Source organism: Hakea prostrata, chromosome 7, assembly GCF_041222555.1.
Source record: "Hakea prostrata isolate BN-2017 chromosome 7, UWA_Hpros_2, whole genome shotgun sequence".
NCBI classification, from domain to species: domain Eukaryota; kingdom Viridiplantae; phylum Streptophyta; class Magnoliopsida; order Proteales; family Proteaceae; genus Hakea; species Hakea prostrata.
Genome location: NC_142606.1, coordinates 42,882,767 through 42,952,534, shown reverse-complemented (window position 1 = coordinate 42,952,534; position 69,768 = coordinate 42,882,767). Strand labels below are relative to the sequence as shown.

Sequence of the window (69,768 nt, the reverse complement as noted above, 5' to 3'; positions counted from 1 at the left end):
AAGGATCCTCATTTTGATACGACTCCCTACAAAGGTCGTTTGCCATCCCGAAGTATTTACCGACCCGGGTATTCCTCCTCCCGACCGGACCAAGGATAAGATTGATCCTCCACCTTCCGATCCAGATATTATGCATTATCCGGAAGATTCTCCCGTTTATTCTCCCCCGGAAGAAGTCAATTATGACGAGCTTGTCCCGAATGCGAGTTTGGTCGAGGACCATGCTTCTCCCGGGCAAGCCGGACAAAGAGTATGAAATTGCGGAGGATTTTATGCATACCGAAATATTTTTGTAATCCTCATTTCTTCTCTTCTTTTCCTTGAATCCCCACCAATGGTTGACTCATATGTTTGTTCTAGCAAAGTCGCGTTGATCTTGTATAACTTCTCAACAAATACCTATGATGACTTTCTTTTTTGACCGAAGATTGTATCCAGCTCTTGTAATTGTTTTGATACTGGCCTCTTTGGATCTTTTAAAGAAATAAGAAATTAACTTTATCTTGAACTTTGCTAGCCACTTGAATCGCTGTTATATTAGGTCTTAGTTGTTTGAAACAATGCCTTTACTTAAGGATTTCCGGAGAAATACAATAAGTCTGAGAAGGAACTCACTTGGGTTTTAAACCGATGCCTTTACTAAGGCCGGAGCCGGGGACCGGGTTTCGATGCCTTTACTTAAGGATTTCCGGAGAAATACAATAAGTCTGAGAAGGAACTCACTCGGGTTTTAAACCGATGCCTTTACTTAAGGATTTCCGGAGAAATACAATAAGTCTGAGAAGGAACTCACTCGGGTTTTAAATCGATGCCTTTACTTAAGGATAATTCAAAAATTCAATAAGTCTCGAAGGAACTCACTCGGGTTTCAAACCGACGCCTTGCAAAAGGAACTCACTCGGATTTTCATCCGATGCCTCGACTTAAGAAAGTTCAAAAATTTCCATAAGTGTTGAAGGACCCACACGAATTTTCATCCGATGCCTTATAGTTGGATCTTGTTCTTGAATGTGGTGTATGATGCCCCCCAATCAAAAGATAGTTTGTTGAAAGCCAAAAATTGCATTGATTGAGTTGAAAATGATTACATCGCGAACAAAATTGAAATCATCCTCAAGGATAAAACTTTTTGAGATGCCTAGCATTCCACGAACGATCCAACTCTTTCTGGGTATTGATGTTCTTCAGCCTGTAAGCTCCTGAACCGACCGGTTTCACAACCATATAAGGTCCTTCCCAGGAAGGGTCTAATTTTCTTTGGTGACGCGGGTCGGAAGCTAGGGTGTTTCTCAACACCAAATCTCCGGCTAAGTACCGACGATTCTTCACTCGAGTATTATAATGAGACGCTATCCTTCTTTGATAATGTTGAGTTCGTGCTATTGCCTTTGCCCGAACTTCGTCCAACAAATCAAGACTATCAAGCAGCCCTTGTTCATTTGCTTTTTCCTCGAACTCACGATCCCGTAATGTCCCCGCCATTATCTCCACTGGTGCCAATGCTTCGGATCCATATGCCAACCTGAATGGAGTTTCTCCCCGTGGGTGTTCGAACCGTAGTTCTATAAGCCCACAATACATTATGAAGTTCTTCGACCCAGGAAGCTTTGTCAGCTTCGAGTCTTCTCTTTATTCCTTCAAGTAGCGTTCAGTTAGTAACCTCTACCTGTCCATTGCTTTGGGGGTATGCCACTGAGGACATATGATGCTCGATCATATATGTTCCACAGAATTGCTCAAATTGTGGACAGTCGAACTGAGTACCATGGTCAGTGACAATAATCTTTGGAATCCCAAAGCGATATATGATTGATTCAAGCACAAATTTCTCCACTTTTTCTCAAGAATTGCCGCCAAAGCACCGGCTTCTACCCATTTTGTGAAGTAATCAATTGCTACTATCGGATATTCCCGTCCGCCCGATGCCTTGGTGAATTTGCCCATGATATCAATTCCCCACATTGCAAAGGGAGTGGGATTTAGAATTGAAGTCATAGTTTCCGTTGGGCGCTTCGATACTGTAGCATGAATTTGACAGTTACCACATCGACGAACGTACTCCATAGCAGCCTCTTGGACCTTAGGCCAATATAACCCAAGTCTCAGAATTTTGTGAGCCAGGGCTCGTCCACCCATGTGAGCTCCACAAATTCCTTCATGAACCTCAGCCAAAGCTGATTTTGCTCCTTCGGGGCCTATACATCTCATAAGGGGTCCAGCATAAGATCTTTTGTATAGTCTCCCATTCTGAATGACAAATCTAGCTGATTGAATCTTGATCAACCTTGCCTCTCTTGGATTCTCGGGTAATTTGTCATCCCTTAGATACTCGATTATTGGATCCATCCCAAGACGTTCGCTTCAATATAAGAAATTTCTTTCTCATGATAACTTGGAAAAGTTATCTCTTCAATGTAGACCGAAGGGTCTAGATTCTTTTCCTTGGCATTGGCTAGTCGGGATAGCTCATCCGCCACTGAATTTTCATTCCTCGAAATCTGAGATATCTTCAAATTCCGAAATTGGTTTTGAAATGCCTGCACTATCTCTTGATATTTCTGCAAGCGTGGTTCTTTAATACCATACTCCCCCTGGACTTGGTTGACTATAAGTTGAGAGTCACTATAAATAGTAACATCTGCAATAGATAATGCTTTTGACAACCGAAGTCCTCGCTATCGAGCCTCATATTCTCGCTTCGTTATTACTTGCGTCAAATGCGAATCTCAAAGCATATCGAATAATAAATCTGCTGGACTTTTTAATAGAATTCCAGCTCCTGCTCCATCTTTATTACTCGAACCATCCACATATACCTCCCAAGTGGTTGGTATAATGGGATCCTCAATGGTGGGTTCCACTGGTGCAGTAGTTTCTACTACAAAGTCGGCTAATGCCTGAGCCTTGATTGCAGTTCTGGGCTTAAAGCTCACTTGGAACTCGCTGAGTTCAACCGACCAAGACACCATCCTTCCAGACAAATCAGGTTTGTTAAGAACTTTACTAAGAGGAAAAGTTGTAAATACCTCAATTGGATGAGCCTCGAAAATATGGCCTTAGCTTCTCGGCGGCCATCATGAGAGCCAGGAGCCTGCTTCTCAATCTGTGGAATATCTTGTCTCCGCATCTAGCAACACGTGGCTTACATAGTAAATCGGCCACTGTTTTTTTATCTTTTCCCGAACAAGTACTGCACCGACACTGCCGAAAGGGACGTCGCTAGATATAGCTGTAATATTTCCCCCTTCTCTGGTCCGGACAGGATCGGTGGTTGTCCAAGTGCTTCTTTTAATTCCTCGAAAGCTTTCTGGCACTCTTCAGTCCACTTTGCTTCTTTACTGCCCTTCAGGTCTTTAAGTGCCTTGAAGAAAGGCAAACATTTTTCTCCAAACTTGGAGATGAATTGATTTAAAGCAGCAACTCTCCCTGTTAAACATTGTACATCACGAACAGTTTTGGGAGCCTCCATATCAATCAGAGCTTGTATTTTTGCAGGATTAGCCTCAATTCCCCTCTGTGATACCATGAAGCCCAAAAATTTGCCCGAGAAAACTCCAAAGGCACATTTTTCCGGGTTTAGCTTCATTTGATGTTTCCGCAGTACTGAGAATATCTCAGTCAAATCTGCAATATGATTTTCTTTTGTAAAGCTTTTCACTAGCATGTCGTCAACATAAGCTTCAACATTATTTCCTATCAACTCTTTGAAAATCTTGTTGACGGCCCTCTGATATGTTGCTCCTGCATTCTTCAGGCCAAAAGGCATGACCTTGTAATAATAGCTCTCACGATCAGTGATGAAAGCCGTATACTTCTCATCCTCCTTATTCATAAGAATCTGATTATACCCCGAGTAGGCATCCATGAAACTTAAAGTTTCATATCCCGCAGTCGCATCTATCAAGAGGTCAATCCGAGGCAACGAGTAGCAATATTTTGGGCAAGCTTTGTTAAGATCTGTGTAGTCTGTACACATCCTCCACTTCCCATTCGCCTTTTTTACCATTACCACGTTGGCCAACCAAGTTGGGCACTCAATTGATTCTATGAAACCAGGATTCTTAAGTTTTTCAACTTCGCTTCGAATGGCTTCATACTTTTCAATGGAGAAATTTCTTCTTTTACTCGTATCACTTGGTTTCGCCTTAGGGTCTATCCGAGTTTGTGCTCTGTAATGGCCCGATCGATTCCGGGCATGTCCTCAAGCAAACCATGCAAATACATCTTTATTCCGTTGAAGAAAAAACTTCAACTCATCTTTAAATTCTTCCAAATTGTTCGGACCCGATATAAGTAATCTTTTTCTCATCCTCGGTACACAGCTGGATTTGTTCTAGCTTCTCCACTGGTTCGGGTCTTTGCATCTCTGTCTCTTCCCGATCATCTCAAACTTCTATGGGGAGGGCAGTTACCTTCCTCGGGCCCTCCTTGTCTTTTAAATAGGCAACATAACAACTGCCGAGAGATCTTCCGGTCGAGAGGAGACTTGACCAATTCCCATATCAGTCGGGAATTTTATCTTCAGGTGCTTTGTCGAAACAATAGCACCTATCTTGGATAAAAATGGTCGCCCGAGGATCATATTATAAGTGGCAGTTCCCGAACCACCAAAAAATTGATTCGGACAGTGGGTTTCCTTAGGAAAACTTCCAATGGATAAATCCAACTGGACCGATCCTTCCGCCACCGCAGATGACCCCCGCAAAACCATATAGATGTGTGGATGAAGGTTTCATCAAGTCCCGATCCACCTTCAATTTTTGATACACTTCATAGGAAATTAGGTCAGCTGCAAACCCTGTATCAATCAAAACTCTATGCACTTCCCGTCGTGCAATCTCTACCTTGATGACTATAGCATCATCATGAGGTAAACAAACATCTCTTTCGTCTTCCTCGCTAAAGGTGATAGAATCTTCACCATTCAGCTTCTTCCGCTTCTGCGTCTCTCCTGTTCCAACAAATTTGGATTTTGTTTTCAGACTCCGGAGTGATTCGGGCTCTGGTCCCCCGAAGATGGTAAGGATCGGTGACTGAGTAGCTTCAATCACCTCCTTGCCTTTCTTAGACTTCGGGGCCTCCCTTGATCGTTCCGAACTAACCGAACAATCCCTTTTAGGAGCAGCCGCATGTGGCTCCTCCCTTCTTCTGCTAACGAAACTGGACAGATGTCCCTGAGATATCAATCTCTCAATATCTGCCTTCGGATGACGACAGTCATTAGTATAATGACCATAGTCCTTGTGGAATCGGCAATACTTTTCTCGATCCTACTGCTCTCTGGGTTTCAAAAGAATTTTAGGCGGCCACTTTAAAATATTTTTTCTTTTGAGGATATTCAAAATATCAGCCCGAGGAGCATTCAATGGAGTGTACTCACTTTTACCGGGGGACCTTTGGCGCCAAGGCTGAGATTTTCCAACCCGATCACGAACATTTTTCTTTGGCTTCGCTTCGCTCAGGAGCCTTCGTTCCTTTATTGGAGACTTTATTATCTCCTTGGCGCGCATCTAGAATCTCCATGACTTCAGCCTGCTTCTGGCATCTCTGTACCAACTCAGCATAAGTCGCAGGCATATCCTATAGTAATAACTCTAGGAGTTTTCGATTAGTGAGTCCCGTGAATAGAGCAGTTTTGGCTACTTGTTCATCCAAATTTTCTATCTCCATCGTCACTTTGTTGAATCTTTTCAGAAACTCTCTGATTGATTCGCTCTTTCCTTGTTTGACAGTAAACAAGGTTTCTTCCATTTTCTTAACCTGTATTTCACTCTGGAATCGCCTTATGAATTGGCGCCCCAATTCGTCAAAGTTTACGATTCTCCCAGAGGGGAGGTTTGAAAACCACTTTTGTGCTGCTCCAGTAAGTGATGAACCAAAAACCCTGCATAAAATTTCATCATAATTACCTGAAACTGCCATGGTCTGTTGGTAATAGCCGATGTGAGCTGTTGGATCTCCGGAGCCATCGAATGTTGAAAAGGTAGGCAAACGGAAGTTACGGGGAAACTAATATCCCGCAATTGGCTCGGCAAAGGGAGTCTTCCGAATGACTGAGTAAATATCCTCAGTTATTCTTCCCTTAGCCAACAGCCCTAATTTCTCATTGATGTTGGCCAATTCCTGACCAATCTGGGTCGGGTGATCTTCAGCAATATGATCACGACCTCGATTAACACGATCATCCCGTGCTACTCGATCATCACGAACAACCCGTCCTTCCCGAGCATTCCTCTCGTCGCGAACTGCTCGATCATCACGAACGGTTCTTCTGACAGTGGGTGAGTGAGTTTTTACCCCTGTATCCAACCTTGTGTTTGAATCAATTGTACTCTCTTGCGGTCTGTCAAACCGATCGTCTCGCCTCGGTTGATCATCGATCCTCCTAGGTCCTCGGTCTCCTTCACGGAAATTCTGATCGATATTCCGGTCTTCAGCCAATCTCTGGTCAAGTGGCAATGCACGTCTCCCTGAATCGCGCTGATCAGGCTCTTGTGGTAAAACCACTCGTCTGGTGAGCATGCGGAGTGCTTGGCTCACCTCCAAGAGTTGAATCTTTACCTGATCCAATTGATCTTGGATTGTATCAGGAGGAGGATTACGTCCTCCCTGGCCACCATCTACCTCAATAGGATTTTGGCTTTCCTGGGGAATATCTGGATTATTCACTCCAGGGATCTGAACACCGGAATTGCGTTGTGCAGCGGCTGCTGATCTAGTCACCATGGCTTTTCAAGTTGCTTCCCACAGACGGCACCAATTGATGCGTCCAAAATCTGCTCAGCCCTTAGATCTCCTCGTGATGTCCTGCAAAACGAAAGCGTCAGATGTGGCCCGACCGCTGGGGTGGGGAGTCCACCTCCGAAGGCTAAGTCAGTTGATGAACTTTATCACAAACGGCTCTGCTAGAAGCGCAGAGCTAAGGAATGAAGAACTGGGAAAGGTGATCTAGATAGCAGATCGCTGATAGTTTAGGTCTATCAGTATGTATCTGAACCTGAGTCTCAGATAGTATTCTTTTTTATCTCTCCCCTACCTTGTATGGTAGTGAGGTTTATATAGAGTGTACCTTCGAATCTCCTTCGTTGGATGCACTTGAGCCTTCTTCGGATAGTCGTTGGATTTTATCAATTAGATCCGTTGAGCAATAGACTTCTACTAGTTTAGGCTAGTAGAGGACTCCTGAGATAACCTTTAGGTTATGCAATGATTATCCCTTCGATAATGATTATCCGCAACCGTCAATTCGAGTCTGCCATCATTAGGGTGATTACCCTAATCCATAAGTAGGATTAGGGCACGCTTGTAGCCGAATAAGCTTTCTTCTCCAACAAGCCATCTTCCGGATCCGGTTCGCTCGGGAACGAGTCGGATCTCTCCGTCTCGACCGGGGTCGAGGGTCGGACCAGGTATGAACCCGGTCTGATCATAATCTCTCCATATCAATTTTTTTTCCAAAAAACCCTCAAATTTGGAGCATTGTTAATTTTATTATGTACAAAAATACTAAGGACAATTACTATTACCCCTCATACTATAGCTCAATTACTAATCAAACCCTTCTTTATAAAATTACTATTGTCCCCTCACTTTTAACGGTGTTAAGCTGTCAAGATTGGATATGTAATGTAGGTTTTGTCAATCATTAGAATTAAGAAACCAAAAGGAAATATTGCCCTCATTTATAACTTAATGAATGCCAGTTTTACCCTAATATTCTTGTCATTTTGAATTTTCTTTTTGAGCAAATTGCTCCAACACCCTGAAATAGAGGCCTTTATACAAATTATGTATAATGGTTAAAGGACCGTCATACCCTTATGTATAATTGTTGGAAGACCTTCTTGACCCTTGAAACCACAAATTTATATAATGTTGTAATTATGTTTAATTACTTTTAAGTGTATAATTTAATGTAATTTACAATTAAAAGTCCCTAATTGATTTTCTACCGCGATAAGATCAACAATTCCATGAGATTGGGCTTTTGTAGTTGACATAAAAATATCGCTTTCCATGTCTTCGAATACAATCCCAAGGGCTTTAACCCGTCCTTTGTACATAAGCCCTTGTGAGGGTTTCACAAAGTTTATGTAGCTCTTCCGCTTTCGAAACAAATTCTTCTGACCAAATTCACAAAAGAAGGATAAATTTTGGCAAAAAAAGGGGGGAAATTTGAAAGACACCCCAAAATATATAGCAAAAATCACAAACATCCCAAAAATATTTCACGTTGGCTGAGATACCCCAAAATGTCTCATGAAATGGCAGCTGCCCCCTAAAATGGTAAATTCAATTAAAGGAAAAGACAAATATATCCTTAAAAGTATTTTTGTATTAAAAATTAAAATTTTCATTTTATCGTATTCCAGTAATTGTAACTTAGAAAGATCAATATAGCTTTTATCCTTTTTTTCTTCTTTCTTTTTTTTTTTTCTATCAAAATCTGCAATTTCTTTATTACCCCCAAAAAAAAAATTTGTTTATCTGTTAAATATTTCAAGATTTCCTGCCAAGAAAAAGTATATATAATCATGATTGATGTTCCATTTCGGACTTTTATCATGTCCATTTCTAACATTGTCTATTTCCATTTATTCAATTTATTTCTCTAACCGTATGAACAAAATAAAATCTAATGGATATAATTATTTCAAATTAAAATAAATATTTTACCCTTGTCCATTCTCTCTCTCTCCTCTTCCCGTCTTTAGCGTTCCCGTTTTCTCTCTCTCTCATCTCATCTCATCTCTTCACTCCTATTTCTTTGCAAACAGAGGAGTTCCTAAGCGAAGCTTTAACAAGATGTTGAGATGCATTCAAGTATCTTCAATCAGATTCTACTGTATCGGTTCTGATTTGGTCTAACATGGTTGATTTGATTTGCATGCTTAAATATCGAATTTAATAGGAATATGCTCCAATAGAATCTGAGTTGAGTTGGTTGAATCAGCTAATTCCAATTTGAATCAGTGATTCCTTTGTTTGTAGAGAAAGAGAAGTGAAGAAGGTGAAGAGATGAGAGAGAAGAGAGACAGTAAGATAAGAGGAATGCTAAAGACAGAAACAGGAGAGAGAATCGATTAGGGCAAAATATATATATTTTTAATTTGAAATAATTATAGCCATTAGAATTTTATTAATGGACATGTGTCTCAAATCTTGAGAGAAAAAAAATGGAAATAGACCACATAAAAAATGGACATGATAAAAATCTGAAATTTTCCAATGTATTTAACTCAAAAAGAAAATTTTCCGACAAAAAGGGTTAAGGGCAATATTGTAAAGTCACAAGACATTAAGGATAATGTAGAAACTATGAGATTATCTAAACATTACTTAACGAAATTTGTAACATTATGCAAAATTTAAGAGACATTTGGGGGTGTCTTTAGCAATTTAATATATCCTTGGGGTGTCTGCTTTTTCACTATTCATTTTCTGGTCTCTGAAATTTTTCCTAGAAAAAAAAATAATAATCTGGCTTTCCTTTTTTTCTTCTTTCCTTATTTAAGTTGTAATAATGTAGAACAATATCCATATCAGGCTTTCCTTTTTTTCTTCTTGAGAATAATCCGGGTATGCTATTTGCTAGAAAGTTATCCGATGGATAGGGAAAAAAATATTAGCTGGAGGAAATCTGGTTCGGTTGGGGAAACAGATGCTTTGAAAAAAAAAAAAGAAAGGAGAAAGATTAGTGTTGTATAGGGGCACCGACATATGTATAGGCTTTAAAGAATCCAATAGCCGCTTCTAGGTCAGCATATTTTACCCCAAGCTCTCCCAATTTTTCTCAGAAAGAAGTGACTAGACATTTTGTCTGAGAGAACTCAAAATCCTCGTACTCTGGTTCGTAAATTGAAGAATAAAATTGTTAGCGATACCAGTTCATGCAACATTTGGGGAGAAAAACCGACATCATTGATTAATTGGACGAATGTAGAGCACATCATGGGAACAAATACCTATCCCAGTCAATCACTAGCAAGCATTTAGAATAGACAAACTAAATCAAACCTAATCTCCCTAGGTGTCTATATCTCTCAATAAATGTTGCTGCGTAACAAATATTAACTATACACCGACAAGTTCTAAGTTATTAGGAAAATACTCAAAACCATTACTACCACAATGATCATGGAAGCCAAAAGCAAAAGATTGGTGAACATGTAAAATAGATAGTGTTGCGTCAAGACCTTCTTGGTGCTACCCCAGTAGTTGGATGACCTCTTAAGAGCTTCTTCTATGTTACCCGAGTAAGAGTATGACTTGCGCTCACAACGAAAGTTAGAGCATCCCAACCAACTGTAAGTTGGGAACCACCTCCAGCACTCAAGATAGTCTAGGCACAACAGTTAAAGGCTTGAGAGGGTTCTTAGAGCATGAGCAATAGGAGTAGATAGTTCTTCATACGTTGCGAGTTTCTTGAGTTGAGTTTGTGTAGAGGTTACTCTAGACGGTTACTCCTTGGATTTCGTCCACTTAGTGAGAAGTGCAGTGACTTTCCTTAGAAAGCACATTCCCATTCTTTTGTGTTCCCTTAATGGACTCTAATGTACTTGTTACTCCAAGAGTCACTGCCCCATACTTCGTTATGGGAATACGAAGCGATTACTTCCCCAATTGACCCCTTTGACTTAGTATTTCTTCGAAGACTAATCTAAACATGGTTCTCTAGATTTGGAGTACTTGCTTCCTAACCCAGGTCCTTCCCGACTGGGGGTCTTCACATTTATCTGGATAGGATCCTTCATGCTTACCCCAATAGGAGTTCTCCATACCTTACCTGATACGGGTTCTTCGTGCTTTTCCCATTCTATCCCAATAGGAGTTGTTCATGTCTACCTTGACAAAGGTTCTTCATATCTACCTCAATAAGGTTTATTCATATCTACCTCGACAGAGGTTCTTCACATCTCCAAATACTTGTGCTTACCTACGTTAAAGTGTGCAAGGGTACTAATCAATTTTTAAATTGCATCAACTAAAGGATGGGACTTTTTTGGGATGACAAAATCCAAACTCTTACCACAGGGCATCTAAATAATGCAACTCTACTGGAAGTACAAGAGGAATCAAGACAGCTAAACCAACAAAAGTATAATGATCATCAGGTATTATGAATTTCGAATGAATTGTTCTATTGAAAACATGGACAAAAGTATAATGATCAGACAATTAGAGCTTCCACACAAAACAGCTAAACCGACAAATCCATCTCCAAGCATAGATCAATTATTACTTACCTAGGTCAGTAATAGATAGTGAACCTGGTATGGGAAGACATGGCATTAAAAGCATTGCCAAGTACACCAGCTGCATGCTGTGTCTAGACATGAGGGTGTAGGCACAACACGCTAGTAACATGAATCTAACCAAGGAGCCTTTGTTCCTAAGCGGCAAATCACTGAGAATATTTTCCTGGCACATGAAATCTTCCACTTCTTGAACAAAACAAAAAGCAAAGGAGGATATGTAGCTCTAAAACTCGATATGTCCAAAGCTTATGATCGAGTCGAGTGGAAGGCAATCACTGATTTGCTCTCGTTCCTGGGTTTTAGTCAAACTTGGTGCAACCTGGTCTCTCAGCTAATCAGTTCGGCCACTTACTCAGTCAAATTAAATGGCAGCCCCTTTCAGTGGTTTACAGGATCTAGGGGAATCCGTCAAGGGTGCCCTCTAAGCCCGTACCTTTTTTTACTCATCATGGAAGTCTTGTCCAGGATCCTCAATGAGTATAGGAGGCTCAACATGTTCAAAGGAATCAAAATTGCAAAAGACGCTCCGGAAGTATCTCACCTCTTCTTTGCGGATGATACGTTCCTCTTTTGTAGAGCGGAAAAGGAGGACATCCTCACAATCAAGGCAGCCTTGGAGCTCTTCACGGACATCACTGGTCAACAGATTAGCTTCGAAAAAAGCGGGGCGTTTTTCAGCAGAAATGTTAATCACAACCACAAAACCCAAATCCTGTCGATTCTGGGAATCTCGGAGATGAAAAAAGATGCCCTCTATCTTGGAACCAACCTTCTCCCAGGAAAATCCAAAACAAGAAATCTCAATTTTATCCTGGACAAGATTAGAAATCGGTTTGCATCATGGAAAGCCTCCACCCTCTCCTTTGCAGGAAGAGAGGTACTCATAAAATCTGTACTCCAACCATTATCCCTCTATCATATGCAATGCTTCCGATTCCCAAAAACTATCTGCAAACAGATTGACTCCCTCTGCCAAAGATTCTGGCTAGGCAACCCAACAAAAACAAAAAACTTAACTCTAATCTCTTGGGACAAATGTTGCAAACCAAAACCTTTGGGAGGCCTAGGTTTCAAAAAAATGGAGGACATCAACAAAGCTTTACTTCTCAAGCAAGGATGGAAGCTGCTGACTGAACCCACATCCATGTGGGCCAACATCTTGAAAGCCAAATATTTCCCTAATTCCACCCTGTTCAATCCCAAGGTAAGATTTAAAAGCGGTTCTTGGCCGTGGCAGAGCCTGCACAGTATCACAACCGACCTCCAAAAAATGTTGAGCAGAAATGTAGGGGACGGGTCTAATACTTCATTCTGGTACGACCCTTGGCTACCAGGAGCAAAAAGTGTCAAAGAACTGTTTCCAACACACAATATCTGGATGCATGATACAACAGTTGCTCAAATGTCACAATACATAGCCGCCAACAGGGAGTATCTCTTAAACTTCAATCTCCCATCTTTCCCACTCTCACTATTCAATCTTAATCTATCACAGGACTCATGGCAATCCCGTATCTCAACAAATGGAGACTTCTCTGCCAAATTGGCAGGCAGGGCGCTGACGAAACAAAGATATGAAACAATGACAAACGAGTTTGCAACATGGTGGAGAACCTTCTGGAAGATGCGCATACACCCCAAACTCAAATCCTTCTTTTGGCGCTTACTGAATGAAGGGCTTCCAACAAAAACAGTGGTTTCCCAATGGAAGATGATAAATGAAAGATGCGATCTATGCAATAACAAGACAGAAACAACCTGGCACATCTTCATCTCATGCGAATGGACGAAGAGAATCTGGGCAGCAGGACCCCTAGGCTTGCGAACCGTAACAACTTGCACAACAATCAATACTACACTTGTGCAATCATCTGCTAATTGGTCTCCAACCAGACATGCAAAAAATAGAGTGGTTCTTTTCAGTTTTTGTGACCACGTGTTACTTCATCTGGAAAGAAAGAAATAATGCAATCTTTGGAAAAACCAAACCCAACCCCTACAAAATTTTGCAGAACATAACAAAATGGCTTCTAGACATGAAGTGCTCACCATGCCTAAATGATGATACAAATAACAATATCCAGGAAGAAACAACAGATTGTAGTAGTATTACTAATGAAACCATTTTGCTTTGTGCAGGGGTTTATAACAAATCACTAGACATCAGCGGCTGGAGTGCGGGGATTATGGAACGAGGAAAAATCATATGGACAAATGCAGGAAGCATGGCAAAAAGCAATTCAATGGAGGCAATAGTAAAGGCGATGAAGGAAGGGCTGAAATACTCCAATCAAATTCAAGAAGTCTGGATCAATGACGGAGCAATCACCCCTAGCTTCTTTAGCCCTCCCAAAAACAACTGGCCTATCCATCAAATAACTGACTTGGTAGATATTAAATCCAAATTAACCCATGCGATTTTTTGTAATTATAAATCCCCGACACTACTCAACTTCTTTGATACACTGGCTACAAGGAATATTGGTAGCAACAGCTGGAACCTAACCCTCAAACATAATGAGGCACATGCATCTTGTTTTTAATCAGTAATGATAGATTGGTTTTTCTTTGATCAAAAAAAAAAAAAAAAAAAAATATTTTTTTTTTAATATTAATTTTATTTATGTTTTTTTTTTTTTAAAAAAAAAAAATGTGTTGTGTGGTTTATTTTTTTTTTTTTTTTTTTTTTTTGTCCCCCCTCTTTTCTTTTTTTTGGCGGCCACAAATGTACCCCAACCGCGGGGGGGGGGCATACCCCCCCGCCCCCCGGCCCCCGTGGGGCCGGGGGGGTGGGGCCCCCCCCCCCCCCGCCCCCTGGGGCCCCCAAAAGCCCCCACCGTGGTAAACATGTGGCACCTTGATTGTCCTACAACAAACAAAAAGCATGCATTTTAGAATCTTTGGATGGAAGAGAGAAAAGTTAAAAATAGGGTTTTAAGGAAGAAGCATTGGTACAATCTATGTATATAGACTAGTAAACCATTTGCCAAATGAACCATAAATTATAAATAAGAACCCAAACAAATTGAGTTTGCACGTAAGCCACAACATTGTACCCAATATCAATGCTTGAATATTTCAAAAGACCTAATTAACAAATAACAAAGATAATGCAATACATCCACAAAAAACATGGGTGAAGTGCAAAACTACCCCATGTAAATCTGGCATCACAAGACCCTGTGACGGGGTTTTGAGGGACATATCCTATGACAAGAAATGAGATCAGATATTACTTGATCATCATTATCAAAAATCATCGAAAGAAAACACTCAAGAACATAAGACTCCAGAAAGAATGAATATTGTTCTTAATGAAACTATAGAGATATGGAAGTACTAACCAGAGGTGGTAGACATTCCTCAGCATATTTCTTTGGAATGGTTAATCCACCATGTATGCTTATATCTGATGTAGTCAGTCTTTCGTAGGAGTATGCTCTAGTTCTTTGAGGTTGAGGACCACCCACAACTTCCAATTTAAGTGCCTTTTTGCTGAAGGACACACAATATAAACAATAAGACAATATCATAACAAATCTAGATAAACTAACACTAAAACCAAATTCAGCAAAGCCGAAGGCAATACCTCCATTCCGGATATTAGTGTGATATCTGCAAATAGATCATCATGCTTGCTTTGACCTACAAAATCATATAAATTTGGATTAAGGTTGGATTTGGATTTAATAGACCAGCTACATGTGCACAAAAACTTGATTCTATTTAACCATAAAAAGAAAAAAATTTGACCCTATACATTAGCAAAAACTAATTCAATTTTAAAAAACACATGCAGGAGCATGCACATGCAAGGTTGAAGCCCAATGTTGAAAACCCAGAACACATTCTGGCAAGTCTCACTTTCAATCCGACTAAACAAGATTTGGAGCCTTGGTGAAACCATGATAAGGATACCTTTCACTGGATGTTAACAATTGTGCATAGCATCATCGATGGTACGTTAAAGGCATGACTTCCATCAGCAAGGTCAAAGACAGGTTCATCAATTGTGAATGTAGTAACCTAAATGAAATCCCATTTTAGTACTTAGAAACAAATTACATAAGAAGTAAATTAATCAAAAACCTACTATTTGGAACACAATCAAATTAGCTATTGAAGATTTAGGTAGGAAAAACAGAACCTGTTCGATATGTCCTTGGGGAAAGTAAAAGATCTTCTCCCCAATGCAAGGAATAGACATGCTGATGCCAGCACATTTGTCCCACAATGCAACATGGGAAGTTTCTTGCTTCAGCTGAGGTGAAAATAAAAAAATAAATGAAACAGAAAAAGAGAAAGCTGTTTCCTCAAAGTTCAAAAATAACAAAGAAGTTCTTTGTCCGTGAACCCAAAAATAGAACATGATGAACCAGAGAAAATGAGTATTATAGAAGATCCTACTGAACAATCAAAGAGACAAAACTCAGTGAGACTACAACATCAAATGACATCATATTGAAAAAAAGAAAAAAGGGAAGATTCCAATTAATAATAATAATAAAAAATTGAAGTCACCTTGGTTAGTATCAGTGATTCTGGGGTTGACCTCCTGCCTGCTTTCTGTTGCCATTGCACCTAAGAGATAAAATAAATACAAAATGGTATAAGAAAACAAAGACTACTATAGGAGATGCAAGTAGGGCCCTCCAAGCTTCTCAACTTACTTGGACCAACATAGAGAGAGGTTTTCACTCATAATAATTAGGTATCTTATGTAACACTCAATATGGGACTTCCACCATCGTCTATACCTCCACCCTCACACACAGGTCCCTCGTTTATACCAGAAAACTGTTACATCTCTTTCTCTCTCACCTCATTTTTACCTCTTTTCTTCACTTTTATTTGACATTTATTGATGGTAGTCCATACTCCATTAGTTCCACTATTTATCGATGGCAATCCATACTCTATCGTCTATACCTCCACCCTCACACACAGGTCCCTCGTTTATACCAGAAAACTGTTACATCTCTTTCTCTCTCACCTCATTTTTACCTCTTTTCTTCACTTTTATTTGACATTTATTGATGGTAGTCCATACTCCATTAGTTCCACTATTTATCGATGGCAATCCATACTCTATTGGATGCACCATTTATTGCCGGCAATCAATACCCCGTTAGTTAAATCCAATTAAATCATCGATTTTTTATTTTGTTTCATTTTTTCTCAAAAAGTTACTTAAAAGTGTTCTTTATGGTAAAATGGTAAATGATAAATTTCGTTAGACTTTTTTGGTAAAGTCAAATTTCTTGAAACTGGACACGTAATTATGGGAGAATTGATAACCCATATGGTGCTAACTCCCAGTATGTTAGTAGCTCATGTTTTGCTATGTTGATCAAGTGTTCATATATTTAATGTTTAAATCATAATTTCAAATCTTAGAAATAACCTTTCCCGAAATAGATGTATATGGCATATATTTAACCCCCTCAATGGGTCTAGAGGATCCTACTAATTATTGCAAGTCTTGTCAACTAATTAAATATGATTAATTAAAGAGAAGTTTTCTTAAGTTAGAATAAGTAGTCAAGAGTATCTCTTTCTTCACAAAGAAAATGGTTATATTGCCTTTCTATGTATGGTCTTTTGCTGCCCACCCCTCAAGAAGTGTTACCCAAAATTCATGCCACCTTTTGAGTTATCCTATATATCAATTAGATAGATCCCCTTTAGATTGAAAAGACATCCCTTGCCATTAAAAAATTATAGTTAACTGTTAATGAAATCAAGTTAAATTGTTTAAGAATTTTTTTTCTTTCTTTCTTCATGAATGACTAAGTTGGTTGCACAAAACATCTCTATATACCCAAACTGGTGTGCTAGCATAGAAACATTACCAATCATATACTTAGAATCATATATCATCAACTGATCCACTTACACAAAAGTTAATAAAGGTTGAATATTCTTCAAATGTATACGGATGCTTAGGATGAAACAACCTTAATAAAGGTTAACCCAAAACCTTACCTAACCAAACCAAGACCAGTTAGAACTAGGATAGGGTTAGAATACCCTTGAAATGACCAAGCATAGGTTGAGAGTATATTAGGTCTGGATTGAGTTGAGCATGGATTCAGTTGACGTTTCAATGATTCGGCTAGGGTATCATAGCCCAACCCAACCCTATCTCGAATGTCTAGGATTTCAGAAAATAATTTTAAATAAAGGAGTGGCGATCGGAAACTTAATATTTTGGAATTTTTAAAGTTCAAACTCATTGGAGGAAATGACCCAATTAATGCGGGGAAGGTGGATAATGTATTCGATTAAAGGGACACGTCATCACTCTAATTGTCACCAACATATTTTACTATACTAGCTGTCACCAACAAAATCAGATTCACATTCACTCTTGTTGGTGACAAAATAATAACACTTTTAGTTAGAAAAAATCAGATTTGTTTATGATAACACTACAAAACAAAGGCAACTTCTCCAAACTAATATAAGAAGTGGCTAGAACATAGTACAATATTAAGTCTAAAACATACTCACTCTAAATTCAAACAAAACACTACCATTTTTAATCAGAGGTGGCAGTTAAATGCTGTTTCATACTCCTTAGAGAGGGAAAAAAAACATCAAATATTACTGCCATTTATATTTAATAATATATATTCTCTTTTAAGCTATTGAACATTATCTCACACATAAAAAATATGTTCTAGATTTTGAAACATCAATTACGTGAATAGGAAACAAACAAACCTTATAATCATCTGGTAAAACGTTGATCCGATGTCCATATCCATCTTTCGTATCATTGTTTTGCTGAGATAGAAATATCATAATTACTTACTTTGTATGATCTAATATGGCGAATAAAATCAGATAGGAACTTATGAAGTAATTAGATGAAAATAACTAATACTACCTTGTTATAACAAGGAATGGGATGGAATTCCTCGTCAATGATTTTTATGATGTGCCAAGTGATAGAGTGCTTTGGCCCCATATCAATCATCTGCAAAACAACTATAAAGTTAACTCAATCTATATATTGAACAAAATCTAATCATCCACCAAATAGATCTTTAGTCCCACACCTCCATGGAGGAAATTAACTCAGAGTTCTAGTTTTCAATTCATCAGGCTCTCTAATTTGCCTTCGATGAAAAGGAACACATTGATTTTATCAGTATGATTAAAGTCCTTGATCATGAATCATGAAAGAATGGAAGCGAGTGAGTCTCAGAGGAAGGAAATGGGGATTTCAGAGGCAAAACAAAATCAGAATTCATACCTTGGTGAGTATTAAGGAGCCAAAGGGATGAAGGGAGCTACCATAGAAGATGCAGATGATCAGATTCCTTCCTCAAGAGCGGCTGGGGTTATACTGTTGAATGAGACACTAATTCCTTGTTCCAAAACATAACGTTTTATAGTCTAAACCTCTAGGGTTGGCAGGATGCAAATCTGTTGGGTTTTTATTAATCGGCTCAACTTTGGTTCGGGTCAAGAGGATGTTGTAGTGAACCGAAACTGAACCCTAAAATCATCTTGGTTCTGACGTTTGGCAATTTATTTAACAGAACTGATATTTTGTTAAGATTCCTATTCGAATACTCCTGATTCCAAAATTGAAACTCAAATCTAAGAATTTTAAGAGACGGAATTTAATCGAGGGAAAGTTGTACAGAAAATCAATTCTGGCATACGAATACCTCAAAACTTCAAACATAGCATTCCATGTGGTATCTTTGCTATGAGGCAGCCCCTTCGATTCTGTTGAATCCCATTTACCAAAAAAGGATTTGGTGTGGTGGGAGAAGGATTTGGCTTGTACAGGTTCCAAATATGATTTGGCTTTCAATGGAACATAATCTCAAAAATTTGAACCCCTAGTGAAAACATCGTCTTCTGTTGATACTCCTAAGAATACTCTTTATTGTCTTTTCGGGCCTTTTTTGCTCATTGTAGTACTAGTGGTGCCTTGTGAAATTTCCAATTTATTCCACCTTTTGTTTTGAGAGCTTATCATATTTCTTTCTTAGGTAGCTTGTGTAATTTTTATTTTCCTAGAAAAAATTATTCACCCAAAAAAAAATTTTACTATTTTTTTGTTGAAGGAAAAAAAATTATTCTCCCCAAGAAAGAAAATTTTGTTATGTTTTGTTAAGAATCAACTTATAAACTCAATGATATTCCACTTACAATTTTTCTGATTTTTTTTTTTGGCAATATTTTCCTAAAAAGCTAGCATGACAAAGAAGAGGAGCAAGGAGCCTTTTAGAAAGGTAAGTTAATCTCTGAAAATATTTTAGTTGCATTGGAATTAACAAATACGTTGCACATTTTGGTTAGGGGGTGGGATGGGTTTGAAACTTGACATTAAAAACACCTATCATACCTTGTATTCGGAATTTTTTTATTAGATATTTTGATGAGTTTGGGGTCTTAGGGTGCGGTGGCTTCATGAGTTACTGGCAACCTCTAAAATTTCTATTTTACTAAGTGGGGGCGAGATGGTTTCTTTGGAGTGGAGAGCAGTTTGCGTCAAGGGGACCCTATTTTGCCCTTGCTATTTTTATTTGCTGAAGAACTCCTACGTAGGGGCATACGTGCAATGATAATTAAGGGGAATCTAAAATTTTTGTTTTGTCCAATGGGTATGGAGGCTCCCTCTTTTCTAATGTATGTTGATGATGTCTTCATTCTTGCTAATTCATCTCCGATATATGTCAAGGCCTTAGTAGAATTTTTGAGTAAATATGAAGAATGCTCCGGGCAGCAAATAATTTGGAGAAAAGTAAGCTTGTTCATCGTAGGAAACTCCTCATAGAAAACACATGATTGTAGAGCTTTTCCATGTTTTGGTTACTCACTTTTCCACAAGATATCTTGTGGTGGATATTTTTAGAGGAAGAGTTGAACAAGGCTGCTGCTAGTGTCTGTTAGAAACGTGGGTGTGTGTGTGAGAGTGAGAGTGGAGACAGGGATTACATGGTTTGGTTGTTTTGTACAACCGACGTCCATGGGAATAATTAATTTTACTTCCTTAATTTAGTGATTCTATTACATATATACACTAGAGCCCTTGTTCATCACAAGTGTAGCACACTTAGACTTTAGAGTTCTGTTTACACAAGTATAGCTAGGTACTAGGGTTTGAGTCGAGTCCATACCATTAACCTATTAAGCCCAATTGGAATACATGTATCCATAAATAGAATAATAGAATCTAGGGTAGAGTGAAATTAGGGTTTAGAAAAAAAGATGATAAGAGGAAGTAAAAGAGAGACACAAGACTTTTACGTGCTTTAGTTGGATAGTGCAACCTGCCCATGGGAGAGGATGAGTTATTTTCTCATTCAATGATGCTTGTAATACATCACCTATAGAAAGACTCTCTCAAATATGAGTCCTTGTTTCCTATTCTTCAAGGACTCTTGTCATCACACACTTGTAAAGTTCTAGTTACATCAGGCTTTTGTGTAATACAACTCTTGTAGAGTTTTAGAGTACATGAAATACTAGATAAGAGATGGTGGCTATGGCTTTACAAGAGTCATAGTGTGATGCGGTAAAAAAATGCTTTACATGGATAAGGTTGAGATGGAGTGACGGCTAGGGTTGGTTTCTCCTTAACAATGTATTATCTAATACCTTTATGTAGAATAACACTTAAAGCTTTTGCTAATTTAACTCATCTAGTTAAAATCATTTTTTCTTAGGAAGAACTCTATGGTTAAATTTTTGAGGTAAGGAAAAACCTCAACTACGATCTATTACATATGAATATATTCAATGCTTAGTTGGCAAAAGTCCAATGCTTCCTCATAGGAGGTTAGAGTTTGAATCCCCTCAGGGCCAGGAGCGAAATACCGCCTATATTAATTATATAAAAATAACTAAAAAAAATAAAAAAAAAACCACCCACCCCCAAAGCCCACCCACCCACCCCAAACAAAAAAAAAAAAAAAAAAATAAAAAAAAAAAAAAAAAAACAAAAAAAAAAAAAAAAAACAAACGCACAAAGGCAAAGAAGGAAAAAAGAAAAAAAAAAATTAAATATATTTTTAAAAAAAAAAAAAAAAAAAAAAAAAAAAAAAAAAAAAAAAAAAAAAAAAAAAAAAAAAAAAAAAAAAAAACATCATTTTTTTTATTTTTTAATTTATTAATTTTTTTCTCTCCCACCTTTTTTTTTTCTCTCTTACGCTTAGTGTTGCATTTAGAACCTCTCGAGAGCCGGATATTGAGATGACCACCTTAAGAGCTCTCCACCCAAGTTGGAATAACTGAGATGCCTGCACACACAAAGAAAGCAAGAACGGTCCGGCCTAGTTTTGGCCGGGGAACCGCCTCCGACGCTCAAATCAGCCTAGGTAACAATAATGGTTCTTGAGAGAGTTCTCAAGAACGTAATGAGTAAGTACTCAGATGAAAGTTCTCGTTACCTTTCTCCATGTTGGAGGTAGGTTTATATAGAAGTTACCTGGAGGCGGCGATTCCTTAGATTCCGGATTGATAGTTGAGGAGTGAGTGGAGTAGTGGAATAACGGCTCCTTCTTTGTCGCACCTGATAACGCCGTTATGCTGACTCACCTCCCCAATTCTCGGAATAGAGATGCTGAGTGTTTATGCGTAACTAACTCTTCTTGACTTAGTCAAGAGAGTCTTCTGAGAAATGCTAGAGGTGGATATTTTTCCCAAGTGTGGCACTTCTCCGACGAATAAATGAACCTGCCCAAGAGGGAGGTGTCTCTCTCGAATGAGGCCCTCGGGACCTTCTTCAGGGATGAGGTGAGCCATCCCACATGGGAGGTGTCTCTCCCGAATGAGGCCCTCGGGACCTTCTTCAAGGAAGAAATCAGATAACCAAGAGAGGTGTATTTGTCCCGAGTGAGGCACTCGGGACCCTTTATGAGGGAAGAGATGCATCAACCCGAGGGAGGTGCATCTCTCCCGAGGGGGGTGCATCTCTCCCCGAGGGGGTGCATCTCTCCCGGGGGTGCCTCTCTCCCGAGGGGGGTGCCTCTCTCCCGAGTGGGGGTGCCTCTCTCCCGGGGGGAGGATCGGGACCATATTTCCCCACAACGAGCCCCCCCATTCCGTGCGATTGACTTCTCGAACGTATGGAATGTTACTCCCGAGCTTCTTAGAAAATTTTCTTTCTTCTTGGAGAAACTTTAAGACGTCGTCTTGAATGAGAGCCATTATTTCTCCAAGGCCTTCGTAATTCCCAACCGTCGTATTAATTCATACTTATTGCTGCTTCTGATATGCGAATGGTCGTGTTATCTCGGCCGTTGATCTATTCGATCAAGGGCCGTTTGATTGAGATCTTGAGTCCCTTAATCTTGACCGTTGTGTCTGTTCATTGTTGGTCGTTGGATCGCGACCTTTCATGTGCTAGATCTCAACCGTCGCTTTGCTTGATTCACAGCCGTTGGATGTGTCTCTTCATCTTCCTACTCCTCACTATAAATAGAGGTTCAACCCTCATTTTCAATTTTTTGCTTGCAAACTCCCTCTGAAGTCCCCTGACTGCGTTGCTTGCTTTCTCCAACTCGCTATTCCAATCTTCAAACCAGTAAGTTTCTCTAACTTTTCTTCATTTCTTTCCTTTGTCATTTCCGTATTATGGATAATTTAAGAAAAGGCAAGGAAATAGCCCGAGCCCCTTCCCGACTGGAGGTCCCGACTTCCACGATCTCCGGTCCCGAGACGTCTTCCGGAACCCAATCCATGCATTATTCTAGTGAAGATGCTTTCTCTGGCTCTTCTGACTCTCGTATTGTGAGAGCAACTGCTGACTTAGCTAGGGACGACCCTCTTGACCAAGAACCTCTTTGCTCCGACTTAGGAACGGACTTAGTCAACCTTGGTCTTTCTATGGATTCTTCGGATGAGCGGGAAGTTGATAGTATTAATCAATCTCCTAGTAAATTCCGAGTGAGTCAGAGACATTATTCGCCTCGCCCACCCCTTTCTCGTCCCCAGGATTGCCACAATCGCTGGCCTCCTTTTATTTTCTCCGAATTGCTTTCCGAAGAAGCAATTCTCGAAGAAAGGAACAAACCCAAGACACCCTCTCATATTGACTATAACCTCAAGTCTTCGGGTCCCGAGTTCTATCCCGGAGATCTCAACCCCAAATATCTCCAGCGTCTAAGGGATTTCTGTGAAATTCCAAAAGACTATCTCTTTCAGCTCCCGTCTTCTTCTAGTCGGGTTGGAGAGCCCCCGAACGGGGCCTTCTCCCTTTATTACGATGCTTTCTTAGGAGGTCTTCGCTTTCCAATTCAGAAAATTTTTGAAGACCTTCTCGTCCATTACGGAATTTCTCCCTCCAACCTTATTCCAAATAGTTGGAGAAGTGTTTCTTGCTTTGTTGGTTTTTGTCACAATGTTGGAGTCGAACCAACATTCCCCCTTCTTCTGCGTTTCTTCGAAGTTAAGAGTCAATCAAAAGGGGGTTGGCTCTCTCTTCTTCGTCGGGCAACCGACGCTGTGGATTGGTCAGGCAACATCATTTTGCCGAAGTCTATGCCTACCTCCACCAAAGGGTGGAGACATCACTTTTTCTTTTGCCAGCCCCCAGTTCCGCCGCCATTCCCAACTTCTTTTGTGAAGAAATCCAACTCTGATCTTAAAAGACTCAATAATCTCATTGAGTTATCCGCTACCGAAGAAGCGGCTTTAGAAAAGATCATCCAAGTCGGCGGAGATTCAGCCGCAGTTCACGGATATTTACCTGAGTATCCGGCTGCTCTTCAGTTGTGGGGCTTTTCTCCGGGTGAGCCCCTTCTTCATTGACATTCTTCAATTTTGTATATTTTTCTTATCTTCGCACTTTCTGACTTTCTTCGTTTGTTGTCGCAGTGTCTAGCAAATTGGACATCGACGCTCTTCGGGCATTGACAACTGGGAATGTCAAAGAGGCTTTCGCCCGAAAGCCAGCGAAGAAAGGTGGTGCTACGGACACGGGTCCCGTTGTCCAAGCTCTCGGCGCTCCAGGGTCGTCCAAGCCTTCGGGCAAGAAGACCGCAAGGAAGAGCATCTCCTTGGGAGGGGGGCCTCCTGAGATAGGTATTCCCCAGGCCTCTCCTTCAAGCCGCTCGGGAAGGCCCTTGAAGAGGGCTCGGGAGAGCGAGAAGGCCGTTGAGGAGGACTCCCAAAAGTCCCCTGTCTTCGTTCCCGGCTGGGATCTGACTTCCTCTGACACCGTCTTTGGGGGACTCCAACACCTGCCAGGATCTTGGCTTCTTGAGGGGATGATCCCTTCGGACCGAAAGTATCTGAAGGATCTTTCGGATGACAAATTCTATGCCAACGCCTACAGGTAATTCTCCGTCCTTAGTCCCTCATAGTTCTCCAAGTGATTTCTTTAACATGGTATTCCGTATTTTCTCCAGGTTCTTCTCTGGAGGGGCGCATTACATGGGCGAGTGCCTAATTCGTTCCGAGCACTTGAGAGATCGGCTTCGAGAGCTGAAGGAAGATCGAGAACGCACCGCTGCCGACCTTTACGAGTCTATTAAGGCCGTCGGGTCTTTGAAGAAATGTGACGAAGAAAGGAGCTTGAAGCTGAAGGAGATATCCCAAAGCAAGGCGGCTCTCCAGGGGGAACTCTCCGAGGCCAAGGAAAATTTGGAAGAGGCCCTTCAAGAAATGGAGAAGTTAAGGCGTGAGAAAGCTGAGATGGAGTCCATTGCCATGCAACTTCGCGAAGAAGTCCGAGCCGGTAAACTTCCCGTCAGTGCCGATGAGGTGCCCGAGGTGGTCCAGAAAGAGATCATCACTTCTTACCTCGGCACTTCTCAGTTCAAGAATCTCCAGGTGGCTCTCTCTGCTTCTACCTACCGCCTCGGGCTTAATGACGCTTTCACTGCTGTTCTCCGACGGGTCGATATTCCTAACCCGAAGGAATTAGGCGGAATGCTAGACGGTAGAGTTTATGAGACTCTTGAAAGAGCCGTACCCGAAGGGGTTGAATGCCAAGAACCCTTCAGCCCTCCCGACCCTTTTCTCTATGTTGATGAAGATCAAGCGGGGGGCTCTGGAGAGAGTCTTGAGAAGGAAGCTCCCGGTGGCGACGGGCTTGGTGAAGACAATCCTCCCGAACTTGAGAATTCTCCTGAGAAGTGAAAGACTTCAACCTTTTCTTCCTTCCGTTTCTGAGAAACTTTTGGAATTTTTATAAACAATGTTTGAATTTTGCGCAACTTTGCGCTTTCTCTGTAATATTGGTCCTTGTGGCCAAATGTTTTGAATAGTAGCTTAACTTGTTGTTTTATTCAAACTGAGGCATTAAGCTTCTCTTGTTGACTGGTCTCGTGTGTCTTCTCCCTTAGCGTAATGCCTTAGGGTTGACGATGTTTTGATTTCTCCCGAGCCTTTATTACAAATGGTCCCGAATATGGTCCCGAATGAAGGTCTTGGGGAGAAATGTATCTCATGGATAAAATTCCATCTCATGAGAGTCTCACTTGGATTTTCATGAGAGGTGGGGAAAACTCCCGAGTGGCTACCCGAGCGAGGTCCCGAGTGTAACGCCATTGAATAATTCCATCTCATGAGAGTCTCACTTGGACTTTCATGAGAGGTGGGGAAAACTCCCGAGTGGCTACCCGAGCGAGGTCCCGAGTGTAACGCCATTGAATAATTCCATCTCATGAGAGTCTCACTTGGACTTTCATGAGAGGTGGGGAAAACTCCCGAGTGGCTACCCGAGCGAGGTCCCGAGTGTAACGCCATTGAATAATTCCATCTCATGAGAGTCTCACTTGGACTTTCATGAGAGGTGGGGAAAACTCCCGAGTGGCTACCCGAGCGAGGTCCCGAGTGTAACGCCATTGGATAATTCCATCTCATGAGAGTCTCACTTGGACTTTCATGAGAGGTGGGGAAAACTCCCGAGTGGCTACCCGAGCAGGTCCGTAACGCCTTGTAATTCCATCTCATGGGTCTCACTTGGACTTTCTGGGGTGGACTCCGTGGCTCCGGCGGGTCCGTGTCGCCATTGTATTCCATCTCTGGGTCCCTTGCTTCGGGTGGACTCCGTGGCTCCCGGCGGGTCCGTGCGCCTTGTTCCTCCTCTCCGGCTCGGGGGCCCGGGGCTCCGCGGCCGGTCGCCTTGTTTCCTCTCGGGTCTCCTTGGCTTTCTGGGGTGGGCTCCCGGTGGCTCCCGGCGAGGTCCCGGTGTCGCCTGAATAATTCCATCTCATGAGAGTCTCACTTGGACTTTCATGGAGGTGGGAAAACTCCCGGTGGCTACCCGAGCGAGGTCCGAGTGTAACGCCATTGAATAATTCCATCTCATGAGAGTCTCACTTGGACTTTCATGAGAGGTGGGGAAAACTCCCGAGTGGCTACCCGGCGAGGTCCCGAGTGTAACGCCATTGAATAATTCCATCTCATGAGAGTCTCACTTGGACTTTCATGAGAGGTGGGAAAACTCCCGAGTGGCTACCCGGCGGGTCCGAGTGTAACGCCATTGAATAATTCCATCTCATGAGAGTCTCACTTGGACTTTCATGAGAGGTGGGAAAACTCCGGTGGCTACCCGAGCAGGTCCCGAGTGTAACGCCATTGAATAATTCGAAGAGATAGATGTCGACAATGAAGACGTGGATTTATTGAAAATCAAATGGTCTTTCGACTTTACCTGCAAATGTTACATATTTGGATTAATTCTATTGATAGAATTTCCGAAGGTTCATGGAATTCCAAGTTCGATCAATTGTCTCGCCCGTGGCCAAGCTTTTTAGCTTGTAGGTTCCTGGTTTCGTCTCTTGTTCGACGAGATAAGGCCCTTCCCATGTGGGTGAGAGCTTGCCTTGGTTTCTTGGGTCTGAAGCCGCAACTTTGCGGAGCACTAAGTCACCCGTACGATGTCTTCTATTTTTTACCCGAGTATTGAAGTATCCAGCTACTCGGTTTTGATATCTTTGATTCCGGTATTCTGACATGCTCCGTACTTCGTCTATTAGATCAAGATTACTCTTCAAGCCTTCTTCGTTTGCTTCTTCATTGAAGTCAGTATATCTCTTTGATTCTGCCAATACCTCCACAGGGACAAGTGCTTCTGTGCCGTAGGCTAGCCGAAAAGGTGTTTCTCCCGTAGGAGTTCTAGCCGTGGTGCGATATGACCAAAGGACGCTTGGTAATTCTTCCACCCATTTGGTTCGACTTGTCTCCAAGCGCTTTTTTATTCCATCCAACACGCGTCCGATTGGTTATTTCAACTTGCCCATTGCTCTGCGGATACGCCACGGATGATGTTCTATGCTCAATGTGATATCTTTCACAAAAATTCTTGAAGCCGGCTCCGATAAATTGCCTTCCATTGTCGGTCACAAGGATTTTTGGGATTCCAAATCTGTAAATGATTCTTTCTTGAAAGAACTTCTCCATTTGTTTCTCAGTAATGGATGAGAGAGGTTCGGCTTCCACCCACTTAGTGAAATAGTCGATTGCCACGACCAAATATTCTCTATTGTTGGCGGCCTTAGGGAGCTTTCCCACCAGATCCATTCCCCACATGGCGAAGGGAATCGGACTGGAGACAGATGTAAGAGGGACAGCCGGAGTCTTCGGAACAGATGCATGAAGTTGACATTGCTTGCATTTTCTGACATATTCTACGGCATCTTTCTGAATAGTCGGCCAATAAAGGCCTTGGCGTATTATTTTATGGGCCAAAGCTCGGCCTCCCATATGCGCTCCGCATATTCCTTCGTGTACTTCGGCTAAGGCATATTGAGCTTGAGAAGGGCCAACACACTTTAGAAGAGGCTGTGTGACCGATCTTTTGTAAAGTTGTTCTTCAATAATGGTGAACTTCGCTGCTTGATTTTTAACTGCCTTAGCCTCCTTGACGTCTTCCGGAAGGATATCGTTCTTCAAATATGATATTATTGGGTTCATCCAACTAGGCTCTTCTTCAATATCCATAGCCTCGGCCTCCCGAATGCTAGGAATTTCTAAGCTGCTCAATATAAACGGCTGAGCCTAAGGTCGAATATTTGGATAAAGCCAACTTGGATAACTCGTCTGCTACTTCATTTTCCTTTCTCGGAATTTGCTTTATCTCTAGATGATCGAAATAATGGCGACAATCATCAATTTTGGCTAAGTAATTTGCCATTCTTGTTTCCTTTGCCTCGTACACGCCACGAACTTGATTCACGATCAACTGCGAGTCGCTTCGGACTTCCAATTCTCGGACTCTTAGGGCTCGGGCAAGTCTTAGTCCTGCTAGTAGGGCTTCATACTCGGCCTCATTATTAGAGGCTTTAAAGTTGAATCTTAAAGCATAATGAATAGTGAATCCATCCGGGCTGATAAGCATTAGTCCTGCTCCACTCCCCGAAGAGTTGCTCGAGCCGTCAACATGTAAAGTCCATAACTCTGGACCGGGTGAATTTTTTACTCCCGAACTAGGCATGCTATTCTCAAGAATGAAGTCGGCCAGAACTTGTCCCTTTATGGCTGGACGAGTTCTATACTCAATTTGATACTCGCTCAACTCAATAGCCCATGTGACCATTCTTCCGGCTAAGTCTGGTTTCTGTAGTATCTTCTTCAACGGGAAGTTGGTCAAGACTACAATTGGATGAGCTTGGAAGTACGGTCTGAGTTTCCGAGATGCGATTACAAGTGCTAAGGCTTGTTTATCCACATCCGGATATCGTGTCTCGGCATCTATTAAAACATGACTTATGAAATAGATAGGGTTTTGTGAAGTACCTTCTTCTTTTACTAAGACCGCGCTTACTGCCGCTGGAGAAATGGCTAAGTATGTGAATAATTGTTCTCCCGTTGAAGGTCGGGCTAAGAGAGGTGGAGTCCCGAGCTTCTCCTTCAATTTCTCGAACGCTTGCTGACATTCATCGGTCCATAAGGTATCCTTTGCCTTCCCGAGCTCTTTAAGAGCTTTGAAGAAAGGCAAGCATTTCTCACCCGATCGTGAGATAAATCTGTTTAAGGCTGCTACTCTTCCGGTTAGACATTGGATGTCTCTAACCGTCCTTGGCGACTCCATCTCGAGCAAGGCTTTGATTTTCTCCGGGTTTGCCTCAATTCCTCTTCGGGATACCATAAACCCAAGGAATTTTCCGGAAGAAACTCCGAAAGCACATTTCTCCGGATTTAGCCTCATCTCGTATGTTCTCAAAGTATCAAAAACTTCTTCAAGATCTTCCAGATGACTTCTTCGGACGATACTCTTTATGAGCATATCATCCACATATACTTCCATATTTCTTCCTATTTGGTCTTTGAAGACTTTGTTTACCATTCTCTGATAAGTGGCCCCAGCGTTTCTTCAACCCGAATGGCATTACTTTATAAAAGTAACTTTCTCGATCCGTCATGAAGGCCGTATCCTTCTCGTCCTTGGGATTCATCATAATTTGATTATATCCCGAATAAGCGTCCATGAAGCTCAATACTTCATGTCCTGCTGTAGCGTCGATCAAAAGGTCGATCCGAGGAAGTGGATAGCAATCCTTTGGGCATGCTTTATTCAAGTCCGTGTAATCTGTACACATTCTCCATTTGCCGTTGGCTTTCTTCACCATGACTACATTCGCCAACCAAGTTGGGCATTCTATGGGTTTTATAAAACCCGATTGCTCTAGTTTCTCCACTTCGGTCTGATGGCGGCATGTTTCTCGAGCGAAAAATTCCTTCTTTTTTGGATCATTGGAATTGCATCGTCCCTTATCCATAAGCTATGTTCTGCAATTCTTCGATCTATTCCGGGCATGTCTTCGGCCGACCATGCGAATACATCTAGGTTGTTTTGGAGAAACTTCGGTGAGCTCTTCCTTGAATTCCGTAGGCTGTTTCGGACCCGATCATAGTCCCTCTCTCGGGAAGATCCGGATGAAGTTGAATTCGCTCAAGCTTTTCAACTGGTTCGGCTCTCTGCATAGCTTCTTCATCCCGGTCATCCCGAATTTCAATACTCATTGTATTGCCCGATCTCTCGGCTTTTTTGACTTTCTTAAGATAATTCACATAACATTGTCTGGAGAGTCGCTGATCAGAAGAGCACTCCCCGACTCCCGCTGTGGTTGGAAACTTCAACTTCATATGTGTTGGAGAAACCACCGCCCCTAAGGCGTTAAGAGTTGGCCTCCCGAGTAAAACGTTGTAAGCTGAAAGGTCCCGAACCACCATGAATGTTGCTTGGACGACTGCATCCCGAGGGGAGGTCCCGATCCTTAGATCCAATTGGATAGTCCCTTCGGATATGGCGGACGACCCGGCGAACCCATATAAGTGAGTCCCGCATGGAGTCATCATCTCGTCCTCAAACTTCAATTTCTTAAATGCTTCATAAGATAGTAAGTCGGCGGAAGATCCCGTGTCCACAAGAACTCGGTGAACTTCTCGGTTTGCCAATTTCACTTTGATAACTATAGCATCGTCGTGAGGAGAAGTGACGCCCTTGAGATCTTCGTCGGTGAAGGTTATTGGATCTGGGCATAAGTCATTTCTTCGTTTTCTTGGCAATTGCATCGATCCAACGAACCGTGCCTTTTGCTTCGCCTTCTTAATGGATTCTTCCGTCGGATTTCCCAAAACGATGTAAATGGGGGAAAACTCCCGAGTGTCGGGTTTCTTCTCGGGATTCTTATCTGCCCTCTCGGGACTTTTGGATCTGAGTCTTTTAGTTGATCTAGGTGGGGACTTCTCTCGATCTTGTCGCTTCTTCTGAAGATATTTTTCAAGTTGCCCTCCTTGGATGAGCTTCTCGATCTCGATCTTTAGATTTCTGCACTCATCCGTATGGTGGCCGTAGTCTTTGTGGAAACGGCAATACTTTGTCATATTCCTATCTTCGGGTCGGGCTCTTATCTTGCCCGGCCACTTCAAGTTGTCGTTATTTCTGATCTGTAATAGAATTTCTGACCTCTTAGTATTAAGAGGTGTAAAGTCTCCATTGGCGAGTCTTTCTTTCCAAACTCCCTTTTTGTCATCTCTTGCCCGAGCATTTGAATTTTGACCTCTTTCTCCATAATTCTTCTTTTCCTTTACGCCTCTTGTAGACTCTTCTCGGGCTTCGATAACTTCGCAACCGTTGCTTGTTTTTGGCATTTCTTGAGAAGTGCTCCATAAGTCCTCGGCTTGTCTTGGAGTAATACCTCGAGCAAACGTCTTTGGGTTATTCCACTCCATAGCGCATTGTACGCCACTGTATCATCCAATTCTTCAACTTCAATAGCCACTTTATCGAATCTGAGAAGAAAGTCCCGAACGGACTCATTTGGTTTTTGCCTGATGGCAAAAAGGCTATCTGCTTGTCTTCTTACTCCCGATGCAACTTCGGAATCGGGCAATAAATTTTCTCCCGAGTTCTCGAAAGTTTTGGATGGATCTTGGCGGTAGGCTAGAAAACCATTTTATCGCCGGGCCTTTGAGAGATGCCGGGAAAGTTCGGCATAATAGCTCATCTTCTCGGCCAATAACAGCCATGACCGATTTAAAATAACTAATATGTTCTCGAGGATTGGACTTACCTTCATAGGGAGTGAATGTCGGCATGATAAAGTTCGGTGGAAGAGGTGCTCTCATGACTTCTTCTGAGAAGGGTTCTCTATCAACCACATCATAGTCGTCATCGAGGTCCCGATCATCAAGCCGTCTCTCCATGGCATCTAATCTTCTCCCGAGACCATGCGCCTCTTGACGCTCTTGCGGAGACCGAACACTTCCGAGATCAGAATATTGGGAAGTTGGTCCATGAGAAGATCCATATTGACTAACCGACCCTCTCGGGTTATTAGATCTAGAATGGCCTCTTCCGTGGCTTTCTCCTTCTTGCTCCCGAACTCCTTCATTTCTGCGCCCTTTTCTAGGTAAATCTTGAGTTTGCCTAAGCCCAGCCAAACGGTGGAACACACTTCCCCTCGACCGATCCTCTCGGGGACGTGGCTCTTCAATATGCACTCCTTGAGATCTTTCTCCAACCCGTTCGGCTGGTCTCCTTGGTATTCTGGGATTTCTCCTTTCTTCATTCATCGGACGTTGCCTATCCCGAGTCTGACGGACGGCTTCACGCCTTCGTCCCTCTTGGGAATTTCTGGGGGGTCCGGATGGTACCCCGATCTGATGGACTAAGCCTCGAACAACTCCTTGGAGTTCCAACATTTGTTGTTGGACTTCTCTTTGCATATTCTGCAAATCGGCCACTGTCGCTGGAATAGGAGGTTGACTCGAACCGCCTTCTCCAAATGGAGTTGGAATAGTTAACGGGGGATTCTCCGGAACTCCTTCTTGACCTTCCTCTGGAATAGGAATTTGTCGATCTAGAGAAGGGAGAGTTTGTTCTTCAACACGTCCGTTTTCTGTCTCCCTTTCTCTCGCTCGAGTGAGAATTTGAGAACTTGCCACCTGAGGTGTGGTACGTCTCGTCATGACTTTTTGTGACGTTTCCCACAGACGGGCGCCAAATTGTTGCGTATAGAACTTCTTCGAGAGCCGGATATTGAGATGACCACCTTAAGAGCTCTCCACCCAAGTTGGAATAACTGAGATGCCTGCACACACAAAGAAAGCAAGAACGGTCCGGCCTAGTTTTGGCCGGGGAACCGCCTCCGACGCTCAAATCAGCCTAGGTAACAATAATGGTTCTTGAGAGAGTTCTCAAGAACGTAATGAGTAAGTACTCAGATGAAAGTTCTCGTTACCTTTCTCCATGTTGGAGGTAGGTTTATATAGAAGTTACCTGGAGGCGGCGATTCCTTAGATTCCGGATCGATAGTTGAGGAGTGAGTGGAGTAGTGGAATAACGGCTCCTTCTTTGTCGCACCTGATAACGCCGTTATGCTGACTCACCTCCCCAATTCTCGGAATAGATATGCTGAGTGTTTATGCGTAACTAACTCTTCTTGACTTAGTCAAGAGAGTCTTCTGAGAAATGCTAGAGTTGGATATTTTTCCCAAGTGTGGCACTTCTCCGACGAATAAATGAACCTGCCCAAGAGGGAGGTGTCTCTCTCGAATGAGGCCCTCGGGACCTTCTTCAGGGATGAGGTGAGCCATCCCACATGGGAGGTGTCTCTCCCGAATGAGGCCCTCGGGACCTTCTTCAAGGAAGAAATCAGATAACCAAGAGAGGTGTATTTGTCCCGAGTGAGGCACTCGGGACCCTTTATGAGGGAAGAGATGCATCAACCCGAGGGAGGTGCATCTCTCCCGAGGGGGTGCCTCTCTCCCCGAGGGGGTGCCCCCCCCCCCCGGGGGTGCCTCTCTCCCGAGTGGGGGTGCCTCTCTCCCGAGGGGGAGGATCGGGACCATATTTCCCCACAACAAGAATAATTTTTTTTTTTATATATAAAAAAAAAAAAAAAAAAAAAATAAAAAAAAAAAAAAAAAAAAAAAAAAAAAAAAAAAAAAAAAAAAAAAAAAAAAAAAAAAAAAAAAAAAAAAAAAAAAAAAAAAAAAAAAAAAAAAAAAAAAATAATAAAAAAAAAAAAAAAAAAAAAAAAAAAAAAAAAAAAAAAAAATAAAAAAATAATATAATATATAAAAAATTAATAATAAAAAAAAAAAACAAAAAAAAAAAAAAAAAAAAAAAAAAAAAAAAAAAAAAAAAAAAAAAAAACCCCCAACTTAGCCTCCTAACAAAAAAGAAGATAATAATAAAAAAAAAAAAAAAAAAAAAAAAAAAAAAAAAAAAAAACAAAAAAAAATAAATTTTTTTTTTTTTAAAAAAAAGTCCCCAAAAAAAAAAAAAAAAATGAAGAATAACATAAATAAAGCAAGAAAATTTACCGATTTTAGAAAGGGGACAGGGTTTCTTAAATTGCATGACAATTTATTAAATTTCTTCTTTAGAAAATTCCATGTTCACTAATCAAATTCCACTTCCATATAGATAATTTATAATTTAAGTGATACCTTTATAGAGGTTTGGTCTTGAACTTGTAAAGAAGCTTTTTTTCTTCAAGTTATCAAGTGACCGCTACGTTTTCAAACTTGTCAAATTTTTTTCTCTTTTTTTGGAGCCAAAGTTTGTGCATACCTGTTCAATCCGCGGAGGAAACGAGAGGGAAAAATAGGGTTTCATAGAGTTGGATTCATGTTTCCTTCTTTATGGAGATCGTTTGAGATATCTTTTGGTCTTTAAGGGTTTGATTCTGCTTGTTCTTATGTCTTTCCTCTTTTCCCGAGCTTGAAGATCTGGATTTCGCAATTCGGCGAGTTGGCTGATTGAGGTGGTTGGATTTCCCTCCTGGTAGTAGTTTCAGCTATGATGGAGACCTTTTTGTTCATTTCCAGTGCTCTCTATTATGACTTGCCTTGATCTCTTTCGGATCGAGAACATTTCTCTTCACGTGAAACTCGTCTGCTAGGTAGGGATCTTTATACCTTTTCCCCATTGGCTATGGATCCACTTTGTTCGAGGTTGGTGCTTCTCTCTCCTTTTCTCTGGTTTTCCCCAATTTTAGCAGCATAATTTCTCTTCATTATTTTGATTGATGGTTGCTGCTTTACACTTGTGTTTATTTCTGCATTTATTTCAAATCATTTTTATTGGTTGCATGAAAAATGCTTTCTTGAAACTTGGTTTATCTGCGATGATCTGTGCATGTTTTTGCTTGTGGGGCTCGATATGATATTTGAGCATGATTTACCCTAGAAACCCTCCCTCTTCTGTTAGCCTTATCTCATTTTCTTCCCGAAAACTCTTTGTCTTCCCCTCTACCTGTTGCTCTCTACCTTCCCCTGACGGCGATAGGCTTTCATTAGGTCTACTTTCCTGCAGTTCTCATCTTCTAATCTCTCCATGGATTCTTTTCCCGTCCAGACTCATTGGCTATTTCTTCTACTCTTCGTCTATATATCTTCGGAGATGGTTTTGTTTACCTTATCCCTTAGGAAACCTACATCAGGTGTTCGACACGATTAGTGTTAGTAAAACTATGTCCAGGTACTCTGTGGCTGAGGCTAGTATGGCAAACCCATACCCCTGCTCAATCCTCCTCCCACCTCCACTCTGATTCTCTCAATTTTCTTCCAAATGACCCTTCAACTGAGAGATTAGCAGCTGACTTTGCTGCGAAATTAGACTTTCCTGTTCGCCCTATTCACAAAGTCTCTCTTTCATCACAACAACTCAATGAAGTGTAGCAAGACCTCAAATATACTATCATTGGGTGGTTCACATTACTTATTCTGAGTTGCAGAAAATGGTCCATAGAGGATGGAAATCTAAATCTGTTAAAGTTGATGGTTTCCATCTCATTGAAGGAGCCCTTGATAGATTCATCATCTAATTTGCTCGTACCAGAGATATGAACGTGGTTTTGTTTTCTCAACCTTGGTATTACAAGAACCATGTAGTTTTCATGCAACCTTGGGATCAATCCATTCCAGCCAACATTTCCCCCTTTCCTTTCGGTAACATGTGGGTACAAGTCACAAACCTGCACTGGAGTTTACATAAGAATGAGATCCTTCATGATCTATTCTCCACAGTTGGACATGTCTTTGAAATTGAAAATCCTGATGGTCTTGTTGCTTCTAACAATCTTCCAGCAGCTAGAATTGCCATCCCACTGAGCCTTGATCTTGTCACATCAGTGATTTTTTAGATTACTCCAAACAAGCATCAGGTGATTTACTTTAGCTTTGAGTATCTTCCTTCAAACATTTTCCAAAACTGCATTAGAATTGGCCACGAAGCTTGTGATTGTCCCTTTAAAACTTACGATAGGTTGATTCAATCCATCTTTTCTAATAGGGAAGCAGACAACCTTAAGCTTCTTTTACCTAAACCTGCTATTCCTGCTAGAAGATCAAGTTTATTGGGAGAAATCCATAAAATCTATGATGACCTTTTCCTTGGATCTATCCCTTTCAATCCCACTGATCTTGAAGGCATTCCTAATCCACCACCCATTGAAGCTTCTTACACCAAGGCAAGACAATTGTGTATTCTGAAGACTTTCTTATGGATGACCCACACCTTTAACCTTGAAATCACTCGTTATCACACTTTGAATGATCCAATTCCAATCAACATCATTCGGCCTTTCAAATCACAGAGCAGCCTAACACTCATAACACCCCTGAATTCGAGGAGATGGAGTTTTCTATTTCACAACCCACTGCATATACTCAGCCATAAACCAATCTTACATTAGCCCCCCCATCTGCTAATCAAGCTAATACTCCACTCAATCATTCTTCCCCTGATATTACTCCAATCATTCAGCACTTTCATTGGATGCTCCAACAGGTTCAACAACATAATCTTTCGCTACTGCTCCATTCAAACTCTGTTACCAACAGAAATACTAGCATACAGGCTCAATGTTTGAATATTGATTCCACACATATTCAAAGCTACAACACTCTCATTCCCCACAAAAGAAAATGCACTACCAAAGAGATTGGTGAAAGCTCTGAGATTACTGGTTTGGATCTGAAAAAACAGAAAATTTTACAATCTGATTCTGAGGTGGTGATGGCAGACCGGCAACTGCCATCCAAGAAGCAATGATTGCATTTTGTTTGAATTGTCGAGGACTTGGCTTATCCTCGACACAAAAGGAAATCAAAGTCAACATCAGAAATCTGAGGCCATCATTTGTTTTTCTTTCTGAAATTAAAAGTTCTTCTATTTGCATTAGAACCTTTTGTAGGAAGTTAGGTTTTGATTCTCATCTTGCTGTCCCACCTCAGCATGGTGCTGGGGGTCTTTACTTTGCTGGTCTACTGATGTCAATGTTAAAGTTAATGTTTTGTAGTCATCTGAGTGGTGTATTCACACCATGACTTTCCTTTACTTGAGTGCCTATGCTAACATTAGGAAATATCAATGGCTAACTCTTCATAATTTAGCACAATTTGTGGAGCATGCATGGATTCTTGGGGGAGACTGGAACTCTTATCTATTTAGTGATGATAAGTTGGGAGGTTTGACTTTAAAAATCATAGAACTACTGATTTTCAAAATTTTTCTTTTGAAGCAAATCTTTGTACTCTCCAAGCCCATGGTCCCAAAACACTTGGTGCAACAAACAAAAAGGGAAAGGAGAGTTGAAGGCATCCTTGATAGATCATGGCTAACCCTTCTTGGATTAGTTTGTTTTCTGAAGCCTACACTCAACACCTTACGGTCACAAAATCAGACCATGTTGCTTTGATTCTTCATGTTGATCCTCCCATTCTCAAAAACAAAAAACCTTTCAGATTTGAAAATTTTTGGACCCTTGAACCTACATTCTTAAATGTCATCTCTGAGCACTGGAAAGTTGATTTCAAGGGGTCTCCATCTCATATTCTTCATTCAAAGCTTATCCACCTCCAACAGCATCTTAAAAAGTGGAACTGGTATCATATTGGAGACCTACATAAAAAGAATCTCAAATTAGAAAGGACATTGATCTCCTTATGAAATGTCCTTCTCATCTTAGAGATTTACATTGGGAATGTACTGAAAACAAATTGTTGGCAGCACTTAGATTGACTCAAAATCAAATTGACCAGAAATGGTTTAAAAAATCTAGAGTTCAATGGCTCCAATCTGGAGATAGAAATACAAAGTATTTTCCCATCACAACCATGAAAAGAAGAGCTTGAAATAGGATCGGATCTCTAAACTATAATGGAATCTGCCATACTGATCCTAGCAGCATTGAATCAGCCTTCATTTCTCATTTTAAATTTGTCTTTAAATCCTCCAAACCCACCTTTGATGATTCTTATCTTGACCCTATTAGAGTAAGGATCTCTGAAGAACACATCAGCTTTCTTAATTCCCCTTCACTTGATGAAGAAATTCAATCCACCATATTCAGTATTCCAAGTCAAAAAGCTCTGGGACCTGATATATTTTCTAGTGGTTTCTATCATGCTACTTGGAACATTTGCAAAAAAGAGATCATTGATCATGTCAAGAACTTCTTTAGTACAGCCACCTCACATCTACTATCAATCAAACTTCATATCTCTTATTCCCAAAGTTGATGTCCCTTCCTCGGTGAATGATTATAGACCTATTAGCCTATGCAATGTAAGCTATAAGGTCATAACCAAGCTCATGGTCAATAGGATCAAACATATCCTTCCAAAAATCATATCCTTCAATCAAAATGGATTCATCAAGGGGAGACATATTCAGGATAACATCCTGATTGGTCATGAAGTCATGCATAAGATCAATCAAAGAAAGAAAGGGAAAAGAGGCATAATGGCTATCAAACTTGATATGAGTAAGGCCTATGATAGGCTCGAGTGGATTTTCATTGAACAAGTCCTTCAAGCTTATGGTTTTCCACCAAACTGGATCAAATGGATTATGTTTTGCATTACTACTCCACAATTCTCGATCCTTATCAATGGAAATCCATCTGATTTCTTCAAGCCCGAAAGGGGTCTAAGGTAGGGGGACCCTTTATCTTCTTATGTATTTGTATTATGTGTTGAAGTGCTATCCAGTCATTTGGAAGAAGCTAGATTAAAAAAGAAAATTAAAGGAATTAAACTTTGTAAGGGGGGAGAAAGTCTATCTCACCTGGCTTTTGCTGATGACCTCATCTTGTTTGGCCAAGCTAATTATAGGGAAGTATCAAACTTCCAAAAGATCATCAACAAGTATTGTATGGCTTCGGGTCAAGTTCTCAAATGCACAAAAAACAAGAGCACACTACAGCAAGAGCACTTCCAACATAATCAAAAAACAATTAGCTGAAAAGTTCAATACGACTCCCACTTCTGAACTTTATCTATACTTGGGTATCCCATTATTCAGTGGTAAGCTCAAGCAACAATCTATTTGGGGCTTATAGAGAGAGTCAATAAGAGACTACAGGGATAGAAGAAAACTTGTTCAGAACTGAAAAGGAAACTGCATCCAGTTGAAGATGAGATTAGTTGATGGACTTGGAGTATTATTTGATTTGGTTCAAAGGCATTTCTACATACTAGGTAAGTCATATGATGTGTGTGGAGAAGCTCTTTAAGTTTGGTTTGGGTTTGGTCCTTCAAATCCTTGTCTTGGCCTTGCTGTCCTGCTTGGTCGATTGGGCCAATCGACCAACCCAATCTGTTTTGCTGTTTAGGTCTTTGTTGCTCTATATATTGTTGTCTACGAGTTCTCTTTGTCTCCTCTACCTCCTAAGCCCTCTAGAACGTGTAGAGACTCCATTCCAAGCTTCTATATTGCATCCTTGGTGACACTCTTGCAAGAACTCAAGCAATTCTTCTTCTTCTTCTTCTTCTTCTTTTGCATCTAAGGTTTGTCTATCCTCTCATCTTCTTCTTCATCTCTAATTTTCTAATTCTTATTGTTTGAGACAGTGAAGATGATGCTGCATTCTCTGTTAGCAACCATCTCTTCACTAATCCCTTATTATGCTTAAGGTTTTATGATCATCAAAACCTTAATCTTGCAAGTTTTTCATAAAGCTATGATCCTCTTCTTTGATTCAATCTTCAATTTGATTCTTAAGCATGATTAGATCTGTTTTCTTTGTAAATTAGTGTATAACCTCTGTTATTTCTTTACTATAATGATAATCCCCCAATCTTTGGTTTTCCTTCATGATCATACTACGTTTTCATCGAAAACCCTAATTGTTACTTTTATAGAAATTTTTGTTTCCTATTTAGTACCTTTATGTTTTGATCATTTTTAGTGTCTAGTCTTGCTCTTTAGTGTTAGAACACTGTTATAGTAATCTCCTTCAAATTTGGTGATGTTTCGAATCATGTAAATCAATTTTCGGATCAGAAACATCATTGCTATCTGGTACTGACTCAGTTGGTCGACTGGGTCAGTAGACCAACCAATTGACCAAGCAAGTCAGTAGCTCTATATTTGGTCTGTTTTGAATGGTTTGACCTTCTATCTCTTAGACCTCTTTCCTAATAAGGTATCTATGATTGTTTAGGATCTTCTTACAAAGTTTGGAACCATTCTCCTTGATTATTGGGATATTCTTCGAAGTTATATAAGGTAAAGACAGTTACTTCTATAATTACATAGATTGCGTGAATCTTAGTTTCTATATTTGGATTCTTTTGGATTCATTACCATGAATGTATTCTCTTGTTGTTATACTACTGATGCAAGTACTTCAACTACAGTAGCATTACATATATGTAATCTTTTGTTTATGAATATCTTTTATTGTTATTTGTATATGAGATTGATCATGTCCTTGTATATGTTCTATATGATGAATTACTGGAAGTGTGTATGATATGAATGATTTGAGAATGTGACTGATTAGGTATGGTTTGGGATTGAGAGGTCCTTTTGACACTTCTGTCCTTGGACATCAACGGAAATAGTATGGGATGTTTTCGGGGGTGCCCATTGACACCTTCCCAAACTATTGGTTGTCATACCTAGGGCTGTCTAGCAGTGTTTGGCCATGATGTCCCCATTATATCAGACTCGAATCGGAAAGGTATTGAGACCGAACGACCCATGGTAGCAATGGGGATTGATGGGTGCTCAAGACCGGTAACCAATCCGTGAGAGGACAAGAATCACATTGTGGATACTCGCAAGAGGTCATTTATTGGTAGGGTTGCAAATGGATAGATTTGGGCTCACGGGTGCTCAAGACCGGTAACCATTCCGTGAGAGGACGTGAGAGCTTCCCGTTTACCATTTTTGGATGACCAATAGGGTTAATGAGTCCGTAGTCAGGGACTATGAGGACTCTAGTGTGAAGGATACCGGAAAGGATCACCAGGGGCGAGGAATGGACATATCTAGATCTGACTTGATGTAACTAAGTAGAACACTTGCATTTGGCTAGGCTTAACCTTGACATGCGCCAGTATTTAGACTAATGGTGACGTGTGAGAGCGGTGACCTATACCCTCAGCCATGGATTGTCTCGAGGGATGTAGGACCCACTACCAATCGGCGTTGTGTGATGAGACCCTCCTAAAGAAGTACGGTGCTATGACTTAAAGCATGTCTGCCAGTAGAGACCAGCATACATAGAGTTAGAATTATACATAAATCATCTGTTTCATATCATATTGCATCATGTTATGCTTTGTAATCGTGCTATTTATGTTATTGTAGATTTAACTTGCCTTACTGAGTTACTTTGAAACTCACTCCTTTTGTACAATATCTTTTGTTAGACTTCTCTTCAGGTTATGAGTATTACGACGGTCCATATGAGGAAGTGCAAGGTGAAGAGGTATACTTCACGCAAGGTAATAGCAGTTACGACGATTACGGTGAAGATCCCTCGTGTGATCATGCTTCGTACTATGATTAGCCATACCGTGGAGTGGAAGCGTCCGTGCCTGATTTCAGAAGTCTACACTTATAAAGACATTCTTTATAAAGTTGAAAACTCTTTAGTTTTGTTTTGTTACTTCATTTTGAGAACAGTTGTAATATCTTTCCTTCTTTTTAGCTACTTTCCGCTGCACTTATGGAGTGAGATTCCACCTCACTCTACTCCTTTGATTTGATACTTATCTGTTATCTTTTGCTCTCTAATATTTTATGATCTTATTCTTTCCTTATTTGGATCTCTTGATTATTATATTATACATTGATTATAATGTTCATGATTATTTTTTTCTTTTTTTTTTGGTACAAAGGCGCTTTATATATAGGGATAGGGATATTAAATATGCCGCCAGTAGGAGTTGAACCCATGACCTCTCCACTGAGAAGCAGATTCCTAACCATCCTACTACTCCTTGATACTTGATCTTCGATACATCCATGATTATGTTATTGCTTATGTGGGAGGATGATTTCCTTGATACTTGATCTTCGGGGCTATGGATCACACACCCGGGTATGCTAGATAGGATACCAGTTGGGTGGATGTGACAGTAACCTTACCCCATATCCTACACTAAATTATATAGGTGGGTGAAGGGACCTTTCCTCATCTTCTTCCCTGCTTTCTTCCACCACTAGGTAGAGGAACTGGTTTCTAAGGTAAGCAATTTCTTCCTTATGGCCACAACTCTTTTCCTCACTCTTCCCCATCACCCTCTGTTAATAATCCAAGGCACCACCCTCCATGCAATAAATCAATCAAATAGGTTTGTTGCTCTCATTACTCTCATATTGTTCCTCTTTTCCTTCCAAGAGGAAGGAAGCTTATGTATCAAGGCACTGGTCACAAAGGCATCTGACAGAATGATATTCTCTTTTGCCAGATTCCCCACCAACACTTGATACTTGTTTACTTGGTCAGAGATGCTAATCCCATCGACCATCGTAAACTCCAGAAAGGTTTCAACCACAAACCTTAAGTTACCGGCATCCTCAAGAGTATACTTCTTGACTAATGCCTCCCAGATTTCATAAGCAAATTCAAAAGAGCTATACACATTGTATAACTCATTTGACAACGCATTTAGAATGCGATTCTTACATTTGAAATCTGCAGTGAACCATTCGATCCTTTTCTGATCGAAGGTAGGATCACCTGACTTATCAGGTTGGGGTTCACTCAGCACAAATGCTATCCCAGCTTCCATAAGTGCAAAATATAGCATTTGCTTCCAACGTTTAAAGTTCTCACCTTTGAACTGCTCGATTTTGTCAAAATCTGACTTTCCGGTTGGTGGTTGTGAAGCTTGCAAAGATGGAAGAGGAGTGCTGTTCTCAGTGACTTTCTTATGTGTACTTACGTTTGCAGAGTCCTTCATGTTGGTCTCTTTTCCAACAGTTGTGTTGACTACTTTAGTGTTGTCAGTAGCCATAGTAGAAAATAATAAATACCTTAAACTTGTTGTAAACCATTGAGGGATCTGCACGCACACCAGAACTGTCGTTGTAATCACAGTACTTCTTTAGAGCTGAAATGTACATGAAGTACTTTCTTTAAGGTATTTAGACACCCCGAATTGTGCAATACGGGTTCTAAAAGTGTCTTCACCCCAAGATCAGTCAGCCCAACCTTTAAGGTTGCACCCCAGAAAGGTTTACTCAAGGTATAATCAGGTTGTGTTCACTGCTTAACAGAATAACAGGGAGAGAGAGAGAGAGAGAGAGAGAGAGAGAGAGAGAGAGAGAGAGAGAGAGAGAGAGAGAGAGAGAGAGAGAGAGAGAGAGAGAGAGGAGGAGGAATTCTGTGTCTCAAGAATGAGCATGAAATGGAGTTTATATAGAGCCCCAAAGGCTGTGGGTGAAATGGTAAGGCTGTGAGGGTACCTTTCAGCTCAACTCTCTTTAGCTGACCTCCCTACAGGAGAGTGCCACTCAAATGGCATCTCCACGTATTCACCTAGTAGTGGGCTTTCCAGAATAGGGCCCATGACAAACTGGACCTTCCGGATTAAAGCCCACAACCCAAGTCCCCAAGTCCCAAGTCCCAAGTCCCAAGTCCCAACCCGATGTGGGACTAAACAAAACCATGGATAAAAGACACAATTAAAATAAATAAAATATTTATATAAAGTTTTAAACATAATTACAACACTTTCCTATTCCAATCTGCAAGTGAAGCATATAGAACCCATATTGTAGTTCAACACAAATGTAATCTAGTCTCAAAAGAAAGATAATCATATGTCGAGATGATGTTCAAAATTATCCAACTAGAATTTCATATTTATTCAACTTAAAAAAGGTTTCTGGAAAGAAGAGCAGAAGATGGATGTATCAAGTTGAAGAAATTATCAGATAATAGGAAAGGATGGTATACAACAACAACAACAATAAGCCTTGTCCCAACTAAATGGGGTCGGCTACATGGATTCTTGCCCTCCAATCAGTTCTGTTCGAGGCCATGCTAGATACAAGGCCTAAGCTATACATATCCTTTCTCACCACTTCTCCTAAGGTTATCTTAGGTCTACCCCTAGCTCTTCTAGTTCCTTCAATATGGATTATATCACTTCTCCGAACAGGAGCATTTATAGGTCTCCGTTGAACGTGGCCGTGCCACCTCAAACGACTTTCTCTAAGCTTATCACTTATGGGAGCAACTCCCAGCCCAACTCTAATATGATCGTTTCTTATCTTATCCATCCTAGTTTTGCCACTCATCCATCTTAACATCCTCATTTCTGCTACACTGAGTTTATCTATATGATTTTTTTTAACAGCCCAACACTCTGCACCGTACATCATAGCTGGTCGAACAATGGTCCTATAAAATTTTCCTTTAAGCTTTAATGGAATACGCCGATCACATAAGACCCCGGACGCACCTCTCCACTTCATCCACCCTATTTTAATTCTTTGGGAAACCTCATCTTCCAAATCACCTCTTTTACTTATGATTGAACCTAGATACTTAAAACAATCACTCTGAGAAATCTCTTTATCGTCAAGTATCACCACCTCATCATCTGGCCGATCATGACTAAAGTTACAAACTAAATATTCTGTCTTCGATCTACTAAGTTTAAAGCCTTTTGATTCCAAAGCTAATCTCCATGATTCTAATTTGGTATTAATCCCCACTTGGGTCTCATCAATCAACACAATATCATCCGCAAAAAGCATACACCAGGGGACCTCATCTTGAATGTCTTTGGTTAATTCATCCATTACCACTGCAAATAGATATGGGCTTAAAGTTGACCCTTGATGTAGCCCAACTGTTATCGGGAATTCATTACTTTGTCCCCCAACTGTTCTAACACTAGTCACCGAACCATCATACATATCCTTAACTATATCTATATATTTACATGCAACACTTATTTTCTCTAGTACTTGCCAAATTAACGCTCTAGGGACTCTATCATAAGCTTTTTCTAGGTCAATAAATACCATATGAAGATCTTTCCTACATTCTCTATACCTTTCCATAAGTCTCCTAATTAAGTAAATAGCCTCCGTTGTAGATCTTCCTGGCATAAACCCAAATTGGTTCTCCGTAACTGTAGTTAAGTGTCTCAAACGGGTTTCAATTATTCTCTCCCATAATTTCATCGTATGGCTCATCAATTTAATGCCCCTATAGTTATTACAACTTTGAATATCTCCTTTATTTTTGTAAATTGGAACCAAAATACTTCTCCTCCAATCATCTGGCATTTTCCCTGTGCTCATAATCTTATTAAACAACTTAGTCAACCAAACTAGTCCATGGGTTCCTAAGCTCTTCCATACTTCAATTGGGATTTCATTAGGACCTTGTGTCTTGCCGAGTTTCATCCTCCTTAAAGCTTCTTTTACTTCGGACATCGAAATTCTACGTATATAAGTTCGGACCTTGGTGCCTTGGTGAAAAGTGTAATCATCCGAAACATAAGTGCTTGAAGAATGCTCATTTAGTAAACTAGAGAAATAGGTTTCCCATCTTTTCTTAATATCCTCCTCACAAACTAATACTTTACCATCTCCATTTTTAATACATCTAACATGGTCAAGATCTTTACTCTTCCTATCCTTCATCTTAGCTATCTTATAAATAGATTTTCCCCTTCCTTTGTGCCCAATTTATTATACAACTCTTCATATTTCCTTTCCCTTGCTTTTCCTGCAATTTTCTTAGCTTCATTTCTATCCAACCTATACCTATGAAGATCCTATACATCTTTAGTTCTTTGCCATACCTTAAAACTGGCTTTTTTATTCCTAATGGCAACTTGAATCTCACTATCCCACCATCACGTCTCTCTATAAGAATGAGTCTTTCCTTTTGATTCACCTAGAACATCTTTAGCCACCTTCTTAATACACATAGCCATCTCATTCCACATTGCATTGGCATCCCCTTTAAAATCCCATTTTCCTTGTTTGACTACTTCATTAATGAAGGATTTAGAGTATCTCCTTTCAAATTCCACCATCTTATTCTGGGATAGTTTACCTTGGACCTTTTATGTGTTCTTGGGACTAAGCACATATCCAAGACCACAAGTCTATGTTGTGCAGTTAAGCTTTCCCCTGGTATCACCTTGCAATCCTTGCATAACAATCTATCAGTCCTTCTAGTTAGGAAGAAATCTATTTGGCTTCTATGCTGTCCACTTTTGAAAGTAATTAAATGTTCATCTCTCTTTTTGAAGTAAGTATTTAATATAGATAGATCAAAAGCAGTAGCAAAATCCAAAATTGAAATCCCCTCCTCATTCCTTTCTCCAAAACCATATCCTCCATGAACACTCTCATATCCTCTTTGATCTTTTCCAATATGTCCATTTAAATCACCTCCTATGATAATCTTTTCTCCTTGACGAATTCCTTGCATTAATCCATCCATACTTTCCCAAAATTCTAGCTTTAGACTTTCATCTAATCCTACTTGAGGTGCATATGCACAAATTATATTTATGCATTCTTTCTCCATTACCAGCTTGATAGCAATAATCCTATCACCCACTCTTTTAACATCCACCACATCATTTTTTAAATCTTTATCCACTATTATACCCACTCCATTTTTATTTGTTTTATCCCCAGTATACCAAAGTTTAAAGTCATCCAACTCTTTGGCTTTTTTACCCCTCCATCTAGTCTCTTGGATGCAAGCTACATTAATCCTTCTTCTCCTCATAACATCAATCAATTCTAAGCTCTTACCAGTTAAAGATCCTAGGTTCCAAGATGCCAATCTAATCCTACGCTTATGGACTAGCTTCTTTACCCGCACTCGTCCACGGCGCGGGAACCCTTGCCTACTTATCACCGCATCCGGGCGCCGATGCGACGTGTCGCTTACAGGGGACATCCTAGCTAACCCTTGCCCACTTATCATTACACCCGGGCCATAGTGTAGCGCGTCGCTTCTTTTGTCGGGGAACGCCCTAGCATAGCTTTTATCATATAAGGTCGAATCCATGAAAAAAGGTTTGGCTAGATTTTTTCCGGTGCCGGCTGCCGACCTGACGCACCAACCCTCCTCCTTTACCCGAGCTTGGGACCGGCAGCAAAACACTGGCGGAGTTGAAAGGATGGTATAAATAGTTCAATTAGATTGCATATGATAATGTAGCTAGAGCTAGTTGACCTTGCATCGCCTCTTCCAAATTAATTGTCATAATGCACTTAATACAACTTTTGCTAGAACTTTTGGACAACAACCATATGAGAGTTTATACAAACACAAGAGGGAATATAATAAATCTACCATAAATCTCCAAAGTGAAAGTTAATTTAATTATTAATTTAATTATCGTCTCCATCATCATACTAAACTTTGTAAATCAAGACTGCATGGCATGGGAAAGCCAGTTTTTGGGAAACCTAAGTTCTTGAACTGATGCCTCTTGATCCTCCTTGTTATCTACGCTTGGGGAATTCAAACAAGATTTTTGTCTGACTGATGTAGATTTAACAAAAGGGCAGATTGGCCTTGAAAAGAATAAAATACTAATGGTAGGTGCTTTAATCTTCATAAGAAGATTACTCTCTGAACAAGGAAGGAAGAAATGAGAACGTGTTATGGAACCCATCATCATCCATGAAACAGTGGTTTTTGAACTCTGAAATTGCTGAAGAGGATAGCAGCCATGAGGCTTAGTGGATTACCATAAGCCAGCAGGCATGTTATGCACAAAGGTACATTTTTGGAAGCATACCTTGCTCCTGGTTGCACCCTGCTTAGGTAGGTTGACACGTCTCATTGCCCATTCCTTTGGCATAAGAAATAGGCAAAATTCCTATCAAGGTGTCAGTTAAGAGATTCTCTCTACATCGAATCTTAGGGTGAAGAGGAGACTTGTTGAGTTTTCCATTGTTTGTCACAAAAATCCACAAGAGAACACAATATCCTAGTAAAGATAATCACTTTGTGATTTGAAATTCACCACTTTTTTTTTTTTGTGTCATTTGTATTAAAGAATAAAAGAATAGAGAATGTACAAAGTGTGATCCAAAGCAAAATTAACTGTATATAATGGAACAATGGTGTCATAAAAAATGATCTTGGGTATGGAACAAAATCTGCAGTATCCTACCACAATTGCAAACAATGCTGCTAAGGAAAATAGGGGATGGAAATAGAACCTCCTTCTGGTTTGATTCATGGGTCACATTAACACAGAACCACAGTGTTTGTACTCTCAATATCAATCTCTTTCATCAAAATGCAACAATCAGAGAGGTCAAAGTGGTTTTCTCTTCAACAACAAATACAAGCAGGGAGTACTCCTTTCACTCTAACTTACCTCTCACCACCCCAAACCCTACCTCATACATCCTTTCCGTCAATCTATCCACTCGAATGGATTCATGGATTTCGCTCAAATCTGCAAATGGTGATTTCACCACAAAAAATGCAAAACAAGCACTATTGAAATTACAAAACCATAAATCCACCAGTAACTTATGGGAGAAACTTTTATGGAAATTATCAATCCATCCTAAGTTTAATCACTTTTTTTTTTGCGTCTATTGAATGCAGGACTACTAGTCAAAGATGGCTTGCTCCAAATGGATGACAGGAAGCAAAACATTTCAACTATGCTGTAACATTGAGGAATCAATCTGGCACCTTTTCCCTTCCATGTAATTGGACGAAGAAGATCTAGGCAGCAGGACCACTTGGACTAAGGACGGAACATCTCACACATGACTCTTTCATGGAACTATACAATGGCTTGCTAATTAATATTAGTTTGGATATAGAACCTAAGAAATGGTTTTTCTTTATTCTCATAATAACTTGCTATTCCATATGAACTGAGAGAAACTCTACAATCCAAAACAATAAGGAACCAAATCCATTTAGGGTCTTAATTGTCATAAATAAATGGATAAGATATCTTAAATTAGAACCACCATTAATCATCAACAATATAGGGGACCAATCACTAACAAATGATGATCATGATCATAATATTTGCAAACATCTCATCTCCAAAAACTTGTGCTTACCAATGTTAATGTGTGTAGGGGTACATAATGAATTTCTGAATTGCATCAACTAGAGGGTGGGACATTTTTGGTATGACAAAATCCAGACTCTTAACACAGGGCACCTAAATAATGCAACTTTGCTAGAAGCACAGACGATGGGAATTCTCCAAGGAATCAAGACAGCAAGAGACTATGGAATCAAACTAAAAGCAATATGGTGTGATGAACAAGATATCAACTCCATCTCACAAGGAAATTGGAACAAAATTTGACCTCTCAAACTACACTCCACCTTAGCAAAGATCTCAATGCATACCAAAGCCATTGAAACTTCTGCTTTTAAATCACACCAAATCAAGCAATGGCACCTGAAACTAAATTCGGCAAATGACAAAAATATTATGCCAATATTTGACTGTAAAACAACTTTAAGTCTTTATATATTTTTTTCTTTTCTCATTATAAAAAAAAAAAAAAAAAAAAGAAAAAAGAAAGTCTATAATGAAACTCTATCAATTTACAAAAGTAATACATATGGGGGATCTTTGGTCAATGACCATGGAAAATCAATTGTGGAGCCACATTTACAGGAAGCTTGGATCGAGCTTGTGTAATTCTTCCTCGGGACATCAGAAAATCTTTTGAACCACACTACAAATTTTCCTGCATTCACCAAAATGGAATAAAAACATTGGACAACCATCAGTTTATGCTGTATGATATCAAGACTGGATTATAATTTATCTGGGTATCTAATACTTGACCTCAATGGATAGTCACAAAGCAACATCAGATCTCCTTCATTGTCCGTAAATTTAAACACCATTCACTCTCATCTTCTACTAATTTCCTTTCAAATTTGAACATATGATCAAGCTCATGAATAAGCCAATTTGATCTCCCATGTGCGCGGCCATATTTTCTCTCCTACATAGGAAAAAATTATAAAGTTTAATTTGCAGTGCTAATAAGTATGTGAATCCAAATGGCATTAGGACATGAACTACCTCGATAACTGTTCTACTGGCATTCTTGTATTCCTCACCAACATTACCATCTTTGGAATCAGATGACTGCAAGCTTTATTGAATCCTTGGAGAAGCTACAATGAAGTGGTTTTCCAAATCTCCGCTTAGGTTTCACTCCTTCAACTTCAGTCTTCATTACGAACCTCATGCCAACTGCATAGGGGGCTTCAACTGATGTTACGCATCGATCATCAGGCATTATGAATTCAGAATGAACTGTTCTATTGAAAACATGGACAAAAGTATACTAATCAGACAATTTGAGCTTCCACACATATAAACCAATAAATCCATCTCCAATCATAGATCAATTATTACTTACCTAGGTTAGTAATAGATAGTGAACCTGGTGTGGGTAGCCATGGAAAGAAAGTTAGGCGAATTTGCCCCGCTGGCGAAACGATAGGGCCAATGAGAAATACCAAATATCGCCGAGATCGAAACTCGAGAAATGGCGAGATACGCCAATATCGGCGTACCGAGATTTCGCCGATTTCTCGGCGAAATTCGGCGATAAATGCGGGGCTCGTGGGGGAATTTTTCATTAATTATCTGATGAATTTCGTTTGATTTTCTCTCTCCTCACCCACACCATCCAGAGCTTCTCTCTCCTAGTTCTAGGTGTTTTGGCCATATTTTCGTCCGATCTTCGACATAAAATCGTAGTACTCACTTCATTCTTGACGGGTATAGCCTTATTCGCGAACGATCAAGCGAGATTTCACACAAATCTGGGTGTTTTTCATCTGAGAGGTAAACTGTTCTTCACTAAACTGTTTTTTATTGAAAATGCATGCCATAATATTGTTGGATGGGTATGAAATTAATATATGTTGAATACAATAGGCTGATCTACAAACTCACGGAGTCGAATTTTTTTTTCACTAAGTAATTTATTTATTTATTTTCGGGCGTCAAAAATTGTATTTTTATACATTTTAAATGCTTGCTTTTTGCATGATATATGTGTTGCATTGTGATTGAAAAAATATATGTGGATCCCCATGGGTCAATCTACAAACTCACGGAGTCGGAATAATTTTCGACCCAATAAATAATTTTTTGATTTTTTGAAATTTATTAAAATATGAATATAAAATATAAATAATTATGAAAAAAGAGAAACAATTAGGAATAAATAAGGAAAATGATTTTGAAAATTATAGAAAATTATAGAATACCTATATAATTATTTTTAAGTGCTTCTTGTATGGTTTCATTGTCAGTTTTGATATGGTAGCCTTTTCTTTTGTCGGAAAAATTATAAATATTGTTTAAAATATTATATTGGTATTGTTTAATTGTTTGTGAAATCATTTTTGTTTAATTTTAAAAAGTTAAATCATGTGAATTTGCCTTTCCAAAGATGATTATCAAATGCAATGAGACTAAGTGGAACTCAATGATCAAATTTTAAATGGTTTTGAATTAGTCATGTCGTCTCTTAGTGTGATGATTATAAATTGTTAGACAAGTTTATTTTTTTAGTATGAAAATTATCCTTCATTTTCCTTCAATTTTCATTGCAACAAAATAAACCCCACCGTCAAAGTTTGAACACTCACAAAGGGAATAAAAAATGTCATTATATTAACCTTTGACTAAAGTCAATATCAGTAGCAACAGATGTTTATACAAAGGTCTCATACGCTTTTCTCCTTTCATAGTTGCAGCTTTGTTGGGGCCAGTTGAACTAGCACACCCAAATCTGCCTACCCAAGGAATCGCTCTTTGAAAGGATACACAAGCAATCAAAGACATTTGTGCAGGAGGACCAATTGAATTAGACTTTAAAGCACGAGGTTGGACTTTGAACACCAGAAGCAACACCTTTTGCATTCTTACAAATAGAAGTCACCTCACCTGCCGTAGATTTCAAACTAATACCAGTGAGCTCTACTCCTTCACAAGGTACAGCTTCACTACATGAGATGCTGACTGCTTCCTTTGTGGGGGTCGTACCCTTGATGTTTCTGAACTTAATGTCTGTCAGCTTCACACGTGAAGGCTGTTGCATTGGGTAATGTCGACACATACCATTAGTAATCATGGAAAAAATGTAATTACATAATCAATCTTCAACTAAAAACATGAGGTAGAGTGATCAAGATCCCTTCTTGCAAACTGATTGACCTACCTCTCTCCCACCAAACACAAAAAGGGATGGTTGTGTAAGAATACTTACACCAACCTAGCCAATGAGAGCTCACCCACGACCAGACTTGATAGTCTTATTTGGTGGGGAGCGTCAATGTATTGATTTGATGAAATGAGGGCGGTTATGATAAGGTGCAATTGTGTTAAGACTTAGGAGAGAGATTGTCAAAGAGTATATTAGTTCAAATTGGGTAGTACTATCCCACAGGTGTGAAGTGTTATTTTTTTCTTTTTTTTTGGGGCTTTTATTGAACTTACCTTAGAGTCGCATTGTGCCTTGTCACAATATTGTTGGGTGACGATGATGGGGTTTTTTACATCTGTCATGGTAATATCCTCAAATATAACATTAGAAACTGTGTTAGCTTCTGATGCTGGCCATGTTTTGATCCGAACGCCATTATCAGTACCAGTCAAGGTACAACCGGTCACCTTCAAACCATTCACTGCCTTTTCACCTGGATACCTCCCGAGGCTTCCCAAGCTACAAAAGAAAGCAAAAAAGAACATGGTTAAAGTCAACTGAAACAAGTCTCATCCTCCATTTTTTCTTCTTTTTTTTTCCGGTGGGGGGGGGTGTGGGGAGGAGGGGTGTGTTGGGGTGTGAGTGTGCCTAAACCTGAGCACAACCCTAGGAGCCCCTATCTAAACCCAAGCCCATCACACCGCTGGTAGGGCCAACCTTACATTTAACCCTGCCCAGCCCAAGTGTAGTAGGTTTTCCCAACAAAATTTCGGCCCTAACTCACCTTGGTTATCATGTGCCCATTAAGTCATGGAAAATACATAGCCCATAGGACCCTACTTGGGCTAAGCCCAAGCTTTAATGCACATAATTATCATGGAAACAGAAAATCTCGTCACGGCCCATTTTATATTAAAGCCCGTATTTTAATATATATGAAACCCAGCCCACACCTAACGTGAAGTACAAGCCCGGTCCAACCCTGTTTGCTCTCAGGCGGGCTTGGGGTAGTTGGGTTTTTCCTTGACACCCCTGTATCATTTTAGATCATTTGCACAAATCAATATGGATTTCTACGTAAGTATTTAAGCATGATTATCTTGTAATATACCTGATGCCATGACCCGGTCCACATTTCACATTAGTGACGGCAATGTTGGAAGTTCCCGCTCCAATGGACACGCAATCATCGCCGGTTCCAATCTCACTGTCAGTAACGGTGATGCCGGACGAATCACCAATGTGCACACCATCAGTATTTCGACTCGTACCGGGGGCTTGAATCTTGACATCTTTGATGGTAAAGTCTTTGCATTGACTGACAACCATGTGAAATGCCTTACTATTAATACTAGTTATGCCGCTTAATGATCCACCGGTAATCGATGCCAATTGCAAGCTCTACAACAAAAGCGAAAGAGAAAGGGAAATAAGTATCAAGTTTCCAATTGTTCTCATGTAAAATTCCAATAACTCACAGTTTGGGCCATTTTGCAATTTGAATTGGCACTGTGAACACAACTTGTGGCCCAAGACTTTTCTCCTTGACCATTCAGAGATCCACCAGCCCCACTAATATTCAACCCGCTCAAACCTCTGAATGTAATCCATGCACCATCAGATCCTGAGGCTGGCGGAGCTATTAATTTACCACTTATCTCAACATGAGGAGATTTGCTGCAAGGACCGGCAAATGAGACTGTACCAACCAAGAAGTCTCCTTTTGGGACCAAAAGGGTAGATTGCGCCGAAGATTTACAAGCAGCAGCCCATGCAGCAAGGAATGCCTTACTATTATCCGTTTTACCGTCAGAGACTGCTCCATGCTTGGTGACATCAAACACTGTACCCCCTGGTCCCGATGCTGATGATGGTGACGTAGCCTGTGGTTCCGGTGCTGCTGATTGGTTTTTATCATTTGATTTGAGAAGCCGAAACTCAACGGTTCTGGCTTCACCCTCCCATAAAAGGAAGCATAATAAACAAATTAACATTAGATCCGTGCTTGAGCCCATTATTAATTTCCCCTGGCCAAATAAAAATAAAAATAAAAATGTGAGCAAAACTAATGAGCTGGGATCAAGTAGAACCTTGGACCTTCTTTGGGACAAGAGGCTCAAGCGATCCCAACTCCAATGGATTTCTGATAGACTTGATTCAAGTTGTAATGCTTATGGGGTGCTTTGAAATTTATACCATGAATTTTCATCCTAATCTTGGCAAAATTATTTCAACCCAATAATTGGGAGAGAGAATTCCCTTCAACTTACTATTGTTGTAGATTATAATTTTGCGGTTGAAAATCGACATCCAAATATGGATTGGTTGCCCTTTTCGTTCGGAAGAAATAGAATTAAGTAGGAAAACGTAATATATGGTTTGATTTGGTCAATTTTTATCTTCCATTCATAAATTTAAGGACTTGGATCCTCTATAACGCTTAGCGGTTCACCAATCCATATTCGGTTGGGTGATCAAAGCTCTCTCAGATCAAATCAGAGGAATTTGAGATACTTCTTAAAACAAGATTTCCAGAGTCAAGAAGTGCTACTTGGGTAGAATTGGAGGAGGATGTGGGGACCAAATTTGTCGACCAGATAACGGTACTGTTCATTGTGTCGAGGATCACTAGATTTCCATCCTCTAACAGCTTCAGCTCTGAGGAATTGTAGTCACCAGTGAGGGGGTTTTCTCTGTTTGCCACCCAAATGACATCGTTCTCCCACGAATACAAGTACCAGATACCCATGTAGCAGTTGTCAGAGTTCGTATCTAGCTTGAAGAAACCCAGTTCGAATGTTGAATCATTTTTGTTTAAAATATTATTGCAGATAAAATACTTTAGAGATGCACTGGGGACCTTTGGTTCAGTTGCTGCTATTCAAAACCGACAAAATTATGATCCAGGTTAGATGCATGATTACATTTACATTTACATTTTACATATAAGTGATACAAGTAGGATTTTTGTTAAGAATTAAAGTATTGACTTGCATTATTTGTGATAATGCAGCTGAGTGGTGGATTCTATATGGGGGCGATGCAGAGAACCTCCGAAGAGTGGCAGTGCGGACCCTCTCCCAGACTTGCTCTGCCTCTGGGTGTGAGAGGAATTGGAGTACATTTGGGATGATTCACTCGCAGAGGAGGAATAGGCTGGGAAGTCAACGCCTGAATGACCTTGTGTTTTGTCACTACAACATGAGGCTAAAGTTAGAGAACACCCGTTTAAATACTAACAATGGGCAAGACAAGGACATCCAGCTCGATGATATCTTCGAGCTCACTGCAGATGACCAACATCCACTCACGGATTGGTTGTTGGATAGGGGCGAGCCAGTGTTAGACCAGCCTGGAGGTAGGCTAGACCCAATCATTGCTCAAGCTGCGGGAGTTAATATAAATGAGTGCATGGCTTCTCAAGAGGGGCAGGTACATCAGGCGGCTGCTGCCACAGCGGATGAGGATTGGATGGTGCTGCTTGGCATGCAAGATGATGATCCAGATGACACCCTTGCTCCCAGTCCCAGTCATACTCGGAGGGATGATGATGACGACGGTGGTGGTGGTGGTGGTGGTGGTAGTGGTGGTGGAGGAGTACAGGAACGATATCATGTTCCATTATCAGAGGCACAGGATCCCCCCTAGAGATACACTGGAGAGACTCAGTACACACATGCCACCCAGGATGACGATCATGGTGGTGAGCTTTATCGAGGTCGTCCTACGAGTTACAATCGGCCGGGAGGGGGGAGTTTCGGGGGGGGAGCAGCAGCATATGCATGGCCACCATGGGTATGGGTCATATGGCTATGGTTATAGTGATGATACTCGATCATATGGCTCATACGGCCATTTTGATCCGATGGACAGGTTGTCAGGAGTGATGGGGTCCATGACATTGGAGGAGTCTGTAGGCTCCACACCTGCTTATGGCTATGGTGTCCCTTCTGCTTATGGACACGATGATATGTCGTCTAGGAGTTCGCACTATGGATATAATGATGGATCTTCCATGAGCTTGGCATCGCAGGAAGGCAGTACATATGGTGGTTGGGGTAATGATGTTTGGGGTTATCAGCATCAGGGTGTCCCGCTTATGCCTCCATTTGGCTCACAGAGAACTGCTATGTTGGAGGCAACATACAGATATCCTTTCAATGCTACGATGTCAATTGAAGAGCTCCGTTCACGTTACCCCCCTGAGGGGAGTAGTTTTACCGTCATGGATGATAAAAACTACAGAGGCCTGGTTTCCTTGTATGTCAACAACCATCAGCATGACATGTCTTGGAATGACTTCAAGAAAATAATGGAGCGGAAGTTTAATGTTATAGCCTATGGGCCTTGTACCCAACTATCAACGGAGACAGAGCTGGAAGACATGGATCCACCAAGGCATAGTACTTGGTATTGAGTAGTTGTATTTGTATTATTATATCCTTGTATTTTTCTTACTAATATAATAGTTTTGTGCTTATTTATTGTAAAACCCAGCCCTAACCTTGACCCGGAAACCTTGTTATTTGTAGGTCCGATGACCCGGAGTAAAGTAAGAAGTCAGCTTTGGGCCATCCCAGTAGAGGACTTGGTGTCTGGCTTTGAATCCATGAAAGTTGATGATGAAGTTCTATTTATGGAAACTGAATCTTGATGAAGATCGGATTAGTTGATGGACTTGGAGTGCTCTCTATCTTGGTTTGAAGGCATTTCTACCTATTAGGTAAGTCATTTGACATGTGTGCAAAACCCCTTTAGGATTGGATTTGATCTGGGCCTTCAATTCCTTGTTTTGGATTTGCTGTCAGCATTGGTCGACTGATTGGTCGACTGGGCCAGTCGACCAATCCACTCGACCAATGAGTGCTGTCTTTGGCAATTAGGTTTTTCTTGCTCTATTTAAGTCCAATCTCGAGTCCACTTCGTATTTGCTACCTCCAAACTCTTTGGAACGAACCAAAGACCTCTGCAAGTCATCTCCCTTGCATCCTTGGTGTTTTCTTGACGGATCTTCGTCGAAACTCTTCCTTTTGCATCAAAAGGTATGTCTACTCTCTCTTCTTCTCCTCCATCTTTGTATTTTCTTTCCTTTTTGAGTTGAGACAGTTGAGGAGATGCTGCATCCTCTGTTGCAAACATCTCTGGACTTGTTCTCATGATCATCCTAAGGATTAGAGGCTAGAACAATGATCTTAACCAAGATCATTGCAAGCTTTTGAAGGAATCATGATCAAACCATGATCTAACCTTGTTAAACTTCTGATTTGAATTCTGATCTCCTTGGATCTTCTATTTTGATCATGTTAGTAGTTAATTACTGTGTTTTCTTTTCATGATCCATGATCTATCAATCTCTAGTTGTTCTCTTCTACCATACTATGTGTTCTTCATGAATCATGATAGTTACATATATGGTAGGTTTTATTTCCTTATTTAGATTTATGCTTCTAAGCCTATTTCCTTGAAGATCTAAGTATGTTTTCATGATACCTTTACCTGAAGCAATGATCCATCCTCCTATTGTTCTTGTCTTTGATTTCTATTTCGAATTCATCAAGATCCATGGTTGATCTAATTATGGTAACTTTTTGTTTCCTAATTTGAATCTTGATGTCTTGATTTGATTAGTGTTTTGAGGTCCCCTATATGTTAGAATACTACTGATGTAGTTTACCCCTTGATTAGTACCCTTTTGAACCACCAAATTCGGATTTCATATCTTAAAACTCTGTTTTTTTTAGGGTTATCGTCTGCATTGGTCGATCGATTGGTCGACTGGACCGATCGACCAATCCACTCGACCAATGAGTTCAAAGCAACTCCGAATTGGTCCGTGTTGGATGTTTTGGTATTTTTTCTGTTAGGGATCTTTCCTAATATGTTGTATATACTTGTTTAGGACCTTCTTCTCAAGTTTGCCAAGATCTTACTTGACTTCTTAGGATTCCTTTGCGAGTTATAAAAGGTAAGGATGGTTATTTCCTTAATTACATAGATAGCATGAATCTAGTTTCTATATTTGAATATCATCGACATGTTTCCTAAATTAGATTCTTACAATGATATACTACTGTTGTATAACTTTGATTACAGCTTGTCACGTCCCCCCAGCCCGGTACCCTATCCGGCATACCCGAGAGTGTGATCCACAGCCCGAAGATCGTATCGAGTGATCAACCTCCCACATAAACAATAACATAATCATGAACAATCATAATAAAAGTGCGGAAGATAAACCATAGATCCAATAAGGAAAGAATGAATCATAAATAAATCGGAAAGATAGTTATAATCGTAGTATCAAACGGATAAGTAAAGTGAGGCAAAAATCCCACTCTACAACCAAATGGAAAAGTAGCTCTAAAAAGAATAAACTAGACAAAATCTAATCCCAATAGCAAGTACATTGGGTAACTAAATTGTTCTCCACTTTATAGACAACATCCTTATAAGTGTAAATCTCATAAATGGCACAAGGACGCTTCCACTCAATGGTCGGACTAAGCATCGTACGGAGCATAACCACTCGCGGGATCTTCGATGTAATTGTGGTAACCGCAATCACCTTCCTGGAGATATGTCTCCTCGCCTTGCGCTTCTTCATAGGGACCGTCATAGTATTCAGTACCTACAGGATAGTCTAACAAATATTGTACAATAAAGGAATGAGTTTCAAAGAAACTCAAGAAAGCGCGCTTAAAATCCATAATAACATAAATGGCAGGATTCCGAACAAACATAAATGCAATATGATATGAGACAAGCAATGAATGAATGAATCTAACTCTATGTATGCTGGTCTCTATTGGCAGACATGCTTTAAGTCATAGCACCGTACTTCTTTAGGAAAGTCCACTCACATCCTCAACCATTTAAGATATCTTGGATTCTCTCACGGATCATTTCACCGGTCTTGAGCAGCCGATTGGTAATGGGTCCTTCATCCCTCAGACAAACCATGGCAGGGGGTTAAGTCAACACACTCTCTCACAACCATTTGGTATAAGCATCGGCGCATGTCGGGGTAAAACCCTAGCCAAATGCAAGTCTTCTACTTAGTTACATCAAGTCGGATCCAGATACGTCCATTCCTCGTCCCCGACGATCCTTTCCGGTATCCTTCACACTAGAGTCCTCATAGTCCCTGACTACGGACTCATCAACCCTATTGTTCATCCACATATGGTAAACGGGAAGCTCTCACGTCCTCTCACGGGTTGGTTACCGGTCTTAAGCGCCCGTGAGCCCAAGTCTAACCATATGCAACCCTACCAATAAATGGCCCCCACAATGTGATTCCTGTCCTCTCACGGGCTGGTTACCGGTCTTGAGCGCCCATGAATCCCCATTGCTACCACGGGTCGTTCGGTCTCAATACCCCTCCGATTAGGGTCCGACATAACAGGACATCCTAGCCAAACACTACTAGACAATCCTAGATATGTCATCCAACAGTTTAGGAAGGTGTCCAGAGGGCATCTCCGGAAACATCCCATAATATTCCCGTAGTAGTCCAAGGACAGAAGTGTCAAAAGGACACCTCTCCTTTCCAAACCATACTTAAGCATACACATGCATCAATTCATATCATCACATATATGGTAACTTCATATATGGAAAGAAATCAATAAGTACAATCAACTTGTATATAATTGGTAAATAAATCATTCATGAATCAATTAATCATAAACAAGTAATGCTACTGTAATCAAAGTTATACAACAGTAGTATATCATTGTAAGAATCTAATTTAGGAAACATGTCAATGATATTCAAATATAGAAACTAGATTCATGCTATCTATGTAATTAAGGAAATAACCATCCTTACCTTTTATAACTTGCAAAGGGATCCTAAGAAATCAAGTAAGATCTTGGCAAACTTGAGAAGAAGGTCCTAAACAAGTATATACAACATATTAGGAAAGATCCCTAACAGAAAAGATACCAAAACATCCAACACGGACCAATTCCGAGTTGCTGTACTCATTGGTCGAGTGGATTGGTCGATCGGCCCAATCGACCAATCGATCACCAATGCATGCGAGCCAAAAAAAACAGTAGTTTTAAGATATGAAATCCGAATTTGGTGGTTCAAAAGGGTACTAATCAAGGGGTAAACTACATCAGTAGTATTCTAACATATAGGGGACCTCAAAACACCAATCAAATCAAGACACCAAGATCCAAATTAGGAAACAAAAAGTTACCATAATTAGATCAACCATGGATCTTGATGAATTCGAAATAGAAATCAAAGACAAGAACAATAGGAGGATGGATCATTGCTTCAGGTAAAGGTATCATGAAAACATACTTAGATCTTCAAGGAAAAAGGCTTAGAAGCATAAATCTAAATAAGGAAATAAAACCTACCATATATGTAACTACCATGCTTCATGAAGAACACATAGTATGGTAGAAGAGAACAACTAGAGATTGATAGATCATGGATCATGGAAAGAAAACACAGTAATTAACTACTAACATGATCAATATAGAAGATCCAAAGAGATCAGAATTCAAATCAGAAGTTTAACAAGATTAGATCATGGTTTGATCATGATTCCTTCAAAAGCTTGCAATGATCATGGTTAAGTTCATTGTTCTAGCCTCAAATCCTTAGGATGATCATGAGAACATGTTCAGAGATGTTTGCAACAGAGAATGCAGCATCTCTTCTACTGTCTCAACTCAAAAAGGAAAGAAAAACAAAAATGGAGGAGAAGAAGAGAGAGTAGACATACCTTCTGATGCAAAAGGAAGAGTTTCGACGAAGATCCGTCAAGAAAACACCAAGGATGCAAGGGAGATGACTTGCAGAGGTCTTTAGTTCGTTCCAAAGAGTTTGGAGGCAGCAAATACGAAGTGGACTCGAGATTGGACTTAAATAGAGCAAGAAAAACCTAATTGCCAAAGACAAGCACTCATTGGTCGAGTGGATTGGTCGATCGGCCCAGTCGACCAATCACCGACCAATGTCGACAAAGAAGTCCAAAACAGGGAATTGAAGGCCCGGATCAAATCCAATCCTAAAGGGGTTTTGCACACAAGTCAAGTGACTTACCTAATAGGTAGAAATGCCTTCAAACCAAGATAGAGAGCACTCCAAGTCCATCAACTAATCCGATCTTCATCAAGATTCAGTTTCCATAAATAGAACTTCATCATCAACTTTCATGGATTCAAAGCCAGACACCATGTCCTCCACTGGGATGGCCCAAAGCTGACTTCTTACTTTACTCCGGGTCATTGGACCTACAAATAACAAGGTTTCCGGGTCAAGGTTAGGGCTGGGTTTTACATTCTCCCCCCTTAAAGAAATTTCGTCCTCGAAATTGAAAGCGTACTGTGCTTCCAAAGAGGTAAGGAAACTTCTCCTTCATGTCTTCTTCCTTCTCCCAAGAAGCTTCTTCAGGGGTATGGTTCTTCCACCGAATCTTCACCAAAGGGATGGTGCGATTCCGCAGCTGCTTGTCCTTCCTATCCAAGATTTCAGCCGGTTCTTCATCGTAGGTCAAATCAGCACTAAGTCCTTCAGTGCTTGCTGCAAGATGTGTTCCGGATTCTCTATGTATTTTCGGAGCATCGAAATATGAAACACATTGTGAACACCAGCAAGAGGCGGAGGTAATGCTAATCGATACGCAACAGGTCCAACCTTTTCCAAAATCTCGAAAGGTCCAATGTAACGAGGGCTAAGCTTTCCCTTAACATTGAATCTCATCACACCCTTCATTGGTGAAACCTTCAGAAATACTTTCTCTCCAACTTGAAATTCCAAATCGGTCCTTCTCTTATCAAGCATAAGATTTTTGTCTTGACTGGCAGACTTAATCCTTTCTCTTATCATATCTACCATAGCACTCGTAGCTTCAATCATTTCAGGACCTAAGACTTTTCTTTCACCTGTCTCGATCCCAAGACAAAGGTGTCCTACAAGTACTGCCATACAAAGCCTTGAATGGAGCCATGCCTATTGTTGCTTGATAACTGTTGTTATAGGCAAACTCAACCAAAGCTAGGTGTTCATCCCAATTACCACCCATATCCACCACACAAGATCCGAGCATGTCTTCCAATGTCTGAATTGTCCGCTCGTATTGTCCATCGACCGTGGATGATGAGCTGTACTCAAGTTCAATTGGGTTCCCAAGGCCTTCCGCAAACAATTCCAAAACCTTGAGGTGAACCTAGGATCACGATCCGAAACAATACTCAATGGCACACCATGCGAGACGAACCACATTATCCACATAAAGCCTTGCTAGCTTATCCAGGTATGAGTGATCTTCATAGGAATGAAGTGGGCTGATTTGGTCAACCTATCAACAATCACCCACACAGTGTCATTGCCTTTACTTGTCCGAGGCAAGCTAGTCACAAAGTCCATGGAGATATCCTCCCACTTCCAACTAGGAATAGGAAGAGGCTGAAGTAATCCAAATGGAGGTTGTCGAACGGCTTTCACACGTTGGCAAGTCTCACACTTGGCAACAAAATCATCAACATCAGCCTTCGGACCAATCCACCAAAAATGTTCCTTCAAGTCCTTGTACATCTTGGTGCTTCCCGGGTGTATAGTAAAGACCGACTGGTGTGCTTCCTTCAATATTTCTTTCTTAACTTCTTCGTTTGCGAGCACGCACGGTCTTCCTCTAAACAACAAAGCACCATCCATGGATATACCAAAGTCGGGGTCCGACTCGGATTCGAAGAAATCTTCTCAACTTTGATCAAAAACTCTTGATCATAACTCTGCAGAGCGACAATCTTATCTCTAAGACCAGATCTTGCCGTCATGGCAGAAAGAATAAAATCAGAATTCTCAGGGACGATTTCCAAATCAAAACTCTCAATAGAAGACCACAATGGTAAACTCAAAGCATTCAAATCCAAAGTCTTCTTCTGGTTCTTCCTACTAAGAGCATCAGCAACAACGTTTGCTTTCCCAGTGGTGATACCGAATATCACAATCATAATCGGAGACTAGTTCCAACCATCTCCTTTGTCTCATGTTCAACTCCTTTTGGGTAAAGAAGTATTTCAAACTCTTATGATCCGTGAAAATGGCAATCTTCTCACCGTAAAGGTAATGTCTCCAAATCTTCAAAGCAAAGACAACGGCGGCAAGTTCTAGATCGTGAGTGGGGTAATTCCGCTCATAATCCTTCAATTGCCGAGAAGCATAGGCTACGACCTTGCCATGTTGCATCAGACACAACCCAAACCAATCTTTGACGCATCGGTATAAACTGTCATACCACCGGAACTATCGGTATAGTCAAAACCGGGGCACTTGTCAATCTATCTTTCAACTCTTGGAAATTCTTCTCACAAGGCGTCGGACCAAACAAACTTTTCTTCTTTCCCGATCAACTTAGTCATAGGAGGAGCCAACCGAGAAAAGTTCTCAATAAACCTTCGGTAGTAACCCGCCAATCCAAGAAAACTTCTTATTTCCGTTATCGACTTCGGTCTTTCCCAATCAGCCACAACTTGGACCTTTTCAGGATCGACACAAATACCTTCGGCTGAAACTACATGACCAAGGAATACCACTCTCTTAAGCCGAAATCACACTTGCTAAACTTAGCGAACAACTTCTTTTCTCGCAACCTTTGCAAAGTGAAACTTAGATGACTCGCATGCTCTTCTTCGCTCTTCGAATAGATCAAGATGTCATCAATGAAAACAATCACAAACTTATCAAGCACATCGTGAAATACTCGGTTCATGAGGTCCATGAACACCGCAGAGCATTGGTCAATCCGAAGGGCATGACTCTAAACTCGTAGTGACCATACCGCGTTCGGAAAGCTGTCTTGAAGATATCACTAGACTTCACTTTCAATTGGTGATATCCGGACCTTAAGTCAATCTTTGAGAACACAATCGCACCCTTCAACCGATCGAAGAGATCATCAATTCCGGGCAGCGGATATCTATTCTTGATAGTCAACTTATTCAACTCACGGTAGTCGATGCACAAGCGCATACTACCATCTTTCTTCTTGACAAACAAGACCGGAGCTCCCCAAGGTGACACACTAGGCTGTACGAAACCTCTATCAATGAGCTCATTCAACTGATTTTGCAATTCTTTCAACTCAGTAGGAGCCATCCTATACGTTGCTTTAGATACCGGAGCGGCACCAGGGACGAGATCAATAGAAAACTCGACATCCCTGTCCGGAGGCACTCCCGATAGATCATCGGGAAGACATCCACAAAGTCGCAGACAACTCGACTTCATCGACTCTTTTCTCCACTATACCCTTGCCTTCGGATGAAGCATCATCCACTAGGGCATAGACTTGCATCGGTCAGACAAAGCACCTTCTTACAAACCCTTCTCTTTTCACCCCGAAATTCAAAGACCGGACTTCCACAAATATGGAACTGAATCTTCTTTGAGGAACAAAGGAACACAGGCTTTGTGGGCTGTCAACCAATCAATTCCCAAAATAACATCGAAGTCCTTCATGTCAAGAATTACAAAATTGGCTTCCAAGTTCTTCTCACCAATCAACACAAGACATTTAGATAACCCCTTATCTAGTTTCACAACAGGACCAGTAGGTGTACTAATCAATAAACAACTAGACAACTTCTTAGGGATTAGGTTAGTCTTCTTGATGAATGTAGATGACATGAACGAATGAGATGCACCCGTATCAAATAAGACAAATGCAGAAATAGAAGCAACTAACAATGTACCTGTAATCACTTCATGGCTTGGATCCCGCTCCAAGACCGGTAATACTGAAAACTCTACCGAGAGGGAGGAGCAGGAGCACTCTTCACCACCATGCAAGGGAGGCTGCTGGGCGGGCCCGCTTCGGACAGAGCACGAGCAAAATGACCAGCTTGCTTGCGGTAGAAGCAAACAGGATTGCTTTGGATCCAACGGGGGTGGCTGCAACAACAGGGGCTTCGAACAATAGGCCTTGCACTTGCACTTGCTGGTGGTCGGTTTCCGCCATACCGTCTAAACTGGCCGGGCTGCTGAAAACCCGTGTTCGACCTACACTCTTAGCCCGAAAGGTAGGAGTGGGGTAGGGTGTAGGTCTCACAAAACGGCGGTCATTACGATCCACCAAACCAGAATTCCTTGACTGCCAGGGCTTTTGCACACGAGCACTTTCCTTCTCGGTTTCTTCCAACTTCTTCGAGTTCTGCACCACTTGAGCATAGCTCACTATAGGCTGGACTGTGAGGTAAGCTTTAATGGCAGGGCGCAGTCCTTTGAAGAACTTCTTTGCCTTGGCGAGGTCATCCTTCGAGAGAATGCGAGCAAAGAAATGAAGCTCCTCGAACTTCTGTTGGTACTCCAACACGGGACAGAGATCCTTGAGTAAGAATCATGAACTCAACTTCCTTCGCATCTTTCACCGCCTAGGGAAAGTAGTTCATACAAAAAGCCTCTTTAAACAGCTCCCAAGTTACAACTCCTGCATGCAAACCTTCCAAAACAGGCCGAGTGGAGATCCACCATGCATCAACTTCTTGTTGTAACTTCGTGTCAAGCAAACAGAATCTTCCGAGCTTCCGAGCATTGCGGATGTCGGAAAGCCTTCTCCAACTCACGAAGCCACTTGTTAGGAAACAAGGGGTCCTTGGTAACTCCGGTGAAAGTGGGTACTTGCATCTTCGAAAACTCTCCATCAAAGTAGTATGAGGAGTTCCAGCTAAACCTCCCGCATTCGGGATCGCGGCATGAGGATTCACATTAGCACCAGCCCGGGTCTCATTATGCGAGTCATGAAACCCACCAACATCTGGTTGAATTGAGCTGCTTGTCGTCGCATCATATTGCCCATAATATTGGCAATATCTCGGAAACTTCCAACATTCGGGGCACCGGGTATCTCATGAGTACCCTGATCAACCTTTGGTATCTCGCCACCTCCATGAGGTATTTCACCACCTCCCCGAGGTATTTCACCACCTCCATGACCACTGGATTCACCACGCCCACTTCTCGGAGTAACCATTCTGCAAAAACCGAGAACATCAAAATACCGAATTTCGAAGTTTCAACATAAACCACAAGTCCAAATGATTTGAAAACTTAAATCATGCTCAAATATATCCATATAGTCATCAAACAATAATCCATAAGGCAAAAATCACATTTTCCAAAAATTCAACAGCAAATGAGGTCTCTGTGACCATTGGTCGAGTGATTGGTCGATCGACCCGGTCGACCAATGAGTCGACGACCAATCGACCAATGAGTCGACCAATGCGGCATGTAATGCGAAAATTCGCATTATAAGCCTCATTTCCACATTCCAACCTCATTCTAACTTCTTCCAAAGGTGAGAGAGCTCTAGGGAAAGTCTCCAAGAGTTCTCACAAGTGTTCTTGAGGTGATTTGGTGCTTCAACAACAACACCACAACACACAATCTTCACAAACAAGGTAAATCTCTTATTCTTTCTTCCATTTTCATCTTCTCATGCTTGCATTTCAATAAAACCATGCTTTACTTGTATCCAATGCTAGAAATCATGCTTAGGAATGCTTAGAAACATATTCCCTAGGTTTTAAACACGATGCCATGCATAGACAACAAGTTTTAACATATTGGTGTTCATCTCGCAATGTTTTTATACCGAAATCGATATCTTTTAGAAAAATTCCGTTTTCTCTCAAACTGCTTGAAATTTTCGCACGAGATCAAATGCTACATGCTCAAGATGACATTGTACATAGGTCCATACACTTTGATTTAACCAATTTCAACTTTTCAAAAATCCAATTTTGACCTAAATTGCAAAATCCCCAAATTTCCTTCTTGCTGAATTTTTCGCTTTAATCCAAGTTTTCGATCGATTTTCATCAAACAAACTTCATAGACATGAAATTCCAAGTATTGCGCACATGCTAGTATGTTCAAATCAAATTTCCCCCAAATTTGAAATTTTCCGAAAAATTACGAAAATACCCTTTTTGGCTCAAATCTTAAGGTAGCACTAATCGGAATTGTCTCTTGTCTCTTTCACGGATACCCACTATGCGAGGGGAGGGCGAGGACGAGGTAGAGGTCGTGGTCGCATTGTAGGTGCTCTTAGGGGCAGAGGTCGGGTTCCTTCGGAGCCTAGACGGGAGGTTAGGAGACCGGACATGTTTGACACACCTCGGGCCGAGTTCCCGTACGAGGCCTACTTCGAGTCATCGCAATATCGAGATGGGACGTCTACTTCACTTACGCCAGCTCGGAGCCTTTAGGATTCGGCAGAGATTCGACACATTGCAGTGGACTCATCTCTTCACCGAGGATCTGCCGGTATACCCGAACTAGTGAGGTTGTTCTTCAGCAACCTTACCTACACGGAGGAGGCTCGAGGCCAAGGACATCCGCTTAGACTTGTCCTCGGGAGCAGGGGTCTTCCGGACTCGGATTCGCTTCTCTACCCGGACACCGGCTGAGATCTTGCAGGTTCCTTACTATCCACAGCAGGTGTGTGTGGATACCTGCAGGAGCGGATCTGGACAGCCATCCGATGCCGTACGAGCTACGCGAGATATGCTCTACGCTATGGGATAGCCGTCGATGCTTCACTCCGTGGACCAGCGGACGGATGACGGATTCTGCACGGATTATCGGTCGCATAGTCGGCCGAAACATTATGCCGAAAGCCGGACATCACCATCGGGTCACGGTGATGGAGGCCTTAGTCATCTACCGCATCTACATGGGCTTCGAGATCGATCTCTCCTACATCATTCAGCGGGTCATGCCGGACTTAGTTCTGCGGCCTAGCATGCGGAACCTTTGCTATGGGAGGCTACTAACTTTGATCTTCGGGCATTTCGGGGTGAGTTTCGAGGATACACCAGTGGACACCGGTTCACGGGGATACTCTATTGGGACTCGGACCATTCGTCGATGAGACTACAGCGATCGAGAGATCTCCGGTCCGGAGGGTGAGGATGATGATGAATCGAGAGGATGAGGATCGGGGGTCGGAGGATGGAGGAGAGGATATCGATCTCGATAGTGATGATCAGGCCGGAGATGATGCGGATATGCACGAGGCTGAGCCTCGTGCATCACGAGTTTCCTTCATCACACTTCGAGGCGGTGGCCCTTCACATGCGGTTCCGGAGACTTCGGATCTTGGAGCACAGATGAGATCGATGACTTCCATGCTAGAGAGGATGGAGGTCGGACAGGAGCAGATGTACGAGAGGATGGAGTCACGACAGGATAGGATAGAGCATCAAGTGACTCAGCTAGCGGAGGAGTTTAGAGCATACGAGAGATCGAGAAGATCACCTAGATAGACCGTACCTTAGGATTTCCATTTATGCATTTCGGATGTAATCGTTGTAAAAACTTTTGAAATTAATGAAGTTCTTTTTGTTTCCCTTTAATTATTGTATGTTATGCACCTTTCTTTTCCTTGCATTAGTGACATTTGTTCAAGTATAATTATGGTATGTTATTCGGAAATGTTACTGTTATGCCTCAAAGGTCAAGTTTCTAATTCAGTGTTCTATTATTCACTTCTAAGAGTAGAAGAGTCATTTTAGATCAATGACTCGGGAATGTTCAGTTATTGTCTTTTGTGGTTAGGATCTCCTCGAACCTTGGGCTCTGATACCAATCATGTCACGTCCTCCCGGCCGGTACCCTATCCGGCATACCCGAGAGTGTGATCCATAGCCCGAAGATCGGTATCGAGTGATCAACCTCCCACATAAACAATAACATAATCATGAACAATCATAATAAAAGTGCGGAAGATAAACCATAGATCCAATAAGGAAAGAATGAATCATAAATAAATCAGAAAGATAGTTATAATCAGAGTATCAAACAGATAAGTAAAGTGAGGCAAAAATCCCACTCTACAACCAGCGGAAAAGTAGCTCTAAAAAGAATAAACTAGACAAAATCTAATCCCGTAGCAAGTACATTGGGTAACTAAATTGTTCTCCACTTTATAGACAACATCCTTATAAGTGTAAATCTCATAAATGGCACAAGGACGCTTCCACTCAATGGTCGGACTAAGCATCGTACGGAGCATAACCACTCGCGGGATCTTCGATGTAATTGTGGTAACCGCAATCACCTTCCTGGAGATATGTCTCCTCGCCTTGCGCTTCTTCATAGGGACCGTCATAGTATTCAGTACCTACAGGATAGTCTAACAAACATTGTACAATAAAGGAATGAGTTTCAAAGAAACTCGGTAAAGCGCTTAAAATCCATAATAACATAAATGGCAGGATTCCGGAACAAACATAAATGCAATATGATATGAGACAAGCAATGAATGAATGAATCTAACTCTATGTATGCTGGTCTCTATTGGCGGACATGCTTTAAGTCATAGCACCGTACTTCTTTAGGAAAGTCCACTCACATCCTCAACCATTTAAGATATCTTGGATTCTCTCACGGATCATTTCACCGGTCTTGAGCAGCCGATTGGTAATGGGTCCTTCATCCCTCAGGACAAACCATGGCAGGGGGTTAAGTCAACACACTCTCTCACAACCATTTGGTATAAGTACTGGCGCATGTCAGGGTAAAACCTAGCCAAATGCAAGTCTTCTACTTAGTTACATCAAGTCAGATCCAGATACGTCCATTCCTCGT

General features: G+C 40.9%; 2 protein-coding genes across 5 annotated transcripts; both read right to left on the bottom strand.

Moving 5' to 3' along the window:
- Positions 1–14,096: 14,096 nt before the first annotated feature.
- On the bottom strand, positions 14,097–18,647 carry LOC149011231 (auxin response factor 25-like). 4 transcript variants are annotated; one of them, XM_089164419.1, is made up of 9 exons: positions 18,520–18,644; positions 18,151–18,240; positions 17,985–18,047; positions 15,780–15,839; positions 15,406–15,519; positions 15,177–15,284; positions 14,848–14,903; positions 14,603–14,753; positions 14,097–14,124 (listed from the first exon to the last, which is right to left on the bottom strand). In XM_089164419.1, exons 2-6 carry the CDS (start codon positions 18,238–18,240, stop codon positions 15,180–15,182), a joined length of 432 nt encoding a protein of 143 aa, XP_089020545.1. In that variant the 5' UTR covers positions 18,520–18,644; the 3' UTR covers positions 14,097–14,124; positions 14,603–14,753; positions 14,848–14,903; positions 15,177–15,179. The 4 variants fall into 4 exon arrangements, with proteins under 4 accessions (XP_089020545.1, XP_089020547.1, XP_089020546.1 ...); XM_089164420.1 differs by lacking the exon at positions 14,097–14,124 and having other exon boundaries at positions 14,198–14,753; positions 18,151–18,251; positions 18,520–18,645; XM_089164418.1 differs by lacking the exon at positions 14,097–14,124 and having other exon boundaries at positions 14,201–14,753.
- Positions 18,648–50,064: 31,417 nt separating this feature from the next.
- LOC149011230 (exopolygalacturonase-like) lies at positions 50,065–54,898 on the bottom strand. Its single transcript, XM_089162590.1, has 6 exons — positions 54,752–54,898; positions 53,628–54,107; positions 53,261–53,550; positions 52,443–52,668; positions 51,891–52,035; positions 50,065–50,243 (listed from the first exon to the last, which is right to left on the bottom strand). The coding sequence occupies exons 1-6, from the start codon at positions 54,896–54,898 to the stop codon at positions 50,065–50,067; spliced, it is 1,467 nt and encodes a 488-aa protein (XP_089018716.1).
- Between the last annotated feature and the right edge of the window lie 14,870 nt (positions 54,899–69,768).

Excerpts from the sequence above, each read along its gene's own strand:
- LOC149011230 (XM_089162590.1), bottom strand. The coding sequence starts at position 54,898 with ATGGGTATCTGGTACTTGTATTCGTGGGAGAACGATGTCATTTGGGTG. Across the intron at positions 54,108-54,751 it reads TCGACACAATGAACAGTACC|GGTGAAGCCAGAACCGTTGA; the intron begins GTTATCTGGTCG and ends CTTTTATGGGAG. Across the intron at positions 53,551-53,627 it reads ATTGCAAAATGGCCCAAACT|AGCTTGCAATTGGCATCGAT; the intron begins GTGAGTTATTGG and ends CTTTTGTTGTAG.
- LOC149011231 (XM_089164420.1), bottom strand. The coding sequence starts at position 18,240 with ATGATTGATATGGGGCCAAAGCACTCTATCACTTGGCACATCATAAAA. Across the intron at positions 18,048-18,150 it reads CCATTCCTTGTTATAACAAG|CAAAACAATGATACGAAAGA; the intron begins GTAGTATTAGTT and ends TTTCTATCTCAG. Across the intron at positions 15,840-17,984 it reads TTTTACCAGATGATTATAAG|GTGCAATGGCAACAGAAAGC; the intron begins GTTTGTTTGTTT and ends TTTATCTCTTAG.